Source organism: Ahaetulla prasina, chromosome 6, assembly GCF_028640845.1.
Source record: "Ahaetulla prasina isolate Xishuangbanna chromosome 6, ASM2864084v1, whole genome shotgun sequence".
Lineage (NCBI taxonomy): Eukaryota > Metazoa > Chordata > Lepidosauria > Squamata > Colubridae > Ahaetulla > Ahaetulla prasina.
The window spans coordinates 23,695,971-23,768,059 of NC_080544.1; the positions used below are offsets into that span (position 1 = coordinate 23,695,971).

The 72,089-nt window shown below is 42.0% G+C and overlaps 1 long non-coding RNA gene across 2 annotated transcripts; it reads right to left on the bottom strand.

Annotated features, from left to right (window-relative positions):
- Positions 1-27,401: 27,401 nt before the first annotated feature.
- LOC131200980 (uncharacterized) lies at positions 27,402-41,051 on the bottom strand. 2 transcript variants are annotated; one of them, XR_009155748.1, is made up of 4 exons: positions 40,879-41,051; positions 40,277-40,476; positions 39,070-39,221; positions 27,402-28,591 (listed from the first exon to the last, which is right to left on the bottom strand). It is a non-coding gene; the product is annotated as an uncharacterized LOC131200980 (long non-coding RNA). The 2 variants fall into 2 exon arrangements; XR_009155749.1 differs by lacking the exon at positions 27,402-28,591 and adding an exon at positions 38,491-38,840.
- Positions 41,052-72,089: the final 31,038 nt, after the last annotated feature.

Consider the following 72,089-nt stretch of genomic DNA (forward strand, 5'->3'; position numbering starts at 1 on the left):
ATTGCCTGGATAAGCCTATAGCCAGTTTGCCTGGGAAAGAGAGCAGCAAAATCTCCTGTGAGGCTTGCCGCTGTTGCTGTTTTGCCTATGGAACCCCAATGAGTGAACCCCAAAGGCAGACTGGGAAAAAGGGGGAGCCATTCTAAAATCCCCATCATTTTCTTATATATATATATATATATAGGTCTTGGCATTTTCGGGTCTTTCCCCGTGTAAGGTTGAGAGTATCTTGGCGATGTAGAGGCCACAACACCAAAGCTCAGGAACGAAAGACCAGGACCATACCCACACAGGATGCTACGAAACAGCCGACCAATCTGCAAACACCCACTCCATCTACCAGTCAGGATGCAACCACAGAGCCAACCAACCCGCTCACAGCAACACTCCCCACCTCGACCAATCTGCAAACACCCACTCCATCTACCAATCAGGACGCAAACACACAGCCAACCAACCTGCTCACAGCAACACTCCCCACCTCCCCACCAGTATTTATAGAGAGACGGCAGCTCCGGCAGCTCCGACCACACTTTGCGCACAGAAGCATGAAGCCGAAAACACCAGCCGGAAGATGATGAGTGAGACCTTGTCGAAACGTCGCCAAGATACTCTCAACCTTACATGGGAAAAGACCCGAAAATGTCAAGACCTACACACACACACACACACACACACACACACACACACACACACACACACATATATACTTGAAATTTGGCACATATGTTCCTCTTGGCTTCTAGGTGCTCGCTAAGAAAGGATTTTTTGAAATGACCATCAGATCATTAGTATTTCATATAAAGTATTATATTCACACGCTCTGATGCTAAGGAGTTAGACATTCTACTCCCCCGCCCCACCTGAAAAGAACTCGGTTCCAACTGCCAGTTGCCTTATATTAACACACTCCGATGCTAAGGAGTTAGACATTCTACTCCCCCTCCCCACCTGAAAAGGACTCTGTTTCAACTGACATCCAGCTAGTAGTTGCATATGTGTCAGTGGTCTCCAACCTTTCTGGTTTGGAGGACTGGCGGTGGGAGAGGGGAAGATTTCATGCATGCATTTGTGAGAGGAGCCCTCATTGTCTTAATCACGGGTGCTATTCAGCAGGTTCTGGAGAACTGCCAGTGGAAATTTTGAGTAGTTCAGAGAACCGGCAAATACCACCTCTGGCTGGCCCCAGAGTGGGGTGGGAATGGAGATTTTGCAGTATCCTTCCCCCAGGGGTGGGGTGCGAATGGGGATTTTGCAATATCCTTCTCCTGCCATGCCCACCAAGCCACGCCCACCAAGCCAAACCACACCACACCCACCATGCCATGCCCACAGAACAAGTAGTAGAAAAAAATTGAATTCCACTATTGGTTTTAATGGTCAGGGAAAGAAATGTAGGAAGGTTCCACTCTAACTAATTGATCAGTTACAAGTGGTGGAGGGAGGTCTGTACCTTCAGACTTGCAAGATCCTATCAATTTAGCTTTATAATAAGGTAGACTTAGCTCTTCCTTTTGCGTCTCCTGCTTTTCCTGGAAAGGCTGACAAAAATCAAGTCTCTCTAGGTTTAAATGAGTCCCTATCTTGGTGATCAGGAATGGCAACGTGCTCACTAGCTTACTCCTTGGTGTTTGCCAAAATCTCTGCCCTACCTATTGTTTTTAATGGTTCTTTTAATTAAAAAAAAAACAGCCCTAATTAAAAAAGAAAAAGACGATTGGAACTGCAAAGGCTTGGGTGCCCTGCAGTGGTGGGTTGCCCCTGGTTCAGACCGGTTCGCAAGAACCGGTAGTAAAACCGGCAGGACGCTCCACCCACTGACCCGGACGTCATCAGGAAGCTGTCAGTTTTGGAAGACAATTTTCTTTTTGCTTCTTAACTGCCACATATTTTAGCTGGGGAAGTTGGGAGGAGGTTGTTGTTGGAGTGGTAGAAATTCAGTCATAACAGCATTCCGTATTCAAGGACTTTTGCCTGCGTCTGATGTAGACTGCCTGAAGACTGTATCCAATTGAGTGTGAAGAGTTGATTGGACAATGTGATGAACTTGTGGGTGTGGGTCAGGGCTGTGAACTGTCAACTGGGTGTGGAAAACCTGGAAGCTTTCAGTTTCGGGTTTTCCCAGTTGTGCCAACATGACATCTCTAATAAATTGGAACTTTGAGGAACCTCAAGCCTCAGAGCTTTATTTCATTGGGGGTGTTCCTTGAAACTCTGACAGAAGCTTAAGCGCATGCGCACGGCCCCATTGCGAACCAGTAGTAAAGGTAAGTAGAGCCAGTGGTGGGATTCAGCCAGTTCGCACCACTTCGGGAGAACCAGTTGTTAACTTACTGAGCAGTTTGCAAACTGGTTGTTGGAAGAAATTATTAGAGCAGAGAACCAGTTGTTAAATTACTTGAATCCCACCACTGAGTAGAGCCCACTCCTGGTGCCATGCCTAGTTGTCTCCTTTTGTGAAGATCAATCTTACAGTTCCATTTTCCCCCCTTAGCAAATATTTTCAACATCTCAAATTCTTTTCATGAAGAAACGCCTGCATTTTACTAAATTCTTATTTTAAAAAATGTTTTGTCCCCGTCAGCACTTATTTCCTTATTGGGAAGAGCTGTGCTGCGCCAGCTTTATATCTAGCTACTAGCTTCCCAATCATTCTTTTTTAAAAAAATAACATTAAAAAAATAGTGGCAATCTTAGTTTGGCATCACAAACGTCTATAAATTCAGAACTGTTCAAAAGCAGATTTATTTTAGAACCAAGTGCTAAAAGCCTGATTCACTCAAGTTTTCTGTCTTATTTATGAAGACATGTGTATCAGCTAGTAAATTCTTCTCAGACAACAGGCTGGGCAAAAATGTTTCTCCTTCTTTGGTTGCCAATAGTTCTAATAATCGTGTGCAATTTACCCTGACCTGGACAAGGTCCTCTATGAACATTTTTAAGCTTTTTCCTTCTATAATGGAAAAAAGGAGAGGAAAAACATTTTTTTGTGTGTGCTTCGGAACTTGAGGGTTTTTCTTTCTTTCTTTTTTTAGCCATCTACACAGAAACAATCAATATAAATAAAACTGGGCCATCATATTTACTGGTGAGTGACTTGCAAGGAAAAAATAACCATCTTGTGCATTTCTGTCTCTTCTGCTGCCATCTAGGGGCAAGCAAGAGTTTCGGCAGCTGGAGTGTGGTTTCTCACCATTTGTAGCAACGAAGAATTACAAAGATGGAAAGGCAGCGAGAAATCCTATTAGGGCTATATAATTCCTTTAAACAGGAATTAATCGAACTGGAAAGTGCCTGTCACCTCTTGCGGACTTGGGCAGAATTAAATCACATTTGCAAGCAAAAATAAATTATTATTATTTTATGGAGGAAAAGGTCTGCCAAAGGTGGCCTCAGAAATATTGATCAGGTGCAAGGGCTAAAACTTGATAGCTGATGAGAAGATGCTACGAGAAAAAAAGGAATAATGAAGGTCATACAGTCAACCTCTGATCAAATGTATAGCCCGGTGCATCCAATATTTGAGCTGTTTCAACTTTCGAGTCAATTGGTTGAATTAACGTATTAAAGAGAGATCCATCCTAGGACTAACTAAACTAGAACTGAGAAATTTCTTGACAGGAAAAACAATTAATCAGTGGAACAGCTTGCCTCCAGAGGCTGTGGGTGCTCCAACACTGGAGATTTTAAAGAAGAGATTGGACAGCCATTTGTCCAAAATGGTATAAGGCAGGGGTGTTAAACTCAAGGCCCGGGGGCCAGATTTGGCCCGCGGGTGCTTAGATTTGGCCCACAGGGCTACCCTGGAAATAGTGAAGGACCAGCCCACAGTGCCTTTGCACGGCAGAGCTCGCAAGGGCCTCACACACACACACACACATATACGAATTCCGTTTTCACTTGCAGAGGCTTGCAGGAGGCTGTCACAGCCGAAAATGGAGCTCGGGAGCCCATTTTCCCTGGCAGAGCACTTGGGCCACCACAGGTGACCCTGACATGAGTGACGTCATGCTGGCCACACCCACCCTGGCCACGCCCACCCCAGTCCCCACCCTGAAGTCAAACACAACCCTCATGTGGCCCTCAATGAAATCGAGTTTGACATCCCCGGTATAGGTTCTCCTGCTTGAGCAGGGGTGGACTAGAAGACCTCCAAGGCCCCTTCCAGCTCTGTTATTCTGTTTGCTAACTCTTGAACCAATCCACACATGTTTCAATCATAGGAGTCTCCCTTCTCTCAGAAGACACCCCCCCCCCCATATCTGGCCACCTAAAAGACCTTCTCTCACAAGTATGCCATATCCTGGTGGTCAAAATCAGGACAAACGCTGAATGGCAACAAATTGAGAACCAGTATGCAACAGTGAGTAGAGTAGATGTTAGATTAGGGGTGTGGAGGTCTAAGCTCTAGAACAGGGGTCTCCAACCTTGGTCCCTTTAAGACTTGTGGACGTCAACTCCCAGAGTTCCTCAGACAGCTTTGCTGGCTGAGTGACTCTGGGAGTTGAAGTCCACAAGTCTTAAAGGGACCAAGGTTGGAGACCCCTGCTCTGGAATATCCCCCACTCAGCCATAGAAGTATTCAGCATGACTTTGCAACACCTATTCCCTGCAAGCCAAACTTATTCTTTTATCCTATTTGTCCACATGAATTCTAAATATTTGTTGTAACCTTTTCATATTGAACCAAGAGCTCTAATTACAATAACTATGAGAATTGATTTCCCCCCTCCTATATAATCTTTCAACCTCAATTTGTAATTCATGATATTTTGTTATTTTCTCCAGCTGCTTTTCATTGATTTGACTCTCTCTAGGTACTGCCACATCAATGAGCCACACCTTCTCTTTCTCCAGAGCAGTAATGCCTGATAGGTTCTATATATTTTCAGTTTAAATTTGGAAGTCCCATAAAATTTTAATTACATTAGCAAACAGTTTTTAGATATACCATCCCTGTGATTTTTACAAATCTCAAAGTCCACTTATTTACATGTGTTCCAAGTGGACAATTTTTGCAACTCTGTCTTGCTTACACTGAGCAATTTTACAAGTAGTATTAGTATTAGTATTAGTAGTATTTAAAAATAGGTCTCTTACTGCACTCGTCACTCTAATTAGATGGGAATTGATACAGGAAACATTTAATGATTTAGTAGTAGTGTATTTAGTAGAATTTTCTTTGGTACGCACTTATATATAAGTGAGTACCAAAGAAAATCCTACTAAATACACTACTACTAAATCATTAAATGTTTCCTGTATCAATTTGATCCCATCTAATTAGAGAGATGAGTTTTCTGTATTTCTTTAATGCATGCAGATTGTCAGCTCAATATGAAACGCCTCTTTATTGATTCAACTTGTGTGGCTGCCCAACTCACAAGATAATTCTGGACTATGCACAATTTTCAAAAAATAATAATAAAACCATACGTATAAAAAACAAAATTGATGGCAACATCAATACACACACACACAAACACACACATTGCACTTTAGGGATGGACCATTCTGTCTCCCCTTGTTATTTCATAAAGTGGAGGAGAAAACTGAGAACAGGAAGACTGTAGGACAAGGGGCCTCCAAGACCTCTGCCTCTATAGCTCCTCCAGTGCTGTTGGAGGAGGAAGAGGAAATTTAAAACAACAGAGTTGGAAGAGACCTTGGAGGTCTTCTAGCTTAGGCAGGAAACCCTACACCACTTCAGTCAAAGGGTTATCCACATCTTCTTTAAAACTTCCATTGCTGGAGCATTCACAACTTCTGGAGGCAAGTTGTTCCACTGATTAATTGTTCTAACTGTCAGGAAATTTCTCCTTAGTTCTAAGTTGCTTCTCTCCTTGATTAGTTTCCATCCATTGCTTCTTGTCCTGCCCTCAGGTGCTTTGGAGAATAGCTTGACTCCCTCTCCTTTGTGGCAACATCTTAGATATTGGAACACTGCTAGTGCCCTCTAACATCATCCGTATTATGCCCAAATAATAATGCAGATAGGTTTTGTTACACTCCAATGAAGGTGAGATGAAGATACCATAAGTCACTCATGAAGAAATGGTCCTAAAGAAAACCTGAATTCTTTGCCACTGTTGGAAGAAATATCCCTCTGGTTCAGTTCCAAGCCTGGAGAAAGACATTAGAAAAACGGGGGCTTTTTGGAAAGATGGTTTAATGATTAATAGAACCACCAAGCACATAGTTCTGGTGCAGCTGCCCATAAGGAATTGAGAGTGGGGTTTTTTAAATACCTTCTTTGAGCTTTGCACTTGAGCTTCCTGTTCCTGTGCAAGAACATGTATTCTATTGGCTGTTGTTAGACTCCCACAGGGCCATGTAGGGGTTATCTGGTGGCTCAACAGGCTAAGTAGTCTGTTATTAACACAGCTGCTTGCAATTACTGCAAGTTCAAGCCCCACCAGGCCCAAGGTTGACTCAGCCTTCCATCCTTTATAAGGTAGGTAAAATGAGGAGCCAGATTGTTGGGGGCAATAAAAGTTGACTTTGTATATAATATACAAATGGATGAAGACTATTGCTTAACACAATGTAAGCCGCCCTGAGTCTTCGGAGAAGAGCAGGATATAAATTCAAATAAAAAAATCAAAAAATCTAAGGGTCATAGCTGGCTCTATAGGCAATGTACAAATCCTAGGTCTTTGTCTAAGCTAAGTTTGATTGATGTTTCTGAGACTGATGTAATTCCTATTGTGGCTTAATGGCTTTCATCCTGTGTTAGCTCTTGGGTGAGGGTACTTGCTTATGAATAGAGCTATCTAGGTTCTTGTCTTCTTTCAATAAGCTGTTTATCTCTTAAGTGCTGGCATCTGCTGTGGGCTATTAAGGAAAGTGGGGGTTGCCTTCTCCCTCTAAAAAAACATGTTTCTCCATTTCTCCCTTTGGGAAATATAATATTCTTCCTTTTTAATATTCCTCAAAATATTTCATTCTTCTATGAGATGGGTGGCTTCCCACACCACCATCCCATAGCTGTCCAAATTTCTTCAACCAAGGTAGGGTCAGCCTACCCCTATAAATCAATAGCAATACATACCGCTTCACAGTGCTTTCTCTAAGCGGTTTACAGAGTCAGCATATTGCCCCCCAACAATCTAGGTCCTCATTTTACTGATCTCGGAAGGCTGGAAGGCTGAGTCAACCTTGAACTGGTGAGAATCGAACTGCCAAACTGCTGGCAGTCAGCAGTATTAGCCTGCAATTCTACATTCTAACCACAGAATTAGCCTGCAATTCTACATTCTAACCACTGTGCCACCATGGCTCTATATAATTGGGTTTATGGGGGGGGGAATAGAAAGTTGGGGACTGTGAGGTCTGAAGTAGTTTTCTGTCTGCTTTCAATACACAGTTCACATTTGACAAAGTCCTTCTGGGTTTAGCTCTTCGGGAGATTTTAACAGAATGACAACAGATGAAGCTGACCAACGACTGGATGGAAGGAACATAAGCGCCATGCCGATCCCAACTCTTTTTTTTTTAAAGTTTTTTTTATTTTATAGATAAACAAACATTTAGGACATCAGTCATTCCTTCCATGTGACATCTCGGTGTTTTCTTCATGGCTCCATCTTTTTGTTATTTCTTCTTTCTTCACTTCAATTTAATCAGTTACCATTTTTCCACAAATACACTATTCTAATTATACCATTTTCTTACATAATTATCCATTGCTTATCTATACCTTTTTTCTAACCAATGGTAGAATTTATCCCATATCTTAAAATATTCTCTTTCTTTAATCATCAAAGTTAATCTATTCCTTTCTGCACAATCTAAAATTTTTCTAATAATTTCTCCTTCCGGGTATTTTCTCTGCTTTCTAGTTTTGCGCAAAAACAAATCTTGCTGCTGTTATTACATGTATAGTTTAATCAAATAGATATTTTCCTTACTGATTTTCTCTGGTAGAATACCCAATAAGAACTGCTCCGGTTTTGAGTCAATGTGTTGTTGGATCATTTCTTCTAACTCTGATCCCAACTCTTGAGATCACTCGATTTATGCCTCTGACATAATGGGAGCTGAAGCAGAACAGATTTTATACACCTTGTACGGTAGAAGTAAAAAGAAAATGCTTCTTTAGCAGCAATGCAGATCAGGACAACTTATTCCAGATCACTTATGGGCCAGGGAAGAGAAAAAGGGAATATCACGAAGACACTGATGTTGCCAAGGCATATTTGTGTTATGACTAGGTACAAATGGGGACACAACCTTCATCTGACTTTTGCACAAAAAAGTGAAACTATTATTAAACTCATTAGTGAAAACAGTTTTCTCTTGACATTTAAATTTTCAATGTACAGAAGAAGGAGACATTAGGTCATCGGCGGTTAGGTGAAGGGGGAGGAAGAGAATAAATTAATTTAAATTTTTAAAGTTAACTTGCTGCAGCAAGGGAAAACTAGCTCATAATGCCTTCAGTAGAGAGGAATACAAAGATGCATTTCTAGTCAAATTCAGGGGTGAAATCCAGCAGGTTCTGACAGGTTCTGGAGAACCAGTAGGGGAAATTTTGAGTAGTTCAGAGAACCGGCAAATACCACCTCTGGCTGGCCCCAGAGTGGGGTGGGAATGGAGGTTTTGCAATATCCTTCCCCCAGGAGTGGGGAGGGAATGGGGATTTTGCAGTATCCTTCCCCTGCCATACCCACCAAGCCACACCATGCCCACCAAGCCATAGAACCGGTATTAAAAAAATTGAATTTCACCACTGGTCAAATTAACAAGTGTTGACAGAGCCAGTTCATTCTAAATTCTTGATTAGTTATACGAGAGGAGAGAGACAGACAGACAGACAGACAGATACACAGAGAGAGAGACAGACAGACAGAGAGACAGAGAGACAGAGACAGACACACACACACACACACACACACACACAAAAAGAGAGAGAGAGAGAGAGAGAGAGAGAGAGAGAGAGAGAGATCAAACAGAACATGTCAGGATTTGTTTCCTGAAAACTTCCTTGCCTTTTTCAGCTGATGCTTGGCATTCATTCTGAAATATTTATTTCCATCAGCCAATTGAACTTTATCATTTTGACATTTGGAAATGTTGGAACCCACAATGATGTTAAATAAAAAAAAATCTGCATGTTTGTGACATCTTACAAAATGCAATGAGTTTGCTTTTCTGAAACACAGAAAGGTTGTTATGTAATTTAATGTGCATACAATATTATTTGCAGAAATCCCTGCCAAACACTAGGAAGAACAGCCTCTGAGAAAAGGCTGCGTAATAAAAGAGGTGTAAAAGTTTCCAAGGAGTGATTTGATTCCAGGGCAGATTTTATTGACTCTGCCTTTTGAACTGAATCTCTGAATTGATTCAAGGCATCACATTGAATTGGGCACTTTATGATCTCCTTTGGAGAGATTCAGAGATGATTTAGAAATGGGATAGTCTCTTAGACTATGCTGAACCTCAGTTAATAATATCAGAGTTGGAAGGGCCCTTGGAGGTCTTCTAGTCCAACCCCCTGCCCAGGCAGGAAACCCTACACCATTTCAGACAAATGGCTATCCAACATTTTCTTAAAAATTTTCAGTGTTGGAGCATTTACAACTTCTGCAGGCAAGTTGTTCCACTGATTAATTGTTCTGTCAGGAAATTCCTCTTTAGTTCTAGGTTGCTTCTCTCCTTGATTAGTTTCCACCCATTGCTTCTTGTTCTACCCTCAGGTGCTTTGGAGAATAGTTTGACTCCCTCTTCTTTGTGGCAACCCCTGAGATATTGGAACACTGCTCAAACATTGTTGTTGCAGCTTACTAAAACTGAGAGTAGTGGTGTGAATGAAGGTCTCTGATATTGACATTGGTGGAAGAAATGTCCTTCTGGGTTCAGATCCAAGTGGGGAAAAAGACACTGGAACCATGGTGGCTGCTTGGAAAGATGGTTTTAAATGGTGGACAGGACCACATGCCTTGAAGATCTTGGGTGAAGAAAAAAAAAAGGGAAGAGATGCAAAGAGTGTCTGAATTTTATACCCTCTCTCAGGTTTGGAATTTGAGCTTGTTATTCTGACTGGTTGTCAGACTCCTATGGGGCCATGCAGGGGTAACTCTGTAGGCTGTGTTTTTGAGTCCCAAGCTTGATTGAGCCTTGCTGGGTGATGATGTAACAAAAGGGCTTTGGGATTCCTCTGCCTGAAGGAGGTAGATCTTTGTTATGTAGAATAGACTGGCCCTGGTCTTAATCAGTGGTGGATTTCAAATTTTTTTTACTACCGGTTCTGTGGGTGTGGCTTGGTGGGTTTGGTGGGCGTGGCAGGGGAAGGATGCTGCAAAATCCCCATTTCCTCCCGATCAGCTGGGACTCAGGAGGCAACAAATATATGGGGGCGGAGCCATTCAGAATTTTTACTACCGGTTCTCCGAACTACACCAAATTTCCGCTACCGGTTCTCCAGAACTGGTCAGAACCTGCTGAAATCCACTTCTGGTCTTAATGGCCCATTGACAAAAGGTGTGTGTGTGTAGGGGGGCTTGAGTTTCTGTTTCCCTTTTAGGGGAAATATTCTGCCCTTTTAATATTTCCTAAAATATCTCATTTTCCTAGGAGAATGGGTAGTTCCTAACTTCCTACAACATGAAGAGCTAACCAATATCTCATTATATTTGCAGCATAGGAAAAAGCCACTGTGCGATTTGCATCTCATCTTCTGCTGGGATTTGCTTGGGCATGTATAAGGGGTGTGCATAAGAGCACAAGTGTGCCTACCGTTCCTGTCCTATTGTTTCTTTTTGTTATATCCAATTAATATAGTTATTACATACTCATACTCATATATATGCTTACATATTGTATAATTATTTCATGCTTATGCTTATATATACTGTGTGACAAAATAAATGAATGAATGAATGAATGTTTATTTCCTTGGAGAATGGCGGAGATTCATTCTCCTGCACTCTGACCTGAAAAATCTACTCTGGTCTTGACCCCCTCGTTGTTGTTTTTTAATTGGGCTCCGTGGAACTCGAAGGTTCTGTAAGAATTTGTTGGTGTCCTGTGAAAGATTAGAAGGAAAACGTGTTAACTTGCATTCAACCTCTTGATCAGGGACTCTGGGATTTGGTTTTCATAAGCCAAGAGGTTCCACAGCCTAGAAAAAGTTTAAAAGTCACCGCTCTACTTTCTCCAAATTCATATTCGATTATTCTTATCCTTTCTAATTCAATCTGTTTGTTGTCATTTACAAAAGTTAGTTTCTTGTGTGTTCTGTGCCCCCTTCACCTCCGTCTGAGTGATGGCTTAATTAGCCGGCACTATCAGCTCTGGCAGCAGAATAGCGAGCGTCTGCCAAGTGTCTCTGTTATCTCCCTCGATGCCGATGAGTCACCAAGGAACAAACTTCAGCTCTTAGTTAATCAGTTGATTTGCCTGCTACGAAGAGGCACAGCAGCTCTGCCTGCCTTTATATCCTGTGGGGTGTGGCTCCATGACTCAGCACTTCCTAGGCCTGCCCCACCCCTGTTTCTGTTGTTCCCTCCTCTCCTGCCTACAAAACCTAGGGTCCAGCCAAGGCTGATTGCCATCAGCTGGGTCTGAAGGTGTGGCCTGGGGGGGGGAAGAGTCAGGGGACGGAGGCCTCGTTATCTCTTCCACCTGGCCTGCCTCTGGCTCCTGGAGCTGAGCCAGGGAAGCCGGTGCTCCCAAAGTAAGTCTTGACAGCCCTTCCCCCTCACTTTCGAAGTCACTTTCTGGCAGGAAGCCTGGCTCGGGGGGCGCAGACACAACATTGTGTTTGTTCAGTCTGCAGATGAGCTCTTTTCTACTTTTGTCCCTAATCTTCCCTAATTAAATAGAAACAACATAAATTCTTTTCCTTCTTCTTCCAAGTCAGTCGAGATTGTGTGCTTATTGTTCTTGCACATTACACAGCCTGGATATCGTAGCTTTTTAGTATTATTTTTTATTTATTTATTTGTCACAACAGTATATAAAAGCATAAGCATGAAATAACTATACAATATATAAGCATATATATAAGCATAAGCATGAAATAACTATACAAGTTGGATACAATCAAAGGGAACATTAGAACAGGAACGGTAGGTATGCTGATGTTCTTATGCACGCCCCTTACAGATCTCTTAGGAATGGGGTGTGGTCAATAGTAGATAGTCTTTGGTTGAAGCTTTGGGGATTTTGGGAAGAGACCACAGAGTCAGGTAGTGCATTCCAGGCATTAACAACTCTGTTACTGAAGTCATATTTTCTGCAATCAAGATTGGAGCGGTTCACATTAAGCTTAAATCTCTTGTGTGCTCGTGTATTGTTGCGATTGAAGCTGAAGTAGCCTTTAACAGGAAGGACATTATAACAGATGATTCTATGAGTTAAACTCAGGTCATGTCGAAGGCGTTGTCGTTCTAAATTTTCTAAACCCAGGACTTCAAGTCTGGTGGCATAAGATATTTTGTTGTAATCAGAGGAGTGGAGAACTCTTCTTGTAAAATATTTCTGGACACGCTCAATTGTATTAATGTCCGAAATGAGGTGAGGGTTCCAGATAGGCGAGCTGTATTCAAGAATTGGTCTAGCAAATGTTTTATATGCTCTGGTTAGTAGTGTAATCTTTCTGAAGGAGAAGCTACACAAGATTAAGTTAACAACTCTTAAAGCCTTTTTTGCGATGTAGTTGCAGTGGGCTTTGGCACTTAGATCGTTTGATATGAAAACTCCAAGGTCTTTAACGGGGTGAGGGTCATCTACAGGATAATGTCCATCGAGCTTGTATTTAGTGTTCTGATTCTTTTTTCCAATGTGTAAGACAGAGCATTTGCTGGTTGAGATTTGGAGTTGCCAAATTTTTGACCATTCCAACACAAAGTCAAGGTCTCTTTGAAGGGTAGCATATTGTTGGTAGTGTTAAATAGTTTAACATCATCAGCGAAGAGAACACAATTACTTATAAGACTTACCTAGTGGCACTGAGGGAAGCGAAGCGTTCCTACGCTTCCTCCCTCATTGCGTCGGCAGATAACCGCCCGGCTGCCCTGTTTTGGGTGACCCGCTCTCTCCTTCATCAGGAGGTGCGGGATGACCCCTTACAGGGAAGGGCCGAGGAGTTTAGTGGTTATCTATACGATAAAATCGTTCAGCTTCGGGATGGTCTGGATCAAAATTGGGATGATCCAGGTGAGAGGGCGGAGACTCATCTTGTCGAGATTGTTTGGGATGAATTTGACCCTGTGGCTCTCCAGGACGTGGACAGGTTGTTGGGGAGGTTACATGCCACCACATGTTTACTGGACCTGTGCCCCTCCTTGTTGGTGCTGGCCACATAGGAGGTGACACGAGGCTGGCTCCCGGGGATTATCAATGCTTCTCTGTTGGAAGGGGTTTTCCCTGCCGCCTTGAAAGAGGCGGTGGTGAGACCCCTCCTCAAGAAGCCTTCCCTAGACCCAGCTGTTTTGGGAAATTACCGTCTGGTCTCCAACCTTCGCTTTGTTGCAAAGGTTGTTGAGAGTGTGGTGGTGCATCAACTACCCCAATACCTGGATGAAGCTGTCTATCTAGACCCATTCCAGTCCAGCTTCCGACCCGGATATAGCACGGAGACGGCTTTGGTCGCGTTGGTGGATGATCTCTGGAGGGACAAGAACAGGGGTTGCTCCTCTGCCCTGGTCCTATTAGATCTCTCAGCGGCTTTTGATACCATCGACCATGGTATCTTGCTGCACTGGTTGGAGGGTTTGGGAGTGGGAGGCACCGTTTATCGGTGGTTCTCCTCCTATCTCTCTGACTGGTCGCAGACGGTGTTGACAGGGGGGCTGAGATCGACCGCGAGGCACCTCACTTGTGGGGTGCCACAGGGGTCGATTCTCTGGCCTCTCCTGTTCAACATCTATATGAAGCCGCTGGGTGAGATCATCAGTGGTTTTGGGGTGAGGTACCAACTGTACGCTGACAACACGCAGCTGTACTTTTCCACCCCAGGCCACCCCAACGAAGCTATCGAAGTGCTGTCCCGGTGTCTGGAAGCCGTACGGGTCTGGATGGGGAGAAACAGGCTCAAGCTCAATCCCTCCAAGACGGAGTGGCTGTGGATGCTGGCACCCCGGTACAGCCAGCTGCAGCCGCAGCTGACTGTTGGAGGCGAGTTACTGGCCCCAAAGGATAGGGTGTGCAACTTAGGTGTCCTCCTGGATGAACGGCTGTCATTTGAAGATCATTTGACAGCCGTCTCCAGGAGGGCCTTCCACCAGGTTCGCCTGGTTCGGCAGTTGCGCCCCTTCCTTGATCGGGATGCCTTGTGCACAGTCACTCATGCGCTCGTTACCTCTCGCTTGGATTATTGTAATGCTCTCTACATGGGGCTCCCCTTGAAGTGCACTCGGAGGCTTCAGTTAGTCCAGAATGCAGCTGCGCGGGTGATAGAGGGAGCTACTCGTAGCTCCCACGTAACACCGCTCCTGCGCAGACTGCACTGGCTACCTGTGGCCTTTCGAGTGCACTTTAAGGTTTTGGTTACGACCTTTAAAGCGCTCCATGGCTTAGGGCCTGGGTACTTACGGGACCGCCTGCTGTTACCACATGCCTCCCACCGACCCGTACGCTCTCATAGAGAGGGACTTCTCAGGGTGCCGTCCGCCAAACAATGTCGGCTGGCGGCCCCCAGGGGAAGGGCCTTCTCTGTGGGGGCTCCCACACTCTGGAACGAGCTTCCCCCGGGTTTACGCCAAATACCTGACCTTCGGACATTCCGTCGCGAACTGAAGACACATCTTTTCATTCGCGCGGGGCTGGCTTGAATTGAATTTTATCAATTTTAAATTTTTCTATTAATTAATTTTAAATGGGGTTTTAGTTTTTTATATATATTAACTTTTCAGGCTAGTTTTAAAATAAGTTTTTTAATTTGCATTTTAAATTGTACATTGTATTACCTGTTTTATTTTTGCCTGTACACCGCCCTGAGTCCTTCGGGAGAAGGGCGGTATAAAAATCAAATAAATAAATAAATAAAATAAAATAAATTTTTATTATGGCTGTGAACCGCCCTGAGTCCTTCGGGAGAAGGGCGGTATAAAAATCTAATTAATAATAATAATAATAATAATAATAATAATAATAATAATAATAATAATAATAATAATAATAATAATAATAATATGGTCACAGAGGTCGTTAATGTATAATATGAAGAGTGTTGGTCCTAGAACGCTGCCTTGGGGACACCGCTATTGACAAGAGCAGGATTTGATAGGGCACTTATTATATACATATAATAATATAATATAATATAATATAATATAATATAATATAATATAATATAATATAATATAATATAATATAATATAATATAATATAATATAATATAATATAATATAATTATATACAGTATATCACAGAAGTGAGCAGTGGTGAAATCCATTTTTTTACTAGCAGTTCTGTGGGCATGGCTTAGTGGGCATGGCAGGAGAAGGATAGTGTAAAATCTCCATTTCCACCCCACTCCAGGGGAAGGATACTGCAAAATTATTGAGGTCAAGGAACAAAACTGACTGATTTATCAATTGAGGTATATGTAGCCTAATTATTACTATACTTTAATTATGTCTTCAAAGCTTAAAGTAAAGGGCACCAATGAATCTTCTAGCATAAAAGCCTGCATGATGAGTTAGATTCAAGAATGATACATAACTCAGAGCTTAAAGGAGGAGCTGTGATTTGATATCGCTCAGAAAGTTTGGGTTAATTAAAGATCATATGGGGGGGTTTGTCATTTTACCTGTGAAAGATGTGAGCATCTGAACATAGCTCACCTTCTCAAGAGATGGCTAGTACAATCTCTTAGCAGTGCCAAATTGGCCATTAGGAAGGTATTGTTTGTTAGCACTCTACTTAAAGCAGAAGTGGGCAACCTGCCAACTCCTTGTAGTCCCCAGTGCTCTGGGATCAAGTTTTCCAATTTCAACAGCAAACTGACCAATCTGAGTGGTACATTTTCCCACAGATTTAGACTGCTAGATTTAGCATTTCTTAAATACCCATCCACCCCTCTAAAACTGCAATTCTCCTACAAGAACACTTCTGTTCATTTTTGTGACATCACCAGTGGTGGGATTCAAACATTTTTGGGACCTGTTCTGTGGGTGTGGCTTGGTGGGCGCGGCAGGGGAAGGTTACTGTAAAATCTCCATTCCCTCACCAGTCCGGGGGAAGGTTACTGCAAAATCCCCATTTCCTTCTGATTAGTTGGGACTCGGGAGGAAGAGAATAGATGGGGGCAGGGCCAGTAAGAAGTGGCATTTACCGGTTCCCTGAACTACTCAAAATTTCCATTACTGGTTCCCCAGAACTGGTCAGAACCTGCTGAATACCACCTCTGGACATCACAAGAGGTTCAACTCACCTTCTATGGCTTCTGCCCTTTGAAACTAATAGTTAAAAAATATGTGGTTCCTGGCTGCAAGAAAATACTCCTAATTTCAAGATAGCTGTTAGAGCTTTAATGTTATGTTTTCCATCCGTGGGCAGCTGGAAGGCCAGTTAGATGTTTTATCTCCAGCACAAAATAGCTTGACAACTCATCATGGTCAATTGGTCAACTCACCAAAGCCAACTCTGTGGGACAACTCACCATGGAAGTCACTTAGTTCCTTTTATTTTTGCTGACCATATTTTCATCAAAATTATTTTATCGCTTGTCTCAAAATAAATTATTCCTATGATTATCAGCTTTTATAATGCTTTGATGAATAACAAAATAAATTAATCTGCATTGAATAGTCCTGTGGCAAGTTGGCCATGGCGAGTTGTCCTGTGGCGAGTTGGCCATGGCAAGTTAATTGAATTGGTCCCGGCGAGTTGTAATAGACCCAAATGTCTTGGGCTTGTTTTGAGTTTTTTTCTCATTGTTGTGGTCCACCAGCAGTCTGCGGAGCTAGCAGCAGAATGGGACAGTGATGAGGCTGAGGAAGAACATGGGCCAGTCCTGGAGGCTGGGGAAGGCCCGGATGAGGGCTCTGTGTTGGAGGCAGAGATGGGGCCAGGGCCATCTGGGAGAGATGTGCAAACTCCAGAACCTCCAGAGGCTGACAGTAGTGAGGCAGAGGACCAGGAGGAGTCTGTTCCTAGTGCACACATGAGAAGAGCTGCCAGAAGGCAAGAGCAGCTAAAGCAAAGAGGATGACTTGGGAGTAGGGCCAAGAGATGATTGGCCCCTCCCATAAGGCTTAAAAGACCAGCAATGGCTCTTGGGGTCTTTGTCGGAAAACAACGTTGATAGACTTGCTCCTTGTCTTGCTGCATTTATTTCTTGTCGGTGTCTTCTGCTTTTGAACTTTTGCCAAGAAAAGCCTTTGGCAGTTTGCCTAATTAGACCAAGGTTAGTGATAAGACTGAAGAATTGTTTTATGAAGAATTTGTTTTGATTTAGTTTGGACTACGCTGAGAATGAGTTAATTCTCACCTGTTCTAATAAAGTCTGTTTGTTTTTGAACTGATTGTGTCTACTACTACCTACTTGGGCCTTGATCACAACACTCATATATGAATTCATAACAAATGCCTAGACTAGTGTTTCCCAACCACAGCAATTTTAATCTGTTTGGATTTCACCTCCCAGAATGGCTGGGTGAGGGATTCTGGGAGATGAAGTCCAACAGCTTAAAGTTGGGAAAGAGGTTGAAAAACACGGCTTAGACCAGGGGTGTCAAGCTCATAGTCCATGGGCCAGATACACGCCCACCTGTTTTAGTGAATGGGGGAAAGTTGCAATATGTCATGTGACAATAACGTGACACCACAAGTTTGACACCTCTGGTTTAGACTGTGAAAATCTAATAGACACAAATGTGTTCGCATCCTACCTTAAAGTATTAGTAGTAGTTGTCCTGTTAGTAATGGTTCCTTCCAGATACGAAATCAATTAGTTACTTATTAGTCAAGTTAGCCGATCAACAGCTCATTTTACTTTCTGTTTCTACTTTTATTGCAATTATTATACAATGTCGGGATCTCTGCCCCCGACAAGTCTGGTCAATAAGCTTTTTAACATTCTGATGAGCTCTTGTTGTGTGCATTGCATTAGTCTGGCAAATATTTCCCAGCAAATCTTCTTTTTTATTCTTTTTCTGCCGAGAGTGACACAAAATGCTGTTTATATGTATGGTTAGAAGATGGGCAGATACAACTGGCTGTAGATTTTAAATACTATGTGTTCCTTTCTTTGGCTTGTCTCTATCTAATGTGTAACATAAAGAGTGTTGTGGCACCTCCATGATTAAGAAATTCATTGCAGTATAAATTCCCATGGTCTTCTGCTCATTTCCTTAAGCATATGGAGTGTTATTCTGAGAGAAGCTCAGGGTATCCTTGCCTGGAGGTAAATGAAACGTTGGCACTATACTTTTTCTTGCCCCCAGTGAAATCAGCACCCCAAGTTGCATATTGATTTTTAATAATAGGAAAACGTGGCTCTGAAGTTCATTATGATTTGATCTGGCCCCCAATTATTTACACTGGATATTTAGCACCATACTGTCTTTCCAAACGTAGATATGGAATCTGTGGTTCTCCAAAGGTTGTTGTACCACAAGCACCAGCATTCCTTGCACTCTCGCAGCCAAAGGGAATTGTGCCTGTTCCAGACCTGCTTCTAATCCATTTCTCGGATCGCCACCCTTTCACTACCTGCGCCCTGGATTGCCTGCATATTCACCAGGTAAGAGTTCCACCCAGTGATGGGATTCAAATGATTTAACAACCAGTTCTCTGCCTTAATGACCGGCTTGGTGGGCATGGCTGGGGTGTGTGTGTGAGACAGGCAGTGCTTGGACTCCTGCACCCATTGGGAGCAAACACAGGCCATGTGGGGGGGTGCACTGCACCCTCCACACCCTGTTTTGGGCCTAGTCGGCCTCCCTGCAGCCTTCTGGGAGCAAACACAGGCCGTGGGGGGAGTACCAGCCACCATGCCCTCTTTTGGGCCTAGTAGGCCTCCCTGCAGCCTCCTGGGAGCAAAAACAGGCCGTGGGGGGCGTACCAGCCCCCATGCCCTCTTTTGGGCCTAGTAGGCCTCCCTGAAGCCTCCTGGGAGCAAAAACAGGCCGTGGGGGGCGTACCAGCCCCCATGCCCTCTTTTGGGCCTAGTAGGCCTCCCTGAAGCCTCCTGGGAGCAAACGGGGTGTGATGGGGAGGGGAGGGGCCAGCCAGCAATTTAACTATCAGTTTGCCTGAATCTGAACCGGTTGAATCCTACCAATGGTTCCACCTGGACAGAAACTCTCACACAATAGGGAAGGGAGGGAGGGAGGAGTGAGCAGTATTTAAAATCTGGACAGATATCCTGCCATCACATTATATTGAATTTGGAGATGCTCCAATTGATTGATGAGATGACTGTCCTACCTTTTTCAGTTATTTTTTTAAAATAAATGTGTGTGTGTGTGTGTGTACATTGCTGTAGACAACTTGTACCCATTGACATTTTTCCCCCTTTCCACAATTAATCCCCTAATCCATGTGTCTTTAATTGTCATATAAAATACATAATATGGTTAATGTACATAAAAGACCCTGCCCAGTCATGTCCAACTCTAGGGGGAAGTGCTCATCTCTGTTTCTTACTGGGGGAGCCAGCATTCTCTGAAGACATTTCCATAGTTGTGTGGTCAGCACGACTATATGCTAAGGTCCATGGGTTGCTGTTACCTTCCCATCGAAGTGGTATCTATTTATCTACTTGCATTTGAATGCTCTCAAACTGCTAAGTGAGCAGGAGCTGGGGTAAATAATGGGAACTCATCCCATTGCACAGTACTCGGGTCTCAAACTTGGGCTGTGAACTTTCCAACTGACAAGCTCAGTGTCTTTAACGTCTGAGCCACTGTGCGCCCTTCGGTTAATGTATGTGTACATATGTATACATATACATATATGTGTACATGTATGTGTATGTACAATATATGTATATGCGTGTGCGTGTGTGTATGTATGTAGATAGATGGTATATAGATAGATAGATACATACATACATAGATAGATAGATAGATAGATAGATAGATAGATAGATAGATAGATAGATAGATAGATACACACACACATAGGAGTGGGATTCAGCTGGTTCATACCGGTTTGGGCGAATCAGTAGTTGTGACCTGCAGTAGTTGTGCACTGGGGTGGGTGGGCGCACCCACCCACCCCAGCACTCTGCCGTCCTAGTTAGCTATGTTTTTAAAGCCATGCACATGCATGCAAGCATACGCAAGAGCAAAGTGCATGCGCAGAAGGCACACACTCACATTTTCGGTGTTAAATTATGTGAAACCCACCTCTCTCTCTGTGTGTGTGTATATACGTACTGTATATGTATATGTATAAATAATGTTAAAAGTTTATGATCTTGTGGGGCAACATTACTAGCTGCACAAGGCTGCAAATTGGATATCCCTGACCTACACAGGAAAAAAAAATCATAACTTGAATCAGCTCTTTAGTTCCTTCCCAATGTCTAAAGCTTTAGATATTTACATTCTGATTGTTTTCTACTTTAAAACAAAATTACAATCGACTCAGAAATTTAAGGATTTGGGCAGAAGATGCTATGAATGCCACGGGTGATCAGAATTAAATACACAGCTCTAATAAAGGGGACAAAGCATCCATAAACCATCTTTCTGAGTTTAATCCAACCCCTGTCAATACTTGGGGTTAATGTGTAAATGAGAGTAAATCAATAGAATAAGTTAATTAAGAGCATCTGCATTTTGTAAAGGCCTAGATGGATGCGGCAAGTAGGAAAGGAGAGCTGTTACTGTGCCTTTAACAGAAAAAGTTCCATAGAACGGAGGCAAGATACTAGTAATTTGCAGACAGAATAATGGTTGAGACTAATAAATGCTCTGTTATTCCTAGCACATAACTAGAGCTTTGTACCGACTGCAGTTGCGGCCTTTCATTCTATTTCAGCAAGAAAAAAGAAAAAAGCATTCTCAAATAAAAAATGCCACCCCCAGAGACAACACCAACATATCCAGTGGTGTATGATGTTTTTATTACTACCTGCCCATTTCTGTTAATTACTGTATTTCATTATTACTGTAATCTACATCAGAAGGATCATTATTAGCCCCACCTCAAGAGTGACAAATAACACGGAGACTTCTGAGTTCCCAAGAAACTGTAATCAGGCAACATTTAAGGAAAAATATTTTAAGGAGACACATTTAAATCAGTGGTGGGATTCAAATTTTTTTAATACCCGTTCTGTGGGCGTGGCTTGGTGGGTGTGGCTTCGGAGTGACGGGGGAAGGATACGTAAAATCTCCATTCCAGTGGTGGATTGCTACCGGTTTGCCCTGGGTCGGACGAACCAGTAGTGGCGGTGGCAAGAGGCTCCGCCCACCTGCCCAGATGTCTCTGCACATGCGCAGAAGTGTCACGCCCATGCCCACAAGCAAACCAGTAACAAACAAAATTGAAACCCATTACTGCTGCATTAGGGGATGTGGTGGCTCAGAAGCTAAGACGCTGAGCTTGTCGATCGAAAGGTCAGCAGTTCAGCGGTTCGAATCCCTAGTGCTGCATAATGGAGTGAGCTCCCGTTACTTGTCCCAGCTTCTGCGAACTTAGCGGTTCGAAAGCTCGTAAAAAATGCAAGTAGAAAAATAGGGACCACCTTTGGTGGGAAGGTAACACCATTCCGTGCACCTTTGGCATTTAGTCATGCTGACCACATGACCATGGAGTCGTCTTCGGACAGCGCTGGCTCTTCGGCTTTGAAATGGAGATGAGCACTGCCTCCTAAGTAGTGCAGACTTAGCAAATAGTTTGACAGTGTTGAGGGAATTATTTGTTTAGCTGAGTGATGGCGTTCGCGGAAAAAACTGTTCTTGTGTCTAGTTGTTCTGGTGTGCAGTGCTCTATAGCGTCATTTTGAGGGTAGGAGTTGAAACAGTTTATATCCAGGATGTGAGGGGTCTGTAAATATTTTCACAGCCCTCTTTTTGACTCATGCAGTATACATACTTCCCTTTCTCTTTGTATTTTTTGTATAGCAGTCCTCCAATTTGACATATGCAGATTATACTGAAATTCAGGCTGCATAGACAGAATAACAGAATTGGAAGGAACCTTGGAGGTTTTCGTAGACCAACCCCCTGCTCAGGCAGGAAACCTGTATACCATTCCAGACAAGTGGTTGTCCAATCTCTTTTTATAAACCTCCAATGCTGGAGCACCCACAACTTCTGGAGGCAAGTCATTCCACTAATTGTCCTCACTTTCAATAAATTTCTCCTTGGTTCTAGGTTGCTTCTCTCCTTGATTAGTTTCCATCCATTGCTTCTTGTCCTGCCTTCAGGTCAGGGGTGAAATCCAGGAGGTTCTGACTTGTTCTAGAGAACCGGTAGCGGAAATTTTGAGTAGTTCGGAGAACCGGCAAATGCCACCTCTTGCTGGCCCCAGAGTGGAGTGGGAACGGAGATTTTGCAATATCCTTCCCCCAGGAGTGGGGAAGGAATGGGGATTTTGCAGTATCCTTCCCCTGGAGTGGGGTGGGAATGGAGATTTTGCAATATCCTTCCCCTGCCATGCCCACCAAGCCATGCCCACAGAACCAGTAGTAAAAAAAATTGGATTTCACTGCTGCTTCAGGTGCTTTGGAGAATAGGTTGAAACCCCCCCTCCCTCCGTTCTTTCTGGCAGCCCCTCAAATATTGGAACGCTGCTATCATGTCACTCCAAATCTTTCATAATAAATAGACAATTATATATATTAGTAGACCTGCTTGCTGTTTTCTTCTAAATACTAATTACTTACCTTCTCTTTGAACATTTCTAAGTAGAGTAACATTTTCTCTGAAAAAAAATATGAAAGTATATTGTGACTAGCCTATGGGGCCTGACTTTTGGTATATATCTGGAGAAACTTGATATAAAAGCACTGCTTACATGCTGATTGGTGCCTCACAAACTGGCTCAGTGTAATGACCTTTTTTGTCACGTGGAATATATTTTGCTTCCTCGAGATGAACTATTAACCTGCTTGTTTCTCTGTTTCATTTAATAGCCTCTTAATCAGATCAATGTTAATCTGTGTAAGTGTACCTTTTTAAGGAAAGAGGTCATTTTTTTTTCTTCCTTTGCTCTTAAGTTCGGCAAGACACAAACAAATGCCGTGAATACTGATTGGCTGTGGAGTTTTTTTTTTCCTTAGGCAGCATTTCTGACATGGTGTTCTGGGAAAAGTTCATTAGGTACAGCAGTCTTCCCTGGTCTGGAGCCTTCTAAATGAGTTGGGGATTAAATCCCATAATTTTTGTTTCCTGTGGCTGTGGGGTTTATGGGAGATGAAGAGTAATATATTTGGAAGGCAATGCACATGGGTAAAATAGTTCAAATTTTGTATGAATGCAAATATTGGAGGGAGAGGGAGGGAGGGAGGGAGAGAGAAAGAGAGGGGGCAGCTACTTTGGTATAGCATTTAGAGGGTAGGGCACTAGGCTAGAAACCAGGAGTTCTAAAAACAGAATAATAGAATTGGAAGGGACCTTGGAAGTCTTCTAGTCCAAACACTGCACAGGTTGGAAACCCTATACCCGTGATGGCGAATGTATGGCACGCGTGCCCAAAATGGCAAACGGAGCCATGTCGCCTGGCACACCAGCCGTCACCCCAGTTCAGCTCAACCATTCATGCGCGCGTGCCTCCCGCTGGCCAGCTGGTCTTTGGGTCTCTGCTGTGCATGCGTGGGGATGTGTGCTCACATTGCATTTTTGGGGTTCGCGTGCATGTACACACACCCGCGTCCCATTTTGGACCTGGAAGGCCTCCTGCACCAACCTGGAAGCCAAAATAGGGCACGAGGGGGGACATGCGAGGCCCCCGCTGTGCCCTGTTTTGCACTTGGAAAGTGTCCTGCACCAACCTGGAAGCCGGGGGGGGGGTGAGGGGGCAGAGCATATGTGCGGGGGGGCGGGGCACATGCAATGAGATGTGTATGCATACACGGGGCGGGGTGCATGCATGGGGGATACTTTCATTGCATTTTTGAGGTTCGCGCATGTGTACACACACCCGTGTCCCATTTTGGGCCTGGAAGGCCTCTTGCACCAACCTGCAAGCCAAAACATGGCATGTGGGGAGGCGTGCGAGGCCCCCGCTGTGCCCTGTTTTGGGCTTGGAAAGCCTCCTGCACCAACCTGGAAGTAGGGGGGGGAAACAGCAGATGTGCAGGGGGGGACACATGCATGGGATGTGTTTGCATGTGCAGGGCGGGGCACATGCATGGGGGATGTCTCATTGTATTTTGGGGATCCGGCAAGCACGCTTTGGGCACTCGGCACCAAGAAGGTTAACCATCACTGCCCCATACCATTTCAAACAAATTAGTTGCCCAATCCAAAAATCTTGCCTTCGTTGGGTAAGAGGAGGTAATGGCAAACCACTTCTGAAATCTTGCCAAGGAAACTGCAGGGATGGGTGTTTGTGTGTATGACTGTAAACCATACCACAATTCCAGCCATCTGGCACTAGGGTATAGCCGCAATGGGTATATCCCAATGGGTATAGCCCAGTGATAGGTTCCAACCAGTGTTGCGATTGGTTCGCTTCGCGCATGCACTTTACTCCTCCTCTTCTCGGCCACCTGTGGGAATGTCCTTGGTTCCCAGGAGAAAGTATTTTATTTTGGCTACGAAACCCCTCTATCTCTTCCTTTTGGGGAATCGGGGCCCACAGTCTACCCTATTACATTTTTGCATGGATCTGATGCTCTGCTTTGAAGCAAGCCACCATCATTCAGTCTTAATTAGAAGAGACTTTAGAATAAAATCTTGAGAGGCAAGTCGACTGGCATCCCTGGGCACCGAAGGTAATTGTGAGATCCTGGGACCTAAGGGCGAGGCATATATTCCAAAGCACCCTGGTTGCAGTATGTCCTTTTCCTCTATTTCCTTCTCACTGCATCCTACGTCAATGCAATTTTCTTCCCCATTGTTCTTCTGTCAGTTGAAATTAACGTCCTAGCAAAGGGGACTGAGTGGAAAAAAACTTTAAATACCGAAAATAACTCTTGCGGTTTTATTTTAACCGATTAATGTTCCTGCACTGGATGAAACATACTGATCCATTTGATTAGGCCGAATAGCCAAACCGAGAGGCCCTTCTCCATATGTGTGGGCAGGGATAATTGCCTCAATTTGCCCTTGAAAGCCCTACTTGTGCATAATTGTACTGTAAGTGACATAATTACTTTTCTAAGGGTCTTTCTAAACACGGGGTGCTTTTAGAGCGATGCAGCCCTCCCCCTGCTTTTCACCAACAGCATAGTCAAGCCCTGGCAATACCTATTTCCTGCTTGTTCTCAGGATGTTGCCTTCATCTCATCCCAGCCTGGGACCAAGGCAGGATTAAGTTGTCCTTAGCTGTGCCTGGGATAAAATAATGTCTCTCTCTCTCTCCCCAGGGTGGGATTCAAAAATTTTAGCAAACGGTTCTCTGCCCAGGTGGGTGTGGCCATGGTGGGCATGGTCTACTCGGCCTCCTACACCACAGGGGGGGGTGTTTTCGCCCACCCCAAGCTTCAGAGGCTTTCCCTACAGCATTCTTTCTTTCTCTTACTATCTCATTTCTGATTTTTATCTCCTCTGTCACTCCAGCAGCTTTCCTGAAACATTTCTGTGGTGACTAATATTATATTGTAAGTGTTCAGTATGAATATTCATAGCTGGAATAGACATGGTAACAGGTCAGCCAATGGGGACTGTTTGAATAGACATGGTAACAGGTCAGCCAATGGGGACTGTTTGGAAACTGAAACATAGTATTTGTTTGTAGGGGGCCATAAGAGACAGTTTGGAGTCTGGGAGTGGCTTAGACTTGCTGAACTGTATATAAGACTTGGTTTGGCCTCTGTAATGGCTGCCTCTGCACAATATATTAGCCTCTGTGTCTCTCTACTCTGTAATGACTTGCTGCTATGAATATTGCTCCTGTGTTCCTGATATTGTATGCTGACTTCTGATGTACGGTATTGTATATAAAGAAGTTTCTTATGTAATTTGAATCCTGCTGAAGTTCAATTAATTGTGTCTGATTGTATGTGCTGCAACAAAACTCTGACAATGTTTGGCACTGGTATCTGAACAGATTATTCCAATTTTCCTTGAGGAAGGAATTCCTTAGATTTCAAAATGTTATAATTTTCAATTTCTATCCCAGTTCTGCTAGAAGCCCTCTGTTCCACTGCTGGCTGTAACACATTTGTGTAATGTGTGGACCATAGTTCAGCAAATAACTTAGACATCTCTAAGTAGCTCGTGACCATTAGCGTCTTCTTACTGCCCATAGGTTGGGGATCAGTTTGGAAACATTACTTGTTGATGCAGTTGTGTATTTATCTAATTTATATAGCCATCCCTATCAACAAAGGGGATTCTGGGTGGCTCACAATTAATTATAACATGCATTGAAATAGGCTTCCCTGACCATGTTCAGCATTTGCTAAAGGGCAAATTCAGAGATTTCTGAAACTGGATAGGAGATGATAATAACTAGTTGTACTTCACAGCATTCTTCTTAAACTGTGGGATGGAGTCAATGGTATACAACTCAGTACCCTACCACCGTTGTGGCACAGTGGTTAAAATGCAGTATTGCAGGCAAACTCTGCCCACAGCCTGGAGTTCGAACCTCAAGGTGGGACTCAAGGTTGACTCAGCCTTTCAGCCTACCTAGGTTGTGTCGTGTCCCACTCCTCCGCTGACGGCCGGATCAGGGAAATCCGAATCAGGCTTGCCTCTGCAGCTCTGCCCAAAGTCCTAGCAAAGTCCTCAGAGCAGGCAGGAGACCAGAAAGTGACTTCAGTAAGATAAGTTCGACTTTGCCTGACTCAGAGACTGCCAGAAAGCAGATCCTTTATATAGGCCATGGGGTGTGGCTCCATGACTCAGCACTCATTAAGGCCTGCCCCTCCCTTCCTTCTGTTGCCTCCGCCTATCCAGTCTTCTGATGCAAGGGTCACTCCAATCAGCAGCTGTTGGAAATAAACCTTCCTCAGGCTCACATGCTGTGGAGGAGGGGGAGGGGTCTAGCTGCTCCGTTTGCCTGGGCATGGAGCCAGGGCTGGGGCCGGGGGGTGCTCCCTCCTCTGCAGCCTGCTTGGGCATGGAGCCAGGGCTGGGACCGGGAGGTGCCCCCTCCTCTTCAGCTTGTCTGGGCATGGAGCCAGGACTGGGGCCGGGAGGCATACATTCCTCCGTGTTCGGGAGCAGATAAGAAGGCCCCGGCTGCTGTGAGAGCGGGCAAGACACAAGAGGTTGGTAAAATGAGGACTCAGATTAGCAATAGCACTTAGACTTATATACTGCTTCACAATGCTTTACGGCCCTCTCTACATGGTTTATGGAGTCAACATATTGCCCACAAACAATCTGGGCCCTCATTTTACCGACCTCAGAAGAAGGATGGAAGGCTGAGTCAAACTTGAGCCTGGTTAGATTTGAACTGCCAAATTGCAGGCAGCCAGCAGAAGTAGCCTGCAGTGCTGCATTCTAACCACTGCACCACTATGGCTGATAGATGGGAACAATATGAAGGGAAAAAAATGCTTCTTCATTGTAAATCACCCAGAGAATGCTGTAAAGGGCTATGGGGCAGTATATAAGCCCAAATGCTAAATATTATTGCAAGTCCCTCTTCTATAAGCAAGTCTTTTGTCTTTTTTGCATTACAGACAGCTAAATTGCTGCTACTCTAGAAAATGTCCATTATTGGTGGTTCCCTTTATTTCATATTTCATGATGAAGATTAATTGTTGAATTTTAATGTTGCAATTAGAATGTCTTTCTTTCATTTGCATTTTATTGGAAGCTACCTTGAGTGCTGGCTTTGATGGAAGGATGGAGTCTAAATTTAATTTAAATTCAGAAGCATACTCAAGAGTTTATTGCCTGATCAATCCTTTGTTCCTTTTTTGGGTGCTAATCTGCAAATTTCCTTCCTGTTCCAGATTCTCATATAGAAGTAAATGGAAATACCTGCTTGAATAACAAGTCCTCTCTAATACAGATTGCGTGTGACAGCCTCCATTCAGTGTGAAAACTGAATTGATAGACTTGTTTAATATTAATTAAGAGAGGATTGTTAGCCAGTACATGACTGATTAAATTTACAGGTGGGCTTCCAGTGGGAGATTAAAGGCAAATCGGCAGATCCATTCCCCTCCCTCGAAGCCTCATTTGTAATATTAAGGCAGGATTGAGTTAGCTGTGTACTTGGATCAGTGCTTCAATTATTCCACTTTGCTTCAGACATGATCAAGAATGCCTTGAGGCACCATGGAGATGAAAGCACAAATTTCTGACTTTGTATCAGCCCTAGGATTGGCAGATTCTTATAAGCAGGTGACCTTGAATGAAGTTCTACTCTTCATTCTCCCATGGGTCCATAGAGGTGAAGGTAGCCAGAATCTGACTTATCTTCTTCTTCTTCTTTTTTTAAAATGTATTAAATGTGTACCTCGCAAACACGTACAGTTCCCAGGGCAGCTAACAGCCAAAGACCAAAAATGTCACAAGTCATCAATAAAATAACCATCGGAAACAGCCGTCATGTTCTGTAAAACAATCAGAAGAAACAGCTACTAAAAAGTGCTTTTAAAGGTTACAAAGTCCTAGGGGGTGCAAAAAAATATTTTCTGAATGCCAAAATAAGACTTTGGTGGATGCCTTTTCTCAAAGGCCACTGAAGAAGACACACAGAGGGGTCAGCCATGATCTGCATAGTTGGAGAGGCAGTTGCACAAGGAATTAACTAAAGAAATACCAGGATGAAACTAATAAAGAACTTTAAAAATAAACATTGATATGCCACCATTAGCAGCTTAGTCATACTGGAGTAACTGAAGTTTCTGAATCATTTGGAGATATTTATATAACAGAATAGAATAACAGAGTTGGAAGGGACCTTGAAGGTCTTCTAGTCCAACCCCCCAAAACCCCTTCCCGCTCATGCTGGAGACCCTACACCATTTCTGACAAATGGCAGTCCAATCTTTTCTTGAAAGACTCAATGATGAGACATAATAGCTATGTTTCAATTCCCCTATTACATGAATAGAATAACAGAGTTGGAAGGGACCTTGAAGGTCTTCTAGTCCAACCCCCTGCTTAGGCAGGAAATCCTACACCACTTCAGACAAATGGTTATCCATCATCATCTTAAAAACTTCCAGTGTTGGAGCATTCACAACTTCTGGAGGCAAGTTGTTCCACTGATTAATTGTTCTATAAGGAAATTTCTCCTTAGTTCTAAGATGCTTCTCTCCTTGATTAATTTCCACCCATTGCTTCTTGTCCTACCCTCAGGTGCTTTGGAGAATAGCTTGACTCCCTCTTTTTTGTGGCAGTCCCTGAGATATCGGAACACTGCTATCATGTCTCCCCTAGTCCTTCTTTTCATTAAACTAGACATACCAGTTCCTGCAACCGTTCTTCATATGTTTTAACCTCCAGTCCCCTAATCATCTCTGTTGCTCTTCTCTGCACTCTTTCTAGAGTCTCCACATCTTTTTTACATCATGGTGACCAAAACTGAATGCAGTATTCCAAGTGTGGCCTTAGCAAAGCATTATAAAGTGGTATTAACACTTCACGTGATCTTGATTCTGTCCCTCTGTTTATGCAGCCTAGAACTGTGTTGGCTTTTTTGACAACTGCTGCACATGCTGGCTCATATTTAAATGGTAGTCCACTAGGACTCCTAGTCCTAGTCTGGCCAGCTTTATCTCTGCTTCTTCTCACCACAATTCATTGCTGCAATCCAGCAATAGACAGACAGACTTTGGGACTGGTGGATATATTTGGAAAGCTGAGAGTATGTCATAAATATTCTCACAAAGTGGCTATGTGCCATACCTTCATGGGAATGGCCAGGCACTGAACACTTCTTTATCAGAAGACTTTAAAAAGGAGGTTCTTCCTTCTAACTATGTGATATCTTAGCCTTGCCCAAGCTTTGCAACGCCACTTAAATGACCCTGGTTGATCTCAAAAGGCCAAACTTTGTCTGAACTAAAACTTGGAAGGGACACCAGAAGAGGTCTCAGAATTACAGGTTAGACAGAGGAGTAAATGAAGAAGGCCATGAAAACCGCTCATAGTCACTCTGAGATAGATGGTACCTAAATGTGATGATAGATACATAGATTAGATAGATAGATGATAGATAGATAGATAGATAGATAGATAGATAGATAGATAGATAGATAGATAGATAGATAGATAGATAGGTGGGTGGGTGGAGATGGACAGAGATAGATAGATGGAGATGGAGACAGATATGATAGAGTGAGAGAGAGAGAGAGAGAGAGAGAGAGATGGAGACAGATATGATAGAGATAGATGGAGATGGATAGAGATAAGATAGATAGAGATAGAGAGATAGAGATAGATAGAGAGATAGATGATAGAGAGATGACAGATAGATGGATTTGAGAGAGAGTGGGGGAGAGAGAGAGGGAGACAGAGAGAGATAAAAATAACATTAAACTTCCACATACCTGCCAAGAGCATGTCATAGATTGGATTACCAGAATTAAAGTTCAGCTCAAATAACCATTGTTCTTTTAATCTTAACCTATCTTTCTAGACAGCTGACACACTTCCAAACAAACACCCACCATATTTTTTTCCAACTAAAATTAAACTTGGAGCTCAGAGGCATTCTTGGAAATAAACATGAAGCTTTGCTTTACAATGTGCCTGCTTCCCATTTATTTGCTTTTTTAAAAAAACAAACAATGCACCATTGTTAAAAAAAATAATCCAATATGGCAGAAAGCTTTGCGCGCATGTGCACCGCAAGCGCTACCACACAGCGCTGAAAAAAAGAAAATTAAGAATCCTTTTCTGAGTCTTCAAAGTCTTCAAAGGTAAGTAGAACAGCGAGGGGAGGGAACAGCTCTGCCGCTGTTGTGTCCCCCTCGCCTCCATCCGAACGATGGCTTAATTAGCCGGCTCTTATCAGCTCTGGCAGCAAAAGAATCAGCGTCTGCCAAGAGCCCTCAATAGCTGCCAAGACGCTGGTGAGTCACAACCTTCAGCTCTAGTCAATCCGTGGATTTGCCTGATACAAAGAGACACATCAGCTCTTGCTGCCTTTTATATCCTGTGGGGTGCGGCTCCATGACTCAGCACTTCCTAGGCCTGCCCCTCCCCTGTTTCTGTCGTTCCCTTCTCTCCTGCCTACGAAACCTGGGATTGAGCCAAGCCTGATTGCTGTCAGCTGGGTCTGCAGGCTTGGCCTGGAGGGGGGGAGGGAAGAGTCAGGAGAAGGAGGCCTTGTTATCTCTTTCGCTTGGCCTGCTTCTGGCTCCTGGAGCTGATCCAGGGAGGCCGGTGCTTCTGAGGTAAGTCCTGACGGCCCTTCCCCCTCACTGTCCAAATCACTTTCTGGCAGCAGGCCCAGCTCTAAGGCACTTTTGGGCATGGTGCCAGGTTCGGGGGCAGGAGCCACAACAGCCGCGCGATTTAGATTCACTAGAAAGCAGCACAATTATAAGTCACTTTTTTCAGTGTTGTTGTAACTTTGAACAGTCACTAAACGAACAGTTTAAGTTGAGGATCACCTATATATGAAACAGACTCATCCTTTATATTCAAGCAAATACCTGCTTGATCTTCATATGGAAGATTTACATAGTGACTAGCTGTCAGCCTGTTAGGGAGAGGATCCTTATGGACTAAGGAAAAGAGTCTACTGTGTGGGGCATGAGCCACATTTTATAAGCAGATTAATTTGAGAGAAGATTATGATAATGAGCCCGATCCAGGTTTTATTCCTGTCGAAAAAGGAAGAATGCTCCATTTTATCAATACTATTCCATTCCTTTATACTCCAGAGGGCTCCTACAGTAATGCAGCAGCTTCCAAAATCTGACCTTCACTGTTTGTGAAATTTGAAATATTACTACCTTTTACTTTGATCAGGTGTTCCAACCTTTAGCATTTTATCTTGACTGATTTTTCTTTCTTGGTCTTCAGAATGTTTGTTAGCATCTGTAACATCACAGCAGCTCAGGCAATGGGAGACTAATTGGGATCATTTGTGATTCAGTATAACTGGTACCATTTTTATGTGGAAAAAGATGTTGTGATACATACAGTTGAGTTACAACCGTTCATTTGGTGCCCGTTCAAAGTTACAACAGCACTGAAAAAAGGGACTCGTGACCATTTTTCACACTTACAACTGTTGAGCATCCCCACGATCATGTGATCAAAATTCAAATGTTTGGCAACTGGCATGTATTTATGACGGGTTTTTTTTTTTTTATTATTTACATTTATATCCTGCCCTTCTCCGAAGACTCAGGGCAGCTTACAGTGTGTAAGGCAATAGTCTCATTCTATTTGTATATTTACAAAGTCAACTTATTGCCCCCCCAACAATCTGGGTCCTCATTTTACCTACCTTATAAAGGATGGAAGGCTGAGTCAACCTTGGGCCTGGTGGGATTCGAGCCTGCAGTAATTGCAGGCTGCTGTGTTTTAATAACAGGCTATCTTACAGCCTGAGCCACCATGGTTGCAGTGTCCTCAGAGTCATGTGATCACTTTCTGTGACTTTCTGATAAGCAAAACAGAGATGGGGTTCAGCCGGTTCAGGCAAACTGGTAGTGGCGATCTGTGGGCGCCCAGGTGTAATCCTGTCTAGCCTACCTGCCCAGGAGCAATGCCCATCCTATATTGCTGTGTTTTTGATACTGCACACATGTGTGGACAGCACATGCAAGTGAATTGCCATGTTTTGTGACACCGCACACATGCATGGATGGCGCACGCATGAGCAAAGCGAGCATGCACACGCACATGCTCACATTTCCAGTGCTGGGAAAACCAATAGCTACAGTATGTGAAGCCCACCTCTGAAGCAAAGTCAGAACAACCAGGCTACTAACTTAACGACCGCCGTGATTCATTTAATCACGGCGGCAGGAAAGGTCGTAAACCGGAGCAAAATTCACTAAACAACCATTTTGCTTAGCAACTGAAATTTGGAGAATAATTGTGGCTGTGAGTTGAGGACTACCTGTAATGTTCTCATTAGAAAGCTTCACTTTTTGATCGCAACCAATAGAATTTAGGAGCAGTTCATTAAAATGTCACTGTGTCATGGGCCTCACAGAAATGCATTGATCAAGCTGAACCCAACCAGTGTGGCAAGTATTTGTCACTTCTGCTCTGGAGCTTTTAACTGAATAGCCCCTGTAGATGATTAAAAGGTCATCAGAGGCAGCTGGGGTCTTTCTTTCCCTATTACAAAGTGTGGTATAAAAACACATTTGTAATAAATCCCTGTCAGGCGCTGCTATGCAGAGAAGATTACATAACAGGCAGCTATGAGTTATGATGCTATAATTCCATAAAAAAGGTTCATGGGAACATCACAAGGGTAGCTCTAGCTATCCTGGGATAGAAGTGGAGCTGCCCATCATCTTTCAAAATGTAGCTGGCCTTAAAGGATATTTAATATACCAGGCATGGATCCAATTCATGCTGAATAAGAGGCTTTCTGTCTTGATGATTTGTACTTTTCTGTCTTCTTTAAAAAAAAAAAGCAAAGGTTTCCCTTGTCCAATTGTTTCCAACTCTAGGGAATGGTGCTCATCTCCGTTTCCTAGCTGAGGGAGCCAGTGTTATCCAAAGATGCTTCTGTGGTCATGGCGCCTGCATGATTATACACTGAGGTACACTGAACACTGTTTTCTTCCCATCAAAGTGGTACCTATTTCTCTACTTGCATTTGCATGCTTTCGAACTGCTAGATAGGTAGGAGTGGGGCAAGTACCAGGAGCTCATCTTGTCACGTACTAACTTGGGTTTCAAATTGTCTTGCCTTCTGGTTGACAAGCCCAGTGTCTTTACTGCTAGATGACAAATGCCTATGCTCTGGATATTTGTTTATGGGCGACCGGGCGATTGGGTGGGCATGGGCGGGGGGGCAGGGATTTTTGTTACTAGTTCTCTGAACCACCTGCTGCCATCGCTACTGGATCGGCTGATCCGGTCCAAACCGGGAGCATTTTACCCCTGGATTGAGCTCCTGGCAGTGAGCAGAGTTATCCTGCAATACTGCGTTCTAACCACTGCACTATCCTGGCTCCTAGACCACATAGTAAACTTTTCTACCCAGGAGGAGTTCAGGATATGAGGCGGCATTTTGCAGAAAGAAGAAAAGAATGGTTGAAAAAGACTTATTGCAGTAGCAAAGGCACACGGATGTTCAGAGGTCCTAGTCCTGCAGCAAAATCTTAGGGATCTAGAAGCCCTCAACATGGGTTCAAAAATCTTTGTCTACCTCTGAGGAAAAGTATCTGTCTTTTCTTGCAGCTTGGAATATAAAGAAGAGGGTTCTTTACAAGACAAAAGCCAGACAAAAGCCAGGAAAAGCTCCAGGCCCAGACAAGATAACTCCTTCTTGCTTAAAAGTCTGTGCTGACCAATTGGCCCCCATCTTTACCCATATTTTCAATAAATCACTAGAGATGTGTTATGTTCCTTCTTGCTTCAAACGCTCTACCATCATCCCAGTGCCGAAGAAGCCCACCATCAAGGAACTGAATGACTACAGACCAGTTGCTCTAACATCTGTAGTCATGAAAACCTTTGAAAGGCTAGTGCTTTCCTACCTGAAAACCATCATGAATCCGCTCTTAGACCCCTTGCAATTTGCATACCGAGCAAATAGATCAACAGATGATGCTGTTAATATGGCTCTGCACTACATCCTACAACATCTTGAGTCTCCAAAAACCTATGCAAGGGTCCTTTTTGTAGACTTTAGTTCAGCATTCAATACCATCATTCCAGACATTCTTCTAACTAAGCTAAACCAGCTACAGGTACCGGAACAGACTTGTAAGTGGATCACAAGCTTCCTAACAAACAGGAAGCAGCAGGTGAAGCTAAGCAAGATCACATCAAATACCTGTACAATTAGCACAGGGGCTCCCCAAGGCTGTGTGCTCTCCCCACTTCTCTTCTCTCTGTATACCAATGACTGCATCTCCAATGATCCATCTGTTAAGCTACTGAAGTTCGCAGATGACACAACAGTGATTGGTCTCATTCGAGACAATGACGAATCCGCATATAGACAAGAGGTCGAACGACTAGCCTTGTGGTGCAACCAAAACAATCTGGAACTGAACACACTCAAAACCGTAGAAATGGTGGTAGACTTTAGGAAAACCCTTCCATACTTCCACCTCTCACAATACTTGACAACACAGTATCAACAGTAGAAACCTTCAAATTTCTGGGTTCTATCATATCGCAAGATCTCAAATGGACAGCTAACATCAAAACATCATTAAAAAGGACAACAAAGAATGTTCTTTCTGCGCCAACTCAGTAAGCTCAAACTGCCCAAGGAGCTGCTGATCCAATTCTACAGAGGAATTATTGAGTCAGTCTTATGCACCTCTGAATCAGTCTGGGTCGGTTCTGCTGCCCAACATGAATGACTCAGACTACTGAGGATATTTAGTACTGCAGAAAATTAATATGCTATCAACCTGCCTTCCATTGGGGACCCGTATACTGCACGAATCAAGAAGAGGGCTGTGAAAATATTTGCAGATCCCTCGCATCCTGGACATAAACTGTTTCAACTCCTACCCTCAAAACGACGCTATAGAGCACTGCACACCAGAACAACTAGACACAAGAACAGTTTTTCCCCGAAGGCCATCACTCTGCTAAACAAATAATTCCCTCAACACTGTCAGACTATTTACTGAATCTGCACTACTATTAATCGTTTCATAGTTCCCATCACCAATCTCTTTCCACTTATGACTGTATGACTATAACTTGTTGCTGGCAATCCCTATGATTTATATTGATATATTGATCATCAATTGTGTTGTAAATGTTGTACCTTGATGAACGTATCTTTTCTTTTATGTACACTGAGAGCATATGCACCAAGACAAATTCCTTGTGTGTCCAATCACACTTGGCCAATAAAAAATTCTATTCTATTCTATTCTATTGATTGAAAGACAATAGAAGGAGAGAAGAAACAAGATGTCAGGGAAAGAAAACAACGGGTGTCTAAAAGGGTACCTGTAACCGAGGGATGTCAAACTTTTTTTTGTTTTTTTTGTTTACATTTATACCCCGCCCTTCTCCGAAGACTCACAATAGTCTCATTCTATTTGTATATATTTACAAAGTCAACTTATTGCCCCCCCAACAATCTGGGTCCTCATTTTACCTACCTTATAAAGGATGGAAGGCTGAGTCAACCTTGGGCCGGGCTCGAACCTGCAGTAATTGCAGGCTTTGTGTTCTTAATAACAGGCCTTACCAGGCAGAGCTAAACCGGCCCTATGAAACTTGATTTCATTGAGGGACACATCAGGGTTGTGTTTAACCTTGGGGTGGGTGGGGTGGGGGGCATGGCCAAGGTGGGCATGGCCAGTTCGATGTCACTCATGTCGGGAGCATCTGTGGTGGCTCAAGCACTCTATCAGCAAAGACAGGCTCCTGAGCTCCATTTTCAGCTGCGATGATCTCCTGCCACCCTCCTGAGCTCCGTTTTCACTGGCAGAGGGCAGCAGGAGGCCGTCATGGCTGAAAACGGAGCCCACGAGGGCCACACACATTGCTGTTTCTAAGGCAGCTACTTGAGCCAGATCTAAGCACCAGTGGTGAAATCCAAATTGTTTTACTACTGGTTCTGTAGGTGTGGCTTGGTGGCTGTGGTGTTGCTTGATGGGCAAGGGCATGGCAGGGGAAGGATACTGCAAAATCTCCATTCCCACCTCACTCCAGGGGATGGATACTGCAAAATCCCCATTCCCACCTCACTCCAGGGGATGGATACTGCAAAATCCCCATTCCCTCCCCACTCTTGGGGAAAGGAAATTGCAAAATCTCCATTCCCACACCAGCCAGAGGTAGTATTTGCTGGTTCTCCGAACTACTCAAAATTTCCGCTGCCAGTTCTCCGAACTGCTCAAAATTTCCACTACCGGTTCTCTAGAACCTGTCAGAACCTGCTGGATTTCACCCCTGCTAAGCACCCCGCAGGCCACATCTGGCCCCCAGGCCTTGAGTTTGACACCCCTGCTGTAACCACTTTGGTCTCTGATCCCACACATCCTGCTTGCAGTCCTCAACAAATTATCCCTACTGGAATTGTAGGAGCGCTTCTCAGCCATTTATATCGTGTGCTACTTATCTTGTGGGAATAACTCTCGGAGACCGGAGGGAGAATTTCAGTCTAGACAACAGTTGGATAAACAATATTTAGGTTCAGAGTATTACAAAGCAGGTACATTCAGATTTTGAATAGAATAGAATGACTAAGCTGGAAGGGACCTTGGAGATCTTCTAGTCCAGACCCCTGTCCAAGCAGGAGAATCTATACTATTTCAGATAAGTGACTGTCTAGACCAGGAGTGTCAAATGCGTGGCATCACATGACGTATCGGGATTTTTTTCCCCTTTGCTAAACCAAGCATGGGCATGGGCATGGGCATGATGTATCCGGCCCATGGGCCACGAGTTTGACAGCCCTGGTCTAGACTCTTCTTAAAAATATCCAGTGATGGAGCGCCCACAATTTCTGGAGGCAAGCTGTTCTACTGTCTAATTGTCCTCACTGTTAGGAAGTGTCTCCTTAATTCCAGGTTGCTTCTCTCTTTGCGAGATTAATGTTAGCCTTGTGAGGTGGTCCACACAAAGAATATTAGCTCAATCTTGATTGTAAAATTCCATGAATGGAATATCACAACTCTGAAAGTATTCTTCCCATCCTTCACTTTTACTCTTTCAAAACTAGGGAGAAACTCTTCGGAGACACTTTTGCCATCCTTCTTCCCCTGGGCTCAAATTTCATCTATCAGATCATTGTCTAGGCAGAGACTCTTCCTCCTGCCACCCAGGATCATTCTCACATGTTATCAGAGCCGCAGTTCATTCCCTTGTTTAACCAAGAGTTTTAGCTGTGCCCCAGCTTCTCAATTTAGTCAGTGTAATTGTATGGCTCCCATTTCTTGCTGACTCATGGTATAGGTAATATAGATGAAGCCTAGAGCCAGGGATGGTATTAATTTACCTTCGCTACCGGTTTGCGAATGCAAGTGTGTGCACATGTGCGCTTGCTCCGCTCACATGTGCCACCTTCACACATTCGCAGAGCATCAAAAACGGGACGTGATGACATCCGATGGAGGGGCAGAGCCTTCTGCAGATGCCGCTACCGGTTCGCCTGAACCGGATAGAACCAGCTAAATATCATCACTGCCTGGAGAAGATCAATTCTGGTTCCCAATCCCCCTCCTCCCCCTCCTCCTCCTCCTCCTCCTCCTCCTCCTCCTCCTCTTCCTCGCCTTGAAAGTTTGGAGCAGGCAAAGCAAGCATGCAATTACATCCCCGATGGTAGCATCCACAATAAAATACTGAGGGATGACTAAGAGTTTCAGTTTGTTCAGGAAAGAAATGGTCTTTATAGAATTACAGCCATGATGGATTTTGCAAAGGTCTCCTTCCAACCTTTTCCCCTGCAGTGGCTTTGTTATAGAAGAATATCAAGAGATGAGAATGGGTTGAACTTTTGCATTTGTGCTACATTACTGTTCCTTGGCCTCCTTAGCCTGCCTTGTTTGGTGATGTCGCCTAACATGATGTGACACCCAGTAATCAGCATAATGTGATGCTGTTCACTGGAAATTTAAAACGATAGCAAAACAAAAGAGGACTTGATTGGATCTCAAAGATGAGCTGCAGCTGGAGATGAATGCACTGCGTCATAGATTACAAGGAGCAAAGGCTGAGGAACCAGCCAGATTTCTGTAGCAGGAAAAAAAAAAGATGGGAAATTTATTCCTTTGCTTTTCTCCCTTTTTTGTTGATATCCAAGTATATTTTTCAGCCAGTGTGTGGAATAATATTTATAAGCCGAGAGATCAGCTGTTCTATCCCTAGAGATGATACAAAGGCAATCACTCCAATCCAGAGAGTCATTACAAAGTCCAAACATAGTATAACTTGCATCCATCATGCTTAATTTATTCATTACCTTTAGTGAAATGTGCTAGGCTGGGAAAAGCTTGAACAGGTGCTTTTTTTTGACAATGTTTTGATGCAGGCAGTGAGGGTCACCTCTTCTAAAGAGCAGCATGGAGCCATCACTGAAAATGCTTTTTCGTATGGTTCCTGAAGAACTTCTGGCTATAGATGGCATCAGAGAAGAAGACCGTCAGAATGATACGAACAAGGCAAATTGTACCATTCTTAGCCCTGATATGATGATCAGCTTGTGGCCTTTTGAGGTTCATAATATTTACACCTATCGAGGACTTCCCCAATTAATGTAAATATTATTGTGATTGAAAATAATTAGGTAGGTTGGTTGGGAAGAACTTGAACTGATGGCTACAGAATGTCAAAGTTAATCCAAAGGAAACTTCTATTAGGAACATTCTCTAGAATCGCCCCAAATAAAGCAAAATGTGCCAATTTTGTATTGACAATGTATTGGCCAATAGAGCCATCAATCAGGACATGCCTTGACATCAGATGTATCCATTCAATGTTTAGAGTACAATGGTCTTTACATTGTATCATCTGCAGATCTTGTTTTCCAATTGTCACCAGAATAGAATAGAATAGAATACAGTAGAGTAGGGTAGGGTAGGGTAGGGTAAGGTAGGGTAGGATAGGATAGGATAGGATAGGATAGGATAGGATAGGATAGGATAGGATAGGATAGGAAAAAGGAGGAGGAAAGAAAGAATGGAATGGAAGAGAAGAGAAGAGAAGAGGAGGAGGAGGAGGAATGGAATGGAATGGAATGGAAGAGAAGAGAAGAGAAGAGAAGAGGAGGAGGAGGAGGAGGAGGAAAGAAAGAAAGGGAATGGAATGGAATGGAATGGAATGATATGAAACAGAACAAAATGGAACGGAATGGAACAAACAGAACAGAACAGAAAAAGCTGGAAGGCACCTTGGAGGTCTTCTAGTCCAGCCCCCTGCTCAAGCAGGAGAACCTAGAGAACCACTCTAGACAAGCGACCGTCTGCACTCTTCTTAAAATCATCCAGTGATGGAGCGCTCACAATTTTTGGAGGCAAGCTATTCCACTGGTTAATTGGCAAAATATTTTGGACACAAAAAGCACACTTACATGGACCTGAAGAAAAATCCGAATATATATATATATTAGGGCAATAAGTTGATGCATGCATTTACCATATTTATAGGCTACTTTTCCTGAAGAAGCTCACCGTGACTTTCAAACCAGCCTTCATTTGTCGCCATAACCACCTGGGAAATAGATTAGGCTGAGAGTGTCTCAGTTTCGTTCATTACGAAGCTATTTTTCAAAATTTTCTCCATTTTAAGGGATGCCCCAATCCTCTTCATATTAACAACGCTGAAGGCCATCTTGTATCCAGTTCATTCAGTCTGCAAAATTATTTATTCCCTGAAACAACAACAAGCTTGTTTTTCCCCCACCTCTTCCATAGAACATTAAAAAAAATAATTGAAAAAGATTTGTGAGAGGGAAGGGATGTCGTATTTTTTCCCCCCTCTGATTTTGAAAAGCCTCTGTTCATACCACAATGGGGTGTGGTAGTTTACTTCATCTTTCCCAATGTTTCCTGTGAGAATGAACGACAGACACGGCAAATGTTACACGATCAACAGACCAGTATCTGATCGAGTGATCATTCTTAAAGAAAGTGTTGAGAATTTAGAGGCGGCTCCTGGACCTCTAAAATGGTTTTTCATGAGCCTTATTAAAGAAAGAGGAATAAAAAGGATTGTGATGACCTCCCCTTCCCTGCCAATTTTTCTGAATTTAGAGAACTAAAGGTCACCTTACCTTGGTAGAGTTCTATTTTTTTTCCCCTTCTTTTTCTCCCTACTCCCCCCCCCCAGCCTTTTACTTTAATGAAGTCCTTGGTTGTCCTTGCTAGCAGAGGTGCAGGGGGGGTCATCTTTCTCCTTCCATAAATGATTACTTGACCCCCGCAAAGCTAAAAGCCTCTTTTTTCTTTTTTTTTTGCAGCCCTTCCGTTTCTGTTTACCCTTCCTTTGAATTCACTCTGCGAAACTTCACGAACAAGCCGAATTAAAAGAGAGTGAATGGCTTGGCGCAGTCCTAATTGACTTAAACTGTACACTAGGTAAGGAAAGTACAGTATAAAAAACATGGGCTGCATTTTCCTCAGAGCCAACCCTTAACTGAAGATCTCGGCAGCTTCTGTACGAAAGCTGGGCTGGAAGCTAGCTTGAAAAGGATCAGGGGTGTCAAACTCGCGGCCCATGGGCTGGATGCGTCACGTGCTGGCCATGCCCATGCCCAGTTTAGTGAAGGGGGGAAGAAGTTGTGATACGTCATGTGATGATGTGTCATCTCAAGTTTGACAGCCCTGATCTAGATAAATGATATCTATAATCCAAAGCTTCTAGAACCGAGAGCTGTAGTACATTCTCATGCATTCCCTAGCACGCAATACTGGTGAGAAGTTACTCAAATCAACCAAAGTCCATTGTTAATAACTAGACATGGGAGGGGCAAATCTACCTCTCAGTTAAGGATAGTGAAGGATTGGACCTTATCCAGTAGTAAGTTTTCCAATTAGCTTCATTGTCTCGTACTTGTTCTTAGTATTTCAAAAGAAAGGGAATTTTTTTCTACTCCAAGTTTATCATGACATTCATGATTTATACATCTTACTCATGTCTACTCATAGTAGACTTTTTCCTAAACTATTTAGCTTTGCTTATAAGTAAAGTCTTTATTTAATTGTTTTGATTGGTCTCAGCCAGTGGTGGGATTCAGCCAGTTCGCACCACTTCGGGAGAACCGGTTGTTAACTTTCTGAGTAGTTTGGCAAACTGGTTGTTGGAAGAAATCATTAGGGCAGAAAACCGGTTGTTAAATTACTTGAATCCCACCACTGGTCTCAGCCTCCTTTCCAGCATTCTCTCTCTCTCTCTCTCTTTCTCCCTCTCTCCCTCCCTCTTTCTCTCTCTCTCTCTCATACATGGTGACCAGAATTGTATCCTGCATTCCAGATGCTGATGCCTTATAGATTTTTAATAAGGGCATTACATTCCTGGAAATTTTATTTTTAATCTGTGTCCTAATGACCCCTTAACATCTATCTTTTCACAGCTGACACATAACAATTCAACATCTTTATTGTGATATTCTACACTTTGACCTCGATCTTTTTTCTTTTTTTTTGCAGTTACATATAGCTTTGATCCCATCACTATATAAGTGGGTTGTTGTTTTTTTGGTCTAATGTGTATTTCTTATACACAGAGAAATACTTACTTACTTAAATACTTACTTAAATTGCACTTTATTTGCCATTTAGCAATAGTACTAGCAATAGTCCTTAGACTTATATACTTTTTACTGTACTTTACAGCCCTCTCTAAGCAGTTTACAGAATCAGTGTATTGCCCCCAACAATCTGGGTCCTCATTTAACTAACTTCGGAAGGATGAAAAGCTGAGTCAACCTTGAGCAGGTGAGAATCAAACTCCTGGACTGAGCAGTGAGTTAACCTGCAATACTGCCTTCTAACCTCTGCACCACTAGGGCTCATTTAGCTAACCATTCACTTTCTTTAAAAAGATCTTGAGCTATTCACACTTTTCATTTTCACCATCCTTGATAGTTTAATCCTTTTAGTTTATTTGGCCAGCTGGCTATTTGCCACAAATCAAATCAACTATACCTTAGTTATAAGGTAAAGGTTCCCCTCGCACATACGGGCTAGTCATTCCCAACTCTAGGGGTGGTGCTCATCTCAATTTCAAAGCCGAAGAGCCAGCGCTGTCTGAAGATGTCTCCATGGTCATGTGGCCAGCATGACTAAATGCCAAAGGCGTACGAAACGTTGTTACCTTCCCACCAAAGGTGGTCCCTATTTTTCTACTTGCCTTTTTTACGTGCTTTTGAACTGCTAGGTTGGCAGAAGCTGAGACAAGTAACGGGAGCTCACTCCATTACACAGTACTAGGGATTCGAACGCTGAACTGCCAACCTTTCGATCGACAAGCTCAGCGTCTTAGCCACTGAGCCACCGCGTCCCCTAAGAATAGTTATAAACAAGTGAAAAATACTGTTGTCCTAGCACAGATCTTTGAGGGCAAGTTCTTCTTTCTTCACTGAGAAAAGTGGTCAGATGTTCTTTATCTTTTCCTTGTATTTTTCTTTTTTTATTATTATTATTATTTTTTATTGCTTTTTTCTAACAAACAAAAAAGAAAATACATTATTGCACCCTTGTGCTATACATAAAAAGAGGAAGATTTGGGTCTTCGGATATGTCCTCATGATTGCCAAAATCCACGTTCTCGAGGTACAGGTACCGAAGCGTCCAATTTTCCAAGCGCATAGTCCACGAATGGCTTCCAAGTCTTCCAGAAAATATCTTCTTTATACACACCACTTCTAATTTTAATGTCACATGTCATTTTATCATTTAAAGCTAATTTCCACATTTCATTAAACCATTCTTCCATTCTAAAATTTATATTTAATTTCCAATATCTGGCTATTACAATTCTTCCTATTATAACCATAATTCTAATCAATTCCTTTTCATATTTTGTTAATTCATTCTCTTTAATTATCAACAATAATATAGTTTCTGGTTTCAATATTATTACTTTCCCCATCATTTCAAATATCATTTTCTCAAGTTGTTGCCAAAAATTTTTAACCTTTCCACATTTATACCACATGTGTTCATAAGTCCCTAATTCTCTATCACATCTCCAACATTTTTTACTAATTTTGTTATCTATTAATGACAATCTTATTGGAGTTAAATACCATTTCCAAATGACCTTATAATTATGTTCTTTAATCCTTATAGATAAAGTTCTCATAATTCTACTATTCCAATTCACATTCCAATCTGACTCTGGTATTTCAATATTAAGATCTTTTTCCCAATTTGTCCTCATCACTCTTTGTAATTTTTCATCAGAGTTTATAATCTTATAAACCCTACTAACGAGTCCCTTTAGCCCAATTTCATCTTTCATAATCCGAGATACTAAATATTCAAATTCAGTTTCACATCTATTTATCGAATAGTTTTCCCTTAATTTTTTTGTCCATTTTCTATCTGTATTTTTTCAAACCAACTTAACCCTAATTTTTCAGTAATTTCTTTATTCCTCCTTTCATTTTCCAAAACTTTTATCCAATCTCTAATAGTTTCTATATTTTCCTCTTTAATCACTTCATTACGTCTTATATTGTTTTTAATCGGCCAATTTCCAATTGTCTTCCCCAAAAAGATTATATCCGGAATTAAAATTTTAACAAATTTATTCCACATTTTACTTAATCCTTTAACCAATAACTTCTAATTACACATTTTAAGTTTGCTTTATCTAAAACCACCTTGATCCAAATTTCTATATCCCTTAACTCTAAGTCCTCCAATAGTTATCTTCACCTTTAAATATTTTTACCACTATCCGGGTACCATATGCACAGTAATAATTAAATAATTTGAGGATTCCTAATCCACCTTCCTTTTGATTTTGATACCACATTTTCTTCACTAATCTAGGTCTTTTCCCACCATTACAAAATTTGTCCATTTTTTTCTGATATCCTTCAATATCTTTCTCTGTCAAATTTAGCGGTAGCATCTCGAATAAAAAGTTAAACTTGGGCAGCAACATCATCTTACACATTGCAATTCTACCAAACCAAGACAACTTTAACATTTTATATTTGTCTATCTTCTTCTCAATTTCATTGATCACCACATCATAATTAAGTTTTTTCAATTCTTTAACCTTGAGTGAGAGCACTATACCCAAATATTTCAATGTATTTTTAATCCTTATCCCAAATTGCTCTTGCATATTCTCGCACTCATTACCATTACTATCCATCAATAATTCTGACTTTGACCAATTTACTTTCAGACCTGTCATTTCCTCAAATTCTTTCAAGTGCTTATATATCTTTTTCAGGTCTTTCTCTATATTTTTCAAAATAATTAAAGTATCATCCGCATACAAATTTATCTTATACCCCTTATATCCTTCTAATTCTTCATCTTTTTCTATCATTTTTGTCAGGATTTCCATAGCCAATAAAAATAATGTTGGAGACAAGGGACATCCTTGTCTCATACCTGCTTCTAATTTTATCTCTTCAGTTAATATTCCATTCACCTTCACTCTTGCACTACTCACTATGCGGGAGAGAGCCTTCCTTGTATTTTTCAACTGAAATTCATACTCTTATTCCATGACTGCTAGGTTTACTCAAGATAAGAAATTCAATCCACTCTTTTGGAAAGTTCAAGTATACGGAGATACCTCCTTCCCTGTGCCTGTTGAAACTTTCCAGAATCTCTAAAACATTGGTGAAGTAGGATTTATATTTGTTGAAGCCATGTTGATTCTCCTTCCGCAAGGCTTGTTCTATGCGATTAATTATTTTTTCTCTTTTATTACTGTGTCTACCAGTTTGATGGAACAGCTGTTAAACTGAGCAGGCTTTGATTTCCTGGGTCTCCCCTGAGTTTCATTTTAAATGTTGGTGTTTCATTGGCTGCTTTCCAGTCCTCCAGGATTGAGTGCCAGTAGATGGATGATATACCGTATTTTTTGAAGTATAAGACGCACATTTTTCCCCAAAAAAAGAGGGTGAAAATCTGGGTACATCTTATACTCTGAATGTAGCCCCACCCAGCTTCTCAAATGGAGGTTTCAGAGCTGAAAGACGCTTCAGAAAAGAAGCCTCCAAACAGAGCTTCAGAAAAGAAGCTCCCAAACAGAGCTTCAGAGGCTTTTCTTCTGAAATTCTTTTTTGGAGGCTTTCAGAGGCAGATTTTTTTTTTCTTGAAATGGAGTTTCAGAGGCAGAAAAAAAAAAGCAAAAAAAAGCAAGGCACAGAGCTCACAACCAAGGAACCTGTTGCTAAAATTCACCTCTGGGAACAGCTGATTGGGGGTATTCAGGGAGGCCAATCCACCTGCCAATCAGCTTTTTTCTTATTTTCCTCCCCAAAAACTAAGGTGCATCTTATACACTGGTGCGTCTTATACTCCGAAAAATATGGCTTATATACATATATATATTTTCTGGGAGATCATCCATTTTACATCTGGCTCAAGAAATCTTGAACAGAAGCCATTAGAAGTGATTAGAAAAAATGAACAGTGATGAAAGGGGAGAAACAATAAGTGCAAGATGTATGCAAGATAGTGTATAAAATGTATAAATTTAATATTATGAGTGATAGGAATTATAGAGTAATAAGGGATAATGGGACAAGAAGGATATAAATATTATAAGGGGAAATGGGAGAAAATGTAAATATTAGGAGATCATCTCTACGAAACAGTTGTAAGAAGGGAATGTATGTTATGTGTTTTGTGTTTGTTATGTTATGTTGTGTTGTGTTATAAATAAAAAACTTGTAAAAAAAAGAAGAAGTCTTCTCTTCATGATCGTGTTTGAAAGGAAATGTCATAAAGCAGAACTGATGACAGGTTTGATGGATTCAAAGGAAATTCAACTGCATATCTCCACTGAAACAGATCTGTACAGCAGCATTTTTATTAGATATGTTTATTATTTATTGATAGGTTTATTAGTTATTATTTTTCTCTATAATATATAGAGAGCACAAGCACAAAGCCGAAAGCACCAGCCTGAAGATGATGAGTGAGACCTCGTCGAAACATCGCCAAGATACTCTCAAGCTTACATGGGAAAAGACCCGAATATGCCAAGATCTATATTATTTTTATCCCATTAAATAATTTAATTAATATATCATTCAAAAATAAAAACAATTAGATTAATATACAGTTTTGGTCACCACAATATAACAAAGATGTTGAGACTTTGGAAAGAGTGCAGAGAAGAGCAATAAAAATGATTAGTGACCTGAAGTCTAAAACATATGAAGTTCAGTTACAGGGACTGGGTATGTTTGGTCTAGTGAAAAGAATGACTAGGGGCAAAATAATAGCAGTGTTCCAGTATTTGAAGGACAGCCACAAAGAAGACGGGAGTCAACTTATTCTTCAAGACATCTGAAGGCAAGACAAGCACCAATGGTTGGAAACTAACTAAGGACAAAAACAATCTAGAACTAAGAGAAATTTCCTGACAGTGAGAACAATTAACCTGTGGAATGGGTTGCCTTCAGATGTTGTGGGTGCTCCATCACTGGAAGCTCTTAAGAAGAGACAGGACAGTCATTTGTCTGAGATAATATAGCAGGGGTCTCCAACCTTGGTCCCTTTAAGACTTGTGGACTTCAACTCCCAGAGTCCCTTAGCCAGCAAAGCTTTGCTGGCTAAGGGACTCTGGGAGTTGAAGTCCATAAGTCTTAAAGGGACCCCTGTAATATAGGATCTCCCATTTGAGCAAGGAGTTGGACTAGAAGACCTCCAAGGTCCTTTCCAACTCCGTTAATCTGTATAATATGTTTTTATTATTTATTAATATGTCTATTAGATGTATTTGCATACCAACAGAGGATTCTGGGAGAATGAAGAATATCTTACTACAATACAGGGGTGGAATTCAGCCGGTTCGGACCGGTTCGGGTGAACCAGATGTTAATTTTAATCAGATTCGCCAAACTATGGGCTGCAATCTGTAAGGAACAAGACAAAAGCTAACAAATCAAAAATATAACATAGAGTTCTGTTTGTTCTGAGTGTGCTTGATTACAGTCATTGAGCATTTACACTACTAACCAGAGCATACAAAACATTTGCTAGACCAATTCTCGAATACAGCTCGCCTGTCTGGAACGCACACCTCATTTCGGACATTAATACAATTCAGTGTGTCCAGAAATATTTCACAAGAAGAGTTCTCCACTCCTCTGACCACAACAAAATACCTTATGCCACCAGACTTGAAATCCTGAGTTTAGAAAATTTAGAACTCCGCCGCCTTCGACATGACCTGAGTATAACTCATAAAATCATCTGCTACAATGTCCTTCCTGTCGAAGACTACTTCAGCTTCAACCACAACAATACAGGAGCACACAATAGATTTAAACTTAATGTGAACCGCTCCAGTCTTGATTGCAGAAAATATGACTTCAGTAACAGAGTTGTTAATGCCTTGAATGCACTACCTGACTCTGTGGTCTCTTCCCAAAATCCCCAAAGCTTTTACCAAAGACTATCTACTATTGACCTCACCCCATTCCTAAGCGGTGCATAAGAGCACCAGCGTGCCTACCGTTCCTGTCCTAATGTTCCCTTTGATTGTATCCAATTCGTATGGTTATTTCATGCTTATACTTATATATACTGTTGTGTTTGACAAAATAAATAAATAAATAAATAAAATAAAATAAAATTTGTGCGAATAGGGTGATCTTCTCATTTCAGACTCTCCTTTTCCCTTGGAGCGCATTCTTAAATCTGAAAATGCTTCTCAGTTCTCACAGAGCAAAGATAGGCAAGAAAGTCTTTGAGCCCATCAGGCAGGATTTCTAACAACCCCCTTGAAAAGGAAAGTCTTTCTGACATGCATATTTAATATCGACAGTGCAATTAAAGCTGTAGTGGCAACCATGTTAGATAATAACTGGTCTGTGTGGAGAAGTATCTTCCGAAGAGCAGTCAGAAAGTGTTAACTGTGCCATGTATTGGACAGGCTATCAAGAATATTCATAGCTGGTTGTGACATCTCCACTGGGTTCCGATTAGTTTCCAAGCCCTATTCAATACATGAGCCACAGTGGTGCAGTGGTTAGAGTGCAGTACTGCAAGCTACTTCTGGTGACTGCCAGCTGCCTGCAATTTGGAAGTTCAAATCTCACCAGGCGCAAGGTTGACTCAGCCTTCCATCCTTTTGAGGTCGGTAAAATGAAGACCCAGCTTGTTGGGGGCAATATACTGCCTCTGTAAACCACTTAGAGAGGGCTGTATACTGCAGGGTGAAGCGGTATATAAGTCTAAGTGCTATTGCTATTGCTTTTTTTTTGTCATATCTTGTCTCAGTTCCTCCCCCTTAGAGAGTGCCCAAATATTCGTCCCCTTTTTTCACAAAAATAAAAGTGAATAAATTGCTTGAGTTTCCATTCTTTCTCTGTTGTCTGTGCCAATTGTCTGTTATCTTTTAGAACCTTACTGCCATTGCATTGCCTGACTCTGTAAACTGCTTAGAGAGGGCTGTAAAAGCACTGTGAAGCGGTATATAAGTCTAAGTGCTATTGCTATTGTTATTTAACATAACATAACATAACAACAGAGTTGGAAGGGACCTTGGAGGCCTTCTAGTCCAACCCCCTGCCCAGGCAGGAAACCCTACACCATCTCAGTCAGATGGTTATCCAACATTTTCTTAAAAATTTCCAGTGTTGGAGCATTCACAACTTCTGAAGGCAAGTCGTTCCACTTATTAATTATTCTAACTGTCAGGAAATTTCTCCTTAGTTCTAAGTTGCTTCTTTCTTTGATCAATTTCCACCCATTGCTTCTTGTTCTACCCTCAGGTGCTTTGGAGAACAGCCCGACTCCCTCTTCTTTGTGGCAACCCCTGAGATATTGGAACACAGCTATCATGTCTCCCCTAGTCCTTCTTTTTATTAAACTAGACATACCCAGTTCCTGCAACCATTCTTCATATGTTTTAGCCTCCAGTCCCCTAATCATCTTTGTTGCTCTTCTCTGCACTCTTTCTAGACTCTCAACATCTTTTTTACATTGTGGCGACCAAAACTGGAAGCAATATTCCAAGTGTGGCCTTACCAAGGCATTATAAAGTGGTACTAACACTTCACATGATCTTGATTCTATCCCTCTGTTTATGCAGCCCAGAACTGTGTTGGTTTTTTTAGCAGCTGCTGCACACTGCTGGCTCATATCTAAATGGTTATCCACTAGGACTCCAAGATCCCTCTCACAGGTACTACTATTGAGCAAGGTACCACATATACGGTACTGGTGCATTTTGTTTTTTTGGCCTAAATGTAGAACCTTACTTTTTTCACTGTTGAATTTCATTTTGTTAGATAGCGCCCAATGTTCAAGTCTGTCAAGATCTTTCTGTAACTTGAGCCTATCTTCTGGAGTGTTGGCTATTCCTGCCAGCTTGGTGTCATCTGCAAATTTGATGAGTTCCCCATCTATCCCCTCGTCCAAGTCATTGATGAAGATGTTGAAGAGTACTGGGCCTAAAACAGAGCCTTGGGGTACTCCACTGCATACTTCCCTCCATGTGGATGTAGTTCCGTTGAGGACTACACGTTGGGTGCGGTTGGTCAGCCAGTTACGAATCCATCTGGTGGTGGTGCTGTCTAACCCACATTTTTCTACTTTATCTAGTAGTAGGTTATGGTCTACTTTATCAAATGCTTTACTGAAGTCCAAGTAAATTATATCGACAGCATTCCTCTGGTCTACTAATTTTGTCATTTTGTCAAAGAATGCGATAAGATTAGTCTGGTATGATCTGTTTTTGACAAACCCATGTTGGCTAATTTAAATTAGCTTATATCATTTTTCGTTTTGATTGATAGTGCTATGGTCTTGTTTCCTATTACTCGTATTGTTGTTGTTTAAAGGTTGATATATCATGTTGCATTTATTAAATTGCACTTATTAAATACACCCACCTCAAATTAATCAATAAGAGAAACCTGATAGTTTCAAAATAAGTATTAAATAAAATTAAGATTTTCTTCAGCAACCCTGCTCTCTAGTTGTTGTTCCCGCCAACCAGCTGATGGTAGTTTCCATCCCAGGAAGAGCAAGAGTGATACCAAAATTATGGCATTCTCTCCTAAAATGATTCATTATGAACTATTACTGGTGAAATTAAAAGGAGAAAAAGTAAAAGGGTTGAAGGTCTTGCTTAATTACTTGAGATTGTTGAACGGCACCATTTAAAAATTCTAAATAAACTGATACTTTATGATATTGTGCATATAGGTCAAAAGACATCAAAATAATTGTGTACTTTGAGCGCAAACATTGACAGAACATGAAACAGTCTCACAGTGCAATTCATTCACAAGTTTAAAACTGAATCAGCATTTTTTTTCTGAGAGTCTGAAAGAATAAAGGTAAAGGTTTCCCTCGCACATATGTGCTAGTCATTCCCGACTCTAGGGGGTGGTGCTCAGCTCTGTTTCAAAGTCAAAGAGCCAGCGCTGTCTGAAGACGTCTCCGTGGTCATGTGGCTGGCATGACTCAATGCCAAAGGCGCATGGAATGCTGTTACCTTCCCACCAAAGGTGCTCCCTATTTTTTCTACTTGCATTTTTTACGTGCTTTCGAACTGCTAGGTTGGCAGAAGCTGGGACAAGTAATGGGAGCTCATCCCATTATGCAGTACTAGGGATTCAAACCGCTGAACTGCTGACCTTTCGATCGACAAGCTCAGCATCCTAGCCACTGAGCCACCGCATCCCATCTTCTGAAAGAATAGCTTTCTCTAATTGCTTTAAAATTAAGACATAAGAAAGTCTGTAGTACTTTCTAAATTGTTTTTGTTGATGTTGGAAAAGATAAATCCTCATCAATATTTCTACCTTTTTTTTGCAGATTTCCTCTAGATCATCACACTGAATGCTTGAACTTCAGCAATTGCTTAATTTTCTTTTTCAAAATATCACTTCTGAAAATTTATGTTTTCTTCACTAAGGCTCTAGGGGAAAAAAACCTGCCCTAACTCTCAGAGAGAGGCCCTTGAAATAATACCGATATTTCTGATGATATTTCTGTTTTCCCCCCAAATAAGACATTCCCTGATAATAAGACCAATTGGGCTTTTGAGTGCATGGCAATAAGGCCAAGCGCTTATTTCAGGGTTCAAAAAAATATAAGCAGGGTCTTATTTTTGGGGAAAGGTTCCCCTTGCATATATGTGCTAGCCATTCCCGACTCTGGGGGGGTGCTCATCTCTGTTTCAAAGCCGAAGAGCCAGCGCTGTCCAAAGACGTCTCTGTGATCATGTGGCCGGCATGACTCAACGCCAAAGGCGCACGGAACACTGTTACCTTCCCACCAAAGGTTATCCCTTTGTTTTCTACTTGCATTTTTTATGTGCTTTCGAACTGCTAGATTGGCAGAAGCTGGGACAAGTAGCGGGAGCTCACCCCGTTATGCAGCACTAGGGAGTCGAACCGCCGAACTGCCAACCTTTCGATTGACAAGCTCAGCATCTTAGCCACTGAGCCACCGCATCTGACCATTTTGGGGGAAAACACAGGTACTATAGTTGAATTCAAGATGTCAGCTCATTTCTTTGTCTTAATCAGTAGACGTAGGAGATAAATTATCAGGTGAATACACTTGTGACTGTACGACTGTAACTTTGTTGCTTGCATCCTTACGATTTACATAGATATTGTTTCCTGATTGCTTATTTGTACCCTATGACTATCATTAAGTGTATCTTATGATTCTTAATGAACGTATCTTTTCTTTTATGTACACTGAGAGTATATGCATCAAGACAAATTCCTTGTGGCCAATAAAACATTCTGTTCTATTCTGTTCTGTTCTGTTCTGTTCTATTCTATTCTATTCTATTCTATTCTATTCTATTCTATTCTATTCTATTCTATTCTGTTCTGTTCTGTTCTGTTCTGTTCTATTCTATTCTATTCTATTCTGTTCTGTTCTGTTCTATTCTATTCTATTCTATTCTGTTCTATTCTATTCTACATGAACTATGCCTCCAAAATCATCCTAATTTTACTTTATACTACGGATTACTACATTTGTGGTAAATCTATAAAGTCAAATGTACATGATTCTCAGGAGTGCTCAATTTGGGCAGAGAAGAGACTGTTTTGTGTAGAACAGCTTAATAAGCTCAAGTGCTGCAAAGACACCATAGATGTGTATTAAGGCTCAGTCCTTGTTGTTTGGCAATGTTGCATTATCCTCTACCTCAACCGCTTTTTTTCAAGGAATAAAGAGAGAAAGGCACTAGCGGTCACAATATATCACGCAAGTCAAAAAGCCTGTTGAATCTCCTGGGAATGCCACTGACCTCTTTCCTAGTCCCTGGAACAAAACAACATTTGTCAATGGCCTACGAAAACTCCAGCTGCACATAGGGCTATAATTAAACCATAGAAAGAGGACAGTGCAAAGAATCTTAGATTCTATTGACTGCCCTGGATTTGTACAAGGTGCAGTTCTCTTCGTTTACTTTCATTTTAAAAGGAGAAATCCTCAGGGTGGCCCAGAAATGCAAAACAGCAGCCAGCCGTAGGCGGCCAGTGAGAAATTCTCTTATAACATACCATCTATTCCAGATTTCTTCCAGAAGTCTGGAAGATTCTCGGAAATTCTGAGAGTGAAGTCCACACCTATTAAAATTGTCAAGTTTGACAAAACACTGTTCTAAAAATAGGTAGAATGAATTGAACCGAGGGACATTTTAAAGCAGGGGTGTCAAACTCGTGTCGTCACATCGTCACGTGACACATTGTGATTTTTTCCCCCACTTAAACCGGGGGTGGGGATGGCCAGTGCAGGACGCATCTGGCCCGCGGGCCACAAGTTTCACACCCCTGTTTGGAAGAGACATAATGAACTGAACCCAGAGGCTTTTTCCACTCAAGGCAGGTGCTCTACCCATTACTTTTAGCATTCTCACTATGCATACATTGGGCTCATCCAAAAATCCCCTTTAGAGGGCCACAAAGAGAACTCACTAGCCACTTAAGTAGAGATTAACAGAATAACACAGTTGGAAGGGACTTTGGAAATCTTCTAGTCCAGGGGTGTCAAACTTGCCCGGGGCCTGGATCCTGGCCATGGGGTGCTTAGATCTGGCCCATGAGGCCACCCTGGAAACAGCAAGGAACTGGCCCATGGTGCCTCTGCCAGCAAAAACGGAGATCAGGAGGGCTCTCCCGAGCTCCGTTTTCGCTGGCAGAAGGATGCAGGAGGCCATCACAGCTGAAAACAGATCTTGCAAACAGCACTCCCAAACTCAGTTTTTGCTGGCAGAGGGTTTGCAGGAGGCCATCACAGTCAAAAATGGAGCTCAGGAGCCTGTTTTCACTGGCGGAGCACTCGGTCCGCCACAGGCGACCCTAACACAAATGACGTCGAGCTGGCCACACCCACCCTGGCCACGCCCACCCCAGCCTCCCAAGGTCAAACACGACCCTGATGTGGCCCTCAATGAAATCATGTTTGACACCTCTGTTCTAGTCTAATCCTCTGCTCCAGCAAGAGACCCTACTATTTCATACAAATGGCTGTCCAATCTCTTCTTTAAAACCTCCAGTGAAGGAGCACCCATAACCTCTGAAGCAGTGGTGAAATCCAGCAGGTTCTGGAGTAGTAGTTCGGAGAACCAGTAAGTACCACCTCTGGCTATCCCCAGAGTGGGGTGAGAATGGAGATTTTGCAGCATCCTTCCCCTGGAGTGGGGTGGGAATGGAGATTTTGCAATATCCTTCCCCTGCCATGCCCACCAATATCCTTCCCCTGCCATGCCTACCACAGAACAAAATTTGGATTTCACCACTACTCTGAAGGCAAATTTGGATTTCACCACTACTCTGAAGGCAAACCGTTCCACTGGTTGATCGTTCTCACTGCCAGGAAATTTCTCCTTATTTCTAGGTTGGATTTCTACAGGACTTATCCTAATAGCAAAGGAAATACACAGCAAATGAACAGGAAAGTCATGGCAAGGCATAGAATTAAGATACAGCGGCTGGTCTTTCTTTGATTTTATAACAGTTGATCAGTCAGATCTGTAGACACTATATACACAGTGTAACAAAACATACAACACATTCTCCTGCTAGAACTTTGTGACCTAAATGAATTATATCTGCTAGCCAAGGCCTGAAGTCGGATGATTGTTAATATTGTTGTAAAACAAAACAAGAGATAAAAAAACAATATTATTTGACACTCGGAACATGTTTAGACATGATTTCCCAATCACAAATAAACAAGTTTATATTTGATCACACAGATTAATTTATCGACTCCAATCCCACAACTCTTGGCTTCTGATTTTCCTTTTAGCATAGAAGTCACAGAAGAATGCCTCATTCTCCCAAACTCAATAATAGATGTTAGTTTTTTGGGATTTGAGCAGCAGTTGGTGTTTTGTTGGAGGGAAGATCAAAAGACTACGCTAGTCACATGGGCAATAACAAGATTTGTTTGTTGCCTGAATTGGACGAGGTCCAAATTTTAAATATTTTTAAAGCCTATCCGAGGGTTTCCCCTATAGGGTTTGCATGCTTCCCTCCTGAGATTGGCAATAATGTGGGTTGCTCATTTTTTATTGTTTTGAAACTTTGCATTGTCCGTTCTTCCATTCTATCTTGTATTTCTAATAAAAGGGAAACACTATTTATGATCTAAGTAATAGCAAGCAAAATCGGGAAATAAACTCAGCTTGAAAACTGAATCTACTTTCCATCCTGTTGACTCAAACATGTGCATTGGAGGGAAAGGGAGGGGGGAGGAGGAGGAGGAGGAGGAGGAGAATAGTAGAGTAGAGTATAGCAGAGCAGAGAATAGAATAGAATAGAATAGAATAGAATAGAATAGAATAGAATAGAATAGAATAACAGAGTTGGAAGGGACCTTGGAGATCTTCTAGTCCAACCCGCTGCTTAGGCAGGAAACCCTATGCCACTTCAGACAAATGGTTATCCAACATCTTCTTAAAAATTTCCAGTGTTGGAGGATTCATAGCTTCTGGAGGCAAGTTGTTCCACTGATTAATTGTTCTAACTGTCAGGAAATTTCTCCTTAGTTCTAAGTTGCTCCTCTCCTTGACTAGTTTCCACCCATTGCTTCTTGTTCTACCCTTAGGTTCTTTGGAGAATAGCTTGACTCCCTCTTCTTTGGGGCAGCCCCTGAGATATTGGAACACTGCTATCATGTCTCCCCTAGTCCTTCTTTTCATTAAACTTGACATAACCAGTTCCTGCAACGTTCTTCATATGTTTTAGCCTCCAGTCTCCTAATCATCTTTGTTGCTCTTCTCTGCACTCTTTCTAGAGTCTCCACATCTTTTTTACATTGTGGCGACCAAAACTGAAGGCAGTATTCCAAGTGTGGCTTTACCAAGGCATTATAAAGTGGTATTAACACTTCACGTGATCTGTTTAGAGGGGAGGAGGAGGAGGAGGAGGAGGAGGTGGAGGAGGAGAGATGAAGGAGGAGGAGAAGAAGAAGGAGGAGGAAGAAACCAAAGACAAACTGTATTCAAGACATTCCTATGAATTTCTATAAAACGAACAGACTAGTGGGACTGAGTCTCACTAGCATTAAGCTGGATATCTGCAAAGTAATTCATAAATATATAATATTGTGAGTCTATAGTATTGCTTTCTGTACTCACTCACTCTCTCTCTCTCTCTCTCTCTCCCTCTCTCTCTCTCCCTCTCTGCCAGGCTAGACTGGCAATCCCAAGAGAAGAGGTAGCCTTTGGATGTCCTCAGATTATGCAACATCCTCTCAAGGAAATCTATTTTTCACAAGTGGGAACTATTTTTAGTTTGAGGCTGGGTTTGTTTTCCTTTTTGCCATCTTTGTTTTATTGTAGGCTCCAGTGGCCTTCTGTGTCTAATTCTAGGTTTTTAAGTATCAGTGAATGATAACGAAGTCATCCTCAATTAAATGGGGGAGGAGTTTGATTCAAAACTATGATGTTTTTCAGGGTTATAACTTGCCATGTCAATCCTTTTTATTAGTTTATAATATAAAATACAAGAATAGAAAAGCAATGGCCCATGTTCCTCCCCACCTCATGGTCTGACTCTGCTGCCAGCTCTGCAGGCTGCTGTTGGACCACAACACTAGTAGGAAAAATAGGGGAGGAAAAAGGGAAGAGAAAAATGTAGAGAAGAAGGGAAAAAGAAAGAAAAGGCATTGACTTCCAACTCCCTCTGGTGCAGTAGCATAAAACAGTAACATCAAACCTCAACTTTTTTTTACTTTTACATAATAGTATAAAACTAGGCATTTCTGTAACAACAGATCTATCTAATGAGATAATCTAAAACCCAAAATCAAAGTTTCATTTTTTCCCCCACCTCAAGCACAAAGTCCAGAAGCGGTTTCCAAGTTGAAACAAAACTATTTGTATCTTTTTCTTTTCCATTTATCAAAGCAGTCAAATTAGCCATCTCTGCTAACTCCATCAACTTTTGCAGCCATTCATCCATTGTGGGGATTGAAATATCCTTTCCATTTTTGTGCAGAAAGTAATAACGTTGCCATCAACATATATAACATCACAATTCCTTTTTTCCCCCCAAATCTTTTTCCATTAAACCCAAAAAGAAAAGTCTCTGATTTTATCTTTATATTACTTTAAGAATCTTCTGCATTGGAATATGAATGCTACTCCAATATTTCTTTGCTTTATCACATATCCACCATAAATGATAGAAAATCCCTTCTTTAAGTTTGCATTTCCAACATTCATTTGAAATAACTTTATGCATTTTTGATAACTTATCTGGTTTTAAATGCCAACGATACATCATCTTATAAAAAATTCTTTTAAATTGTAAGTAAATGTAAATTTTAAACCTTTCGTCCACATATTCTCCCATTGTTCAAGCTTTATATTATATCCAAAGTTCCTTGCCCACTGAATCATACAATGCTTCTACATATTCACGTTCCAAATTCAAATTCAATAACGTTTTATAGACCTTAGCAATAATATGTTCATCACTACTACACACTAGGATTTCCGATTCATTTTTAACGAAGTCAAACCCGTAACTCTTTTTGTCTAATTTAAATCTTTATTTTAGTTGTAAGTATCTAAACCAGTGGCAAATATGTCCTCCTGATTCTAGCTCTTCCTTAGACTTGACGATAGGATTACCAATATTAAAATATATTGTTTTACCATAAGTCCATTAGTCCGGCTTTGCCACCATTTCTTTTCTAAAAATGCTTCCTGGGAGGACACCAGGGGTGAAATCCAGCAGGTTCTGACAGGTTCTGGAGAACCAGTAGCGAAAATTTTGAGTAGTTCGGAGAACCAGCAAGTACAACCTCTGGCTGTCCCCAGAGTGGGGTGAGAATGGAGATTTTGCAGCATCCTTCCCCTGGAGTGGGGTGGGAATGGAGAGTTTGCAGTATCCTTCCCCTGCCACAGCCACCAAGCCATGGCCATCAAGCCACGCTCATAGAACCGGTAATAAATTGGATTTCACCACTGGAGGATACCCAAGGAGGCATCTTCATAGAAAACTTTGTTTTATATTTATTCCAAACTCTTAGAATGGCACATCTAACAAAGTGGGGTTGAAATCAACATTTACTTTAATCTTGACATATCATAAATAACCATGCCATCCAAATCTTCATTCATGACCTTCTTCTTATTCTGTGTCTTATTCTTAGTTTTTAATTATCAGTGAATGACAACGAAGTCATCCTCGGTTAAATGGGGGACGGGCTTGATTCAGAACTATATTATTCAGGGTCTTAATGTGCAATTTAATATCTGATAGTTAATTTAGCTGCACAACTTGGGAAACAATGGGAAAACAATTATTCTTATATTTTAGGGGTCATGGTGTTTGCTTCTGTCTTTAACCACTGGGCTTGACTTGACTTACTCATGGTCAAAAGAGGAGGCAATCGTGGAAAACCCTCATGAAGATAACAGAACAGAGTAGAGTAGAGTAGAGTAGAGTAGAGTAGAGTAGAGTAGAGGAGTGGAGTGGAGTGGAGTGGAGTGGAGTGGAATAGAATAGAATAGAATAGAATAGAATAGAATAGAATAGAATAGAATAGAATAGAATAGAATAGAATAGAATAGAATAACAGAGTTGGAAGGGACCTTGAAGGTCTTCTAGTCCAACCCCCTGCTTAGGCAGGAAACCCTACACAGCTTTAGACAAATGGTTATCCAACATCTTCTTAAAAATTTCCAGTGTTGGAGCATTTACGACTTCTGGAGGCAAGTTGTTCCACTGATTAATTGTTCTAACTGTCAGGAAATTTCTCCTCAGTTTTAAGTTACTTCTCTCCTTGATTAGTTTCCACCCATTGCTTCTTGTCCTGCCCTCAGGTGCTTTGGAGAATAGCTTGACTCCCTCTTCTTTGTGGCAGCCTCTATTGAGATATTGGAACACTGCTATCATGTCTCCCCTAGTCCTTCTTTTCATTACAGTACAGAGGTCTTGCATATAATATGTATGTCTTAATTTATGTTTTAGATGGAATCACTGGAATCACTTAAATAAAAAAGAGATACAATGCATTTCTCTAGTGGATAAGTGTATGACAAGTGTGTGCTCATTCTGTAGTACAAACCCCTAAATTTGTTCAAGGCCTTTCCTCTGTTAGCATTCTTTAGCTTTTTTTTTGAAGTCTCAGCCCCTCGGTGTAGCAAACCTTTAATAAAGTTGTATTTTCTATTTTTAAAAAAGGAAGAAAAAAAAGACAAAAGTTAGATAATTGGAAAGATGCAGCCTACTCTAGAATGCCCCTTCTTTTTCCTTTGGAAAGAAAATTAGTTCCTCTTACTGGGTTTTGGTTTTACCCGCATTTTGAAGAAAACTTGAAATTTTTCCACTTGAATTGTAACATTGGGGGAGTTAGAAGTTGGAAGCTATTGACATTTCTTCAGGGGAGTGGTGATGAGCATGTTCTTAAATGAAAAAAAATAGGATTTCACCTAAATCTTCACCTACAAATTTAGGTGAAGCCAGAGAGAACAAAACATGAATACAAATCCAAGTATTATATTTCTATTGGTGCATCAAGGGAATGTACAACTTCCTCTCTTGCCACCATAGTCATTATCCTTAAATCATTTGGACTATCCTTGGATTGATATAATACTTCATCTATAGATCCATAGCCCTGGCCCCAGAAAAGCATAAAGAACAATGGAAAAAGAAAAGAAAGAAGAGCTGGAAAACAAAGCCACTTGTATAAGTTCAGGTTGGACTTCAATGCAATGATGTACTTCAATTATAAAACAAAAGGAAGCGGTAATGCTTTGCGATGCAAGGTCAGCATGATACAATAAAACCATGTAAAAGCATTGGTGATGGAGAAGCACAATGGAACATCTTAATACGTTGCTGTAAAGCTGGAGAATGAGTTTCTATTAGCAACTCAACGTTTAGTACATTTAGTGCTGAGCATTATAAAGGCGAACCCGATGATAATTCATGCATTAACTTTTGTTGGTACTACAAAGAGTGAGTGAATTTTTATTCTTTTCTGGGATGGGAAAGAGTTAGCAATAGTTCTTGTAGGAATCTAAATAAATAGCCTGGGAAGGCAATTAATATAGAAAATATGCCCTCTCCACATTTTAAGGGCAAAACCCACCAAACTGGGGTGCAACACCGAAATTCAAAATAAATCTAACTCCAGATTCCAAAAACTTAATTCACTTCTTACTGTCAGTTACCTGCCATGACCTGTCATGTATCATTTATACTTGCGCAAAGAGAAATCATATTGGGGGACCAGTCCTAGAATTCCTTCACCTAGTACAAATATCAGCCTTAAAGTAAATGGTAGGTTCAGACAACAATATGGGTCCTGCTAAAGATGCCATCAATCAGAATAGAGCTGGAAGGGACCTTGGAGGTCTTCTAGTCCATCTCCCCTGCTCAAGCAGAACACTCGACAACAGTGGTGGGTTTCAAAAAGTTTTATTACCGATTCTATGGGTGTGGCTTGGTGGGCGTGGCAGGGGAAGAATACTGGAAAATCTCCATTCCCTCCCCACTCCAGGGGAAGGTTACTGCAAAATCCCCATTTCCTCCCAATCAGCTGGGATTCAGGAGGCAGAGAATAGATGGGGTGGGGCCAGTCATAGGTGGTATTTACTGATTCTCCAACCTACTCAAAATTTCCGCTACCGGTTCTCCAGAACTGGTCAGAACCTGCTGAAACCCACCTCTGCTTTACACCATTTCAGACAAGTGACTGTCCAGTCTCTTTAAAAACCTCCTGTGATGAAGCACCCACAACTTCTGAAGACAAGCTGTTCCACTAGTTGATTGTCCTCACTATGCAATAATGTAGTAATACAATGCAAGTACTCTTTGTTGAAATCCAGATTCTAATTATAGGGCTAAAGCAGGCATGTATTACTCAGTCCTTCAAGCTAGTCCAGACCAGGAAATCAAAACGAAGAATACTAATACTATCTTTATTATAAGGCTAAAGTAACAGAAGGGGGCGCGATGACTCAGCGGTTAAAGACACTGACTTAAAGACACTGGAAAACTGACAAGCCGGGTTCAAGACCCGAGCGCCACAAAATGGGATATGCTCCTGTTCCTGTCCCAGTTCTTATCCATCTAGCAGTTCGAAAGCATGCAAATGCAAGTAGATAAACAGGTACCACTTTGTTGAGAAGGTAACAGCTTTCCATGCACCTCAGCATATAGTCATGCTGGCCACATGACCACGGAAATGTCTTCAGACAATGCTGGCTCCACTGGCTAAGAAACAGAGATGAGCACTGCCCCCCTAGAGTTGGACACAACTGAACAGGGAAACTTTTACAGTAACAGAATCTTGCACATTTACCACTCCCCCTGCTTTTACATTCCAGAGAACTACAGAGGATCAATTCTGAAATTTTTTCTCCATCTTCATCCTTCCTTTGGACTCAGTCCTCATCAGACCGTTGTTGTTCTGACGTAAGCTTCCTGAGTCAGTAAAACACATGAGTAGTCCCAAAAACCTCTTTTATTGCAACAGCTGTGAATTCTGTTCATTCACAGACGAGTCCCAAATAGTTTTAAAGAGTCCTTCGGAATTAGAATGACAATCACTCACCTTTATCTCCCTTGACACCCTGCCAAAGACCTAATTGACAAAGCCACACAGAGTCCAGAATCAAACAGAGCTTCAGACTTTAAACTGAACAAAATTAACAACGTTGCTTCCTGCAAAGGTCCACATGCCTTTGCTCTTCCTTTAGGTCTTATGGGAGGGGCCAATAATCTCCAAGCCCTAGTCCTGAGTCATCCCTTTTGTTTTAACTGTTCTTGCCTTCTGGCAGCTCTGTGCATGTGTGCATTGGGAACAGGCTCCCCCTGTTCTTCTGCCTCGCTGAGGTCCAACACTGGAGATTCTGGAGGCAGCACGCTCCTCCTAGATGGCCCTTTCTCTGCCTCTGACGCAGAGCCTCATCCGAACCTTCCCCAGATTCCAGGACTGGCCCATGTTCCTCCCCAACCTCTTCACTGCCTGACTCTGCTGCCAGCTCTGCAGGCCGTTGGTGGACCACAACACCTGTCTAGGCCAGGAGTGTCAAACTCACGTCATCATGGCGGCATCATGTGAGGTATCAAGACTTTTTTCCCCTCGCTAAACTGGGCATGGGGGTGGCCAGCACGTGACGCATCTGGCCTGCTGGCCAGGAGTTTGACAACCCCTCCAGGTTATTCTCACAGCCATTCCAGGTATATCCTGTTTTGATAGTAGAAACTAATTAAGCATTGAGATTTTGAGGCATACCCAATGTATTTGATAGCTCCAGCCTACAGATGAAATGAATGTGGATTACGGGGCCCTTGTGCATTTTACTGAAATGCAATCTATCAGACTATTCAAAGCTCCTGTTCTGTAATGTGTTCCCTGTTGTGGTCTGACAGCAGCCTGTGGAGTTGGCAATGGAGTCAGACATTGAGGCTGAGAAAGAGAGTGGGCCAGTCCTGGAGGCTGGGGAAGGCCCAGATGAGGACTCTGCGTCGGAGGCTGAGGTGGGCCTAGGGCCATCGGGGAGTGAGGTGCAGACTCCAGAGCCTCCAGAGACTGACAGTAGTGAGGCAGAGGAACAGGAGAAGCCTGTTCGTAATGCATGCATGTGAAGAGCTGCCAGAAGGCAAGAGCAGCTCAAGCAAAGAGGACGACTCAGGAGTAGGGCCAAGAGACGATTGACCCCTCCCATAAGGGTTAAAAGACCAGCAACAGCATTTGGACTCTTTGCTGGAAAACAATGTTGATAGCTTTGTCTTGTTGCGTTTATTTTGTATTAGTGTCTTCTGAACTTTTGCCAAGAAAGGCCTTTGGCAGTTTGCCTAATTGGACCAAGGTTGGTAATAGGACTGAGGAATTGTGTTGGGAGGAATTTTAATTTAGTTGAACTATGCTGGGATTGAAGTAATTCTCAGCTGTTTGAATAAAGTTTGTTTTTACACTGACTGAGTTTCCTACTACCTACTTGGGCCTGGGTCACAACATTCCCATAATGTTGGGTTTAAAGTTTTCAGGAGCAAAATATATATTAAATTACTGATTATAACAAGATTGTCAGAGCCAAAATCTCTTAACAAATTATTTTAAAGATATTTTTTTAAAAAAATCTTCAAAACCAAAGACAAAATCAGCACCTTCTGAAAAGTTTTAAAAAGCACCAAAAATGTTATTTTAGCAAATTTTGCCAAACTATAAATAGAAGTAAAAGATTGATTTCTACCTTAAAGTGGAATCCCAAAAGATCAAGAGGACATCTGCAACAATGTGATTAAACAAGTGGAGTTTTGATCATATCATCATGGGTGGCCATTTTGACTTTTCTGACCACGTTTTGCTGTTTTGCAATCAACCTTGGTACTTTAATTCAGCCCTAGATATAACTAACAAGAAAGCCCCTTTATTAATCCTTTAATCTGGTTTTTAAACAGGAGGCACAATCTGTTCACTAGACATAAAGAGAAATATTCATGACAGAGGATTAAAATATAATTGTCCTGTTGCTTAAAAATTTGATAGAAATTGGTTTCTTTCTTCATTTTTATATGGAGACCATGTTTCCCCTTTCCTTTACTTTTGCCAGTTATGGTGACAGGAAAAAAAATTACAGTTATCAAGAAAAAAAACTCTCAGTTTCTCATTAGCTAAGAATAATGAAGCATCTCAAGATTAAGAAAGGTGTTCTATCAGCCAAGCAGCAGGGTATCACCTAAACTCAAAGTTTTTGCAAAGTCTCTGAACTTCGATTCATGGTGTTTGCAACCCAAGAATTCTACACGAGCATCCTTTTGGCCATCCAAGTCTCCACAATAACATTTTTGCTACAAATGTTGAGTAAGACCAACATTTTAACATAACATGATAACAGAGTTGGAAGGGACCTTGGAGGTCTTCTAGTCCAACCCCCTGCCCAGGCAGGAAATCCTACACCATTTCAGACAAATGGCTATCCAACATTTTCTTAAAAATTTCCAGTGTTGGAGCATTCACAACTTCTGCAGGCAAGTTGTTCCACATATTGATTGTTCTGTCAGAAAATTTCTCCTTAGTTCTAAGTTGCTTCTCTCCTTGATTAGTTTCCACCCATTGCTTCTTGTCCTACCCTCAGGTGCTCTGGAGAATAGTTTGACTCCCTCTTCTTTGTGGCAGCCCCTGAGATATTGGAACACTACTATCATGTCTTCTGTCACTGCTATCATTTTGGTCTTCTGTTGGCCAATGGGAGAACATCAGATGGCATCATAGTCAGCATTGCACTGGACCTGAATCAGAAGAAAGAACATTAATGATAAATAGCACAGGATATATTTACATATAATTAGGAATACAACAAGGCTATGTTGGTTGGGACTCATGGCTAATTCTAGAGCATCTGAAACGATCAGGTTACGGAAAGGGAGTTTCCTATAGCTAGTTTATGTAGATGGAATTCATTTAGGCAATCAATTGATTAACTTTTATGGCTGCCTACCTCACATATCATGAAGTGGTTAACATCAAGTTAAAAATAGATAAACCAAAAATAATCCAACCCAAAAGTAAAAGCTATTATATTGCAAAACTAACCACAATCCTTTATAATGGGCCCACATAATACATTGTCTCAATGCCTTTGGAAAGAACCAGATATTCAATATGGGAGCTGCTCTACTGACATTGTTTCATAGGGGGACCTGCCTAAAACAATTGGACAGTTGTTATTTGTTAAATTTATTTGATGCCTATCTCGTTGTGGGGCTTCAAACGAAAAAACAAACAAACAAGAAAGTCCAGTTGTCTCCTGAAAAAAGCACCTTTGGGACAACCATGACCTGGATGACTGAGAATCTCTACAGAGCAACAAAGATGATTAGGGGACGGAAGGCTGAAACATATGAAGAATGGTTGAAGAAACTGGGTATATCTAGTTTAATGAAAAGAAGAACTAGGGGTAACATGATAGCAGTCTTCCAATATCTCAATAGGGGCTGAAACAAAGAAGAGGGAGTCAAGCTATTCTCCAAAGCACCTGAAGGCAGGACAAGAAGCAATGGGTAGAAACTAATCAAGGAGAGAAGCAACTTAGAACTAAGGAGAAATTTTTGACAGTTAATCAGTGGAACAACTTGCCTGCAGAAGTTGTAAATGCTCCAACACTGGAAGTTTTAAACAAGATGTTAGATAACCATTTGTCTGAAGTGATATAGGGTTTCCTGCCTATACAGAGGGTTGGACTAGAAGACCTCCAAGGTCCCTTCCAACTCTTCTCTTCTCTTCTCTTCTCTTCTCTTCTCTTCTCTTCTCTTCTATTCTATTCTATTCTATTCTATTCTATTCAACCTGTGGGGCTACATTTATCATATTCTCCCTGAATCCTTCTCTTTGATCGGTTAAACATACCTAGGTCTCTCAACCATTCATCGTATAATTTAGCTTCCAGACTATTTATCATCTTTGTTATGGCTCTCTGCACATTTTCTAGGTCTCAACCAGTAGTGGGTTCCAGTTACCTTCGCTACCGGTTTGGAACTGTGAGTGCGCATGTGTGCGCTCGCTTCACTCATGCGCGGAGCTTCTGCACAAGTACAGAGCATCCGTGATGATGTCCAGGTGGGTGGGCGGAGCCTCCTACCCCCGCCACTACCAGTTCTCCTGAACTGGGGTAAACCGGTAGAAACCCACCACTGGTCTCAACATCTTTTTTTGTGTGTTGTGGTGATCAGAACTGGACAGAGTATTCCTAATGGTGTACAAAGCAGTATTATCACATCTTAGGCTAATAAAATCAAGTCCATATGAGTACGTTTATCCCTCCCGCTCAAGCCACATTTCCCTAGCGCTGCTGTTACCTTTGATGTTTTCTTTTTCAGATTCCATTTAGGTAGCTGATCATCTCACATTCATGGCTCTAATTTAAAAAGAGAGAGACGTTACAGAAGATGCTCACCGGACAATGGATCTGACTGACAAACGACGGAAGCCTCTCCCTTCCAGACTGACAGGGGACACACAAGAGAGAGAGAGAGAGAGAGAGATTACACCACACAGCAATGACCCCATGGAGGGAACGGCTAGCTGAGATTGCAGGGAATGTAGCTAATGTGTCTCATGTGAGGGGGGCATGAAAAGTTCCTGATATTGGGCTGAATTGAAATTGCCAGAGGAAGCCAAATGAACGCAGATGGAGTGGAAAGAACATACCCTCTGACAGGCCAAAGACCTAAGGAGCTGATTACTTTATCCCAGTAAGTGGAACAGAATGCAATTAGTGTCGCTTTCAATTTAGACCCTACTCTCAAGTTAACCTCACTGAAGCAGCAAGGCTGGGTGGGGAAGGAAAGGCATTGATTTGGATAAATATGTTATTGAGGGGGAATTCCACTGAAATAGTGCAGAGCACAAATTAAGACTTAACAAGAAGAAGGCCCAGCCTTGATTGCTGTACAGGGCAGCTGACCGCTATATATAACTTGTCTTCTTGTTGAGACTACAAGCCTGCTTTAAAAACTCATTGAAGCATCGCAGAGGCATAATAGAAAGGAAGGGTCAACATCCAGGCTAAACAAGACGGTCATCGTACTTAAATTCTACAAAGCTTTCAATATGGAAAATGCTTGGTCCTTATCAGAGATGCACCCCACGATTAGGGATGGCAGAACCCTAATTTTTACCCCAATTCTTATTTTTCAAGCTTAAGTTTGTCTCGTCCCATTTCCCCACCAGATTCATCCTTCCCCACTACCAAAACTATATGCATGAAATCAGTGGTGAAATCCAAATTTTTTTAACTACCGGTTCTGTGGGCGTGGCTTGGTGGCATGGTGTGGCTTGGTGGGCATGGCTTGGTGGGCATGGCAGGGGAAGGATACTGTAAAATTTCCATTCCCACCCCACTCCAGGGGAAGGATACTGCAAAATCTCCATTCCCACCCCACTCCAGGAGAAAGGCTATTGCAAAATCTCCATTCCCATCCCACTCTGGGGCCAGTCAGAGGTGGCATGTGCCGCTTCTCCGAATTACTCAAAATTTCCGCACACCGGTTCTCCAGAACTTGTCAGAACCTGCTGGATTTCACCCCTGCATGAAATGCATATATGATAGTTATGTGAGCTATCAGCAGTCCAATCGGGCTGTTCAATAATGCTGTACAATAATGCTGTTCACAGTAGCACGGGACTAACTCCGTTCAAAGTAGTGAGCGGCATGGACTTCGTCCCAATGCCAGAATATCCAAGGGATGCCCCCTCCTCAGTCAGCTTGACAGACCGGATGTCAACGCTGGAAGCAACCTGGGAGAATGTCGAGAAAGCGCTAGCTATAGCGGCACAAACCTATAAGAAACAGGCAAACACTGAGCCCCAAACAACTCTTTGTTATCCAAGCAGGCGCCAGCAACATGGCAGTGGAAGCAAAAGTATGATATTTCAAAATATAGTATTTTTGTATTTATTTATTTTTTATTTATTTATTTTGTCGAATACATATTAAATAATATATATAAGTATAAGCATGAATTGAATACATAAAATGAATGCAATTAAAGGGAACATTAGGACAGGGACGGTAGGCACTCTGGTGTTTTTATGCACGCCCCTTACAGACCTCTTAGGAATGGGGTGAGATCAACATTAGACAGTCTTAGGTTAAAGTTTTGCGGATTTTGGGATGAAACCACAGAGTCTGGTAGTGCAGTCCAGGCATTAACAACTCTGTTACTGAAGTCATATTTTCTGCAATCGAGATTGGAGCGGTTCACTTTAAGTTTGTATCTATTATTTGCTCGTGTATTGTTGTGGTTGAAGCTGAAGTAGTCATTGACAGGAAAGACATTGTAGCAGATGATTTTATGAGCTATGCTCAGATCATACTGAAGGCGGCATAGTTCTAAATTTTCTAAACCCTCCACTCCTCTGAACACAACAAAATACCTTATGCCACCAAACTTGAAATCTTGGGTTTAGAAAACTTAGAACTCGGCCGCCTTCGACAGGACCTGTGTTTAATTCATAGAATCATCTATTGCAATGTCCTTCCTGTTAAAGACTACTTCAGCTTCAATCACAACAATACAAGAGAAACAATAGATTTAAACTTAATGTTAACCGCTTCAATCTTGATTGCGGAAAATATGACTTCTGTAACAGAGTTGTTAATGCTTGGAACACACTACCTGATTCTGTGGTCTCTTCTCAAAATCCTCAAAGCTTTAACCAAAAACTGTCTACTATTGACCTCACCCCATTCCTAAGAGCATAAACATGCCTACCGTTCCTGTCCTATTGTTTTCTTTCATTATATCCAATCAATATAGTTACTACATACTTATGCTTATATATATATTGCTTATATATTATATAGTTATTTTCATGCTTATGCTTATATATACTGTTATGACAAAATAAATAAATAAATAAATAAATAAATAAATAAATAAATAAATAAATAAATAAATAAATAAATAAATAATAAACCCAGAATTTCAGGTCTGGTGGCATTAGGTATTTTGTTGCGAGCAGAGGATATATTTCTGATATATATTTTATATGTACATTGGGCAAACAGTTTTCCTTGTGTGCTCTTGATCTGAAATATGGAGTGTGTGGGTGGGTGTCAAATGTGCACAATGGACATGATTTTAATTGCAAATTGAGTCACAACATTTGAGAAGTTGGGGATGGCAGTATCTGCCCATGGATTTTCATTCATGTGTGGTTTGAAATAATTTTTGAGTACGCCCAATATTAGAATCAGTTTCTGCTCTCTGCATTCTTACCTCATTCTGGCTCTCATAAAATAATCCTTGATTAACACTTGTAAAATTTATGCAGGTCTTGACATAGATTTTATACTAATCTAATCAATCTAATCCGTCAACCGTCCCAATCAAGTCATTTAGCAAAGAAAGACTCCTGGCCATTTGTTTCGGCAAGAGTATATTTTACTGAAGCTTAAATGGTTACAGAAGTAGTGTAAGCCAAATCTGAGGTTTTCCCGTGCAAACAACACAAAGGAATGTTCCCACTCCCTCTCCCCCACCCCTGGGCCACCCTCCAGTTATCTACAAATGTCCGATCAGGTGCTTGTATATTGTTCAGGAAGCTGGTACTCAGTTTCCAGCTCTGAATATTGTTAATGATCTTGGCTGGTTGGAGCTTCTTACAAAGCTCAGCTGGGATGGCATCCCCTCCCTTCCCCCCCCCCTTCTTCCTTACATTCCAATATCCCCCCCCCCGGGGTGAAATGCTCCCAGTTCGGACCGGATCACGCGATCCGGTAGCGATTGCAGCGGGTGGTTTGGAGAACTGGTAGCAAAAATCCCTGCACCCCTCCCCCCGCCCCAGCTGAGCTGTGTGATCAGCAGTGGGTTTTTTTTTTAACTTTTAAAAGCATTTTTTCTTCGGCCGAAAAAAAAAGGCTTTTAATCGTGTAAAAAAAAAAAGCCTCTGATGATCGCGCGGCTCAGCTGGGATCGTCAGAACCTTTTGAAAGCTTTTAAAAGGCTCCTCTGGTGATCCCAGCTGAGTTACCCGATCACCAGAACCTTTGAAAAAAAAATTTTTACAAACTCATCGGCTGAAGAGGTTGTTAAAAAAATGTTTTTTAAAAGGTTCTGGTGATCGGGCAACTCAGCTGGGATCTTCAGAACCCTTTAAAAGCTGTTTTTTCCTCTGGCAATCCCAACTGAGTTGCCTGATCATCACAGGCTTTTAAAAGCATTTTTTTTACAACCTCTTCAACTGAAGAGGTTGTAAAAAAAATGCTTTTAAAAGTAAAAAAAAAAAAGTGGCCACGCTCACCCAGTCACATTACCCCCACCCCCACCAAACTCTAATGCTATTGTCTGGGAAACAGGGAACGCATTCCTGGCATGGGGGTTCGTTTTCTTTACTCAGCAATCCTTGGGAAATCAATTTCAAATACATTTAGAACGATTTAAATATCCTGGGAAAGGCAGGCTGACTAGCCTATATAGCCCTATATAGGTGCCCAGAGTCAGTTTGCAGAATGAGATGGGCAGCCTATCAATTTAATAAAACAAATCCTAGTTGTGCCCACAGTCGTGACAGCTTCTCAATAATCCTCTCTCCCCCCACCTCTCCTTCCCTGAGTAACTGAAAGTTTCTGGAATAGAAAAACAGCCCTTTATGGAACTTATTTTATGCAAGACTATATGGCACTTCATACTTACGCTCCTATACCTATTTATTTGCTAGTATTGGAGCTGGGAGACAAGCAGGCACATTTATGATGCCGGGTTTTAAAGCAGTGTTTTTCAAATTTGGCAACTTTAAGATGAGCGTGGACTTCAATTCCCAGAAAGCACTTATTTATCTCTCTTGCTTGCTGCTTACTAACTTGAAGTTGCTTCAGCGCCTACCCAAACTAGGGAACTGAATCACAATTGGTAACTCACAACTGTAGGAAGTTAGCACCCACCCCTCTCCTAGAAGAATGAAATATTCTAGGAAATATTAAAAAGGCAGAATATTATACCGCCCTGGATGAGAAATGGGGAAACATGCTTTTTAGGCAGGAAGCAGACTCACTCTTAATAGCCCCCACCCTCCTCAATAGCCCCCAGGAGATGTCAGCACTTAAGAAATAAAGAGATAGCTAGGGCTATTCATAAGCAAATGTCCTCAGCCAAGATCCAACAAAGGTAGGATTACCCATCTAGCAACAGAACTCACCACATGGCACCTGGGGAGATTACATCACCCAGCAAGGCTCAACCAAGCCTTGGGGACTCAAAAGTCAACCTACAAAGTTACCCTGCATGGCCCCATGGGAGTCTGACAACCAATCAGAAAGAAGCTCAAATTCAAAGCCCAACAGAGGGTATAAATCTCAATCTCTCCCTCTCTCTTTCTCTCTCTCTCTCTCTCTCTCCCTCCCTCCCTCCCTCCCTCTCTCTCTCTCTCTCTCTCCCCGCCATGTGACTTTTTGCCCAGGACCTCAAAACCATGTAGTCCTGTCCACCATTAAACCATCCTTCCAATCAGCCTCCATATTTCCAGTGTCTTTCTCCCCACTTGGAACTGAACCCAGGTGGACATTTCTTCCAACACAACTATTAATGTTCTTTCAGGAAGTATCTTTTATCAGGCAGCGCCCGTTTGTTATTCAGGGGTTCTATATACTTGCATGTCAATATCTTGTACTATTTGACATTAATGAGAAATCCTGGACCCTAATTTCTAATTTGTTCTGCAGAGAAGTGCTACAACAGGAAGAGTAGTGAAGTAACAGTAACAGAGTTGGAAGGGAACTTGGAGGTCATCTAATCCAACCCCCTGCCCATGCAGGAGACCTATACTAGGGTTTCGAACCGCCGACCTTTCTGATCGACAAGGTCAGTGTCTTAGCTACTGAGCCACCTAGATAGATAACCTAATCTCTCTCCTGTTGTCTATCAAGAAGAGCAAACCCAGGTCTAAAGTAAATTACACAATGTCTACCACCAACCATTGAAAGAGAATTCTGACAGGTTCTTCACCAGAAAGGAATGAATCTAAAATGAAAGCATCCAGAAATTTTAAAAGCAGAAAACCTAGTTTCTTATCCCACATCTTCTTTTCTCATTTGAATTTTTCTTTTTTTTTGTTTGTTTACATTTATACCCCGCCCTTCTCCGAAGACTCAGGGCGGCTTACAATGTATAAGGCAATAGTCTCATTCTATTTGTATATTTTTTTACAAAGTCAACTTATTGCCCCCCCCAACAATCTGGGTCCTCATTTTACCTACCTTATAAAGGGTGGAAGGCTGAGTCAACCTTGGGCCGGGCTCGAACCTGCAGTAATTGCACGCTCTGTGTTCTAATAACAGGCTTCTCTATTGCCTGAGCTATCCCGGCCGTTGTCTGACTTGGAA